The 67,096-nt window shown below is 37.9% G+C and overlaps 1 protein-coding gene across 2 annotated transcripts; it reads right to left on the bottom strand.

Annotated features, from left to right (window-relative positions):
- Positions 1–9,323: 9,323 nt before the first annotated feature.
- LOC125107532 (pregnancy zone protein-like) lies at positions 9,324–53,084 on the bottom strand. Of its 2 annotated transcripts, none has more exons than XM_047742719.1 (36): positions 52,925–53,084; positions 50,328–50,511; positions 49,433–49,586; positions 49,221–49,273; positions 48,671–48,691; positions 48,046–48,214; positions 46,718–46,802; positions 44,512–44,635; positions 42,505–42,619; positions 40,892–41,001; positions 38,808–38,969; positions 37,959–38,186; positions 36,549–36,612; positions 32,783–32,925; positions 29,810–29,959; positions 26,742–26,906; positions 24,718–24,817; positions 22,338–22,473; positions 21,717–21,945; positions 21,087–21,213; positions 20,693–20,814; positions 20,430–20,478; positions 18,404–18,487; positions 17,268–17,444; positions 16,893–16,980; positions 16,105–16,261; positions 15,636–15,710; positions 15,177–15,354; positions 14,664–14,887; positions 13,524–13,742; positions 13,242–13,372; positions 12,777–12,867; positions 11,643–11,711; positions 11,168–11,270; positions 10,131–10,172; positions 9,324–9,498 (listed from the first exon to the last, which is right to left on the bottom strand). In XM_047742719.1, exons 1-36 carry the CDS (start codon positions 53,005–53,007, stop codon positions 9,476–9,478), a joined length of 4,434 nt encoding a protein of 1,477 aa, XP_047598675.1. In that variant the 5' UTR covers positions 53,008–53,084; the 3' UTR covers positions 9,324–9,475. The 2 variants fall into 2 exon arrangements, with proteins under 2 accessions (XP_047598675.1, XP_047598674.1); XM_047742718.1 differs by having other exon boundaries at positions 18,404–18,491; positions 20,431–20,478.
- Positions 53,085–67,096: the final 14,012 nt, after the last annotated feature.

Below are 67,096 nucleotides of genomic sequence, written 5' to 3'. Positions count from 1 at the left end.
TTAATGGGCTACTTTGTCCAATATATATGTAGGGGAAGAGCCAAAGATCAGACCCTTGCCTGTGATCTTGCTAGTGACTTAAAATTATGGGGAGGTAAAGAGTCCAGGGAGGGAATCCCCAGTCACCAAGGACCACTGGTGACCACTCTTACTTGCTACATTTTTATATCTTTAGGTGACAGCAGTGAAAAGAAATCAAATCCAGCGCTTGGAGGAATGATGGGGGAGAGAATGGAAAAATGAAAGCCTCAGGCACTGGTTATTCCACATTGGATTTGGTCCAATCTTCATACTTGCAGAACTTTTTGGTTAATAGGATTTTACTCTAGGCTTTTGCTGCTAATTTCTGTGGTGAAGAAATAGATTGTCCCAAACCGGCTTCAAAGTAAACCAGCAGCAGAACTTAAATAATCTTCTTTCAATTTACCAAGTCAGTCTTTTCCAAATTCCTTTCTCTTTGACTGCCAACTCCCCTGCCACTTCTTCATCAGCTCCAGATTGCTTTCATTTCCTCCAGCTTTTTTTCCTAATATTTTGTTGGTTCCTACAACTTCTGTTTCTTTCTTGCTTATATTGTTTCTCAAGGGTTATCTGAAAGAAGGAAGAAATAGTATGTGCTAATTTTCCATTTTTAAAAAAATTTAATTTTCCATTTTGTCGGAAATAATTGTTGAGTCTATTCTGTGCCTTTTTGAAACTTGTTTTTGATATTTTGTATAACTTTTTAATTCTCTTTTGCATTATGAGTAATTTCCTCAGATCTTACTACAAATTTGTTAATTTTCATTTTATCTCTGTCAGACCTACTGCTTAAAGCATTAGTTGATTTCTTTCTGTCTTTCTTTCTTTCTTTCCTTCCTTCCTTCCTTCCTTCCTTTTTTTCTTTCTTTCAGTAGGCTCCATGCTCAGCCCAAAGACCAACATGGGGCCTGAACTCAGAAGCATGAGATTAAGACCTGAGCTGAAATCAAGAGTCAATTCTCTTCGGTGTGTAAATTGGAGTAGAATTGCTGGGTCACACTGGAACTCTCTGTCCAGCATTTTGGGGGAACTGCCAGACTGTTTTCCAAACAGCTGCAGCTTTTCACATTGCTACCTTCCATAAATGAGTCTTCTCTTTTCTCCACAACCTCGCCAATACCTGTCATTCTCTGTTGTGTTGTTATTGTTTTATTATCCCCCATCCTACTGGGTGTGAAGAGGTGTCTCATTGTGGTTTTGATTTGCATTTCCCTAAAAATGAATGATGTTGAGCACATTTTCATGAGTTTATTGATTATTTGCATATCTTCTTTAGAGACAGTTCTATGTAATTCCTTTACCACATTTTAATTTGATTGTTTTCTTATGGTTGAGTTGTAAGAGGATTTCATGTGTTCTGGATCCTAGATCAAATTCTGAAAATAGTTTTAAAATAGGGAAATGTGAGTCTTCTTTATTCCTTTTCAATATGATTTTGGCTAATTTGGGTTCCTTGCATCTCCAAATGAATTTCAGGATCAACTTGTTCATTTTTGAAGGAAAAGTACTTGTAAATTTGGTTGAGATTACACTGAATCTATTGCACTGATCACTTTGGGAGATATTGCCATCTTAATAATATCAATATATTAGTATAGTAAAATTTATATATATTTCATTACTCTGTGTAATATATTTTATATTAATACATGTCTTTCAATCCATGAGTATTTGATATTTTGAAGTTCCTTACTCTACCATTTTTGTTGATGTTCCTTTTTGGGTCAATTTTGATGGGTTTATTAATTTTACAAAACGTGTAAAACATTTACTGCAAAATTTATATTAATGTAAAACTAAAATTAGACTTTCTGTATTAATGATATATTGCTCTTAGAAATTAAATTGTGGTTATTTACTTGGAATATAGTAGGTATGATTATAAAGATTGTGTTTTTAAAGATATAAGAGGGACACCTGGGTGGCTGATTCTTTAAGCATCTGCCTTCAGCTCAGTTCATGATCCCAGGATCCTGGTGTTGAGCCTTGAATTGGGCTCTCTGCTCAGTGGGAAGCCTCCTTCTCCCTCTTTCACTGTGTCTCTCTCTGTCAAATAAATAAATAAAAATCTAAAAAAAAAAGAATATGAGAAGTTTTTTTTATTTCTTTTTGTGCTATATCTAATGCTCAATTTAGTAGGTTTTGCTCTCAACAGTGGTTGAGATTTTTACTTATTTTCTTTTGTAATGTGTCCAGATAGCAACTATTCAGGGTTGTGCCAGAGTATTTTTCTTGGCTTTGTGTTGACTTCACAATCACGTTATCTTTCTTCTCTTATGTTAGCTTTAAAATATTTTCACTTTGATTAAGTAATAGGTAACAAAGTATCATTTTCCCTTTTTAACCTAGTTACCAGGCACAATTGAACTACTTTCTATTGCTTTCTTTGGGTGGAATTCTAAATTAAAAAAAATTATAAAGTCAGGATATTTTTCATTGTATTTTTTAATTAGCTTACCAGTGTTGTAAGACCTGGTTGGTTAGAATGATCAAATTGGAAGATATAGTCAAACCTTCCCTAGGTTAAATCTGCACAAGCAAAATATTAATATAAATATTTCAGAAATTATACCTTTTATGTTAAGACACTGGAGATTTGTCAATGTCTTCACTGTTCATAGCATAGTCTCACTTTAAAAAAAAAAAGATTTATTTATTCATTGGAGAGAGAGGAGAGAGAACACAGCAGGAGAGGCAGAAGGAATCTCAAGCAGACTCTCAGCTGAGTGTGGAGCCTGATGCAGGGCTCAATATCATGACCCTGAGAACACAACCCGAGCAGAAACCAGGAGTTGAATGCTTAACTTACTGGACCACCCAGGCAGCCCGATTGTCACTTCTAGGAAAACATTGATCAAACCGTCGTAAAATAGCTATGTGTGGTATGCCTATAGAGAAATTTGTCCCCCTTCACTGTAATGTTATTGGTTATTGTTATAAATTAACTAATTTCACTATCATGGAGGTGTCTACTTTTTTCTTTTTCTTTTAGAATCAGGGGGAGCAGAGGAAAAAGGAGAGAGACTCTCAAGCAGGCTCCGTGCTCCACGCAAGCCACAGGTGTGGCTGGATCTCACAACCCTGAGATCACGCCCTGAGCTGAAATCAAGACTGGGATGCCCAACTGACTGAGCCACCCAATTGTCCCAGGTATTTACTTCTGGATTTTTGCTGAATGCTTCTGGAAAGTCCTCTATTAGATACTATAAACTTCAATACTTCACAGAACAGACTCTTGAATTCAGGTTTCTGAGCTGTTCTTACTTAGACGAATTTCAGGCTGTGCTAATGGATCAGTCAAGGTATCCAGGACTCTTTTTAGTTTAGAAGCAAATAGAGCAAGAATGCTTGACCCAAGATCAAACAGAACAAGAATCACGAGGATTGAATAAACCATGGAGGAAATTAAAATGTGGTTATCTCTTTGGAATGTGGTTAAGTATTATTTTAAATTTTATGTTTTTAACAAAAATAAGACAAGTATTTTTCTTTCTTTTTACATTTTATCTAACCCCTAATTTAGTAGATTTTGTTTCTGTGGATGAAAACAAAACATTTAAAAATCATATCTGATTCCCACTGATTCCCTTGGAGTTCAAATACATACTGTCACTGAATTTTTACACTTTGCATGGCAAATATTGCATGGTTTAATAAGAATCTGTTGTTTGCTTTTCACATGGATATAATTGGACAGGTTGATTGTGTAATCAAGGCCTACAATTATTTGAAGATAATTCTCATTTATCATCAAGCATGTTAAGGTCACTATTGAGAAATATCAGTGGAGTCAATGCCTACAAAGTTCTCTCATGGAACTGACCTGGTGCCTGACTTACAGGGCCTCAGTCTCTTAAGTATAAATCAGACCACTTTTGTGTAATCCAAGGACCCCGGAATTTGGGGGACTTTTAGATAAGAGGCATTCATCTATCTTTGTGGTACTGTGGGTGAAATGGTGTCATAGAGGGTCTTAAAAGCCTGAACCAAGATTCAGGCTTATGAAGGCTGCCGGACAGAAGTTAATTATGTTGCTTAATACTGAAGGCTCAAGATTTGCAGACAAAATCAAGGAGGCCTACATGGCTAATTAACCCTCCTACCACTTATGAAAACAATTCATACAGACCTCACAAGACTGCCTCTTCTCTTTTTTAAAAAATTAAGAATAATATTTGCAGAGGGGAGACCACCGGAAAAATGACCAGAAACTCAGCAATAAGGCAAAAATATGGAGTAGCACATTCTTTCAATACAACTTGGGGGCAAGGGCCACTTAAAGTTTATCAAGGGGAATATACTTAGTTCATCATAATTTACTACAACTGAAAGGCTCCAGGCTCGGTGAAGTTACTTGTAGATTTTTCTCAGATAAACATGCAAATAATTTCTGTCTAGTGGAAAAGATAACCCCAAGGATTTTATGATATTTTACATTATTTAGTTTTAGACACAACCCATCCTTCTTATCTTAACAGTTTTGTTAAATTATCTGTAAATATCTTTGCTTTTTGGATGTTCTTTGAAGTGGTTATAACATCTTACTGGCTAATCAATAGGTTAAATAAAATCTTTGACGTGTGTTTATGTTTTCTTGAGAATATAATTTTTATATATATGAATACATATTTTCTTTTGAAAATTATACTTTGATGAATAATTAGTTAAAATAAGAAGATATCATAGTTAATAATATTCATCTATGAGTCTTAGTATAAATTGTAATAATATTTATAGAAAAGGTGTTTTATTTTACATGAATTGCCAAAGGCATTCTTTTTTTCTTTTTTCCCCCATTTATGTATGTATGTATGTATTTATTTATTCATATAATTTTTTTCAGTGTTCCAAGATTCATTGTTTATGCACCGCATGCAGTGCTCTTTTATTTTCAATCTCTTCTTTTTGTATACCTGGTATCAATAAGCAATTTAATTTTATATTCAGCTTCTTAGTGTCTTTGGGAGAGAATTTTTGGGCCAAGTGATATCCAAGTGTACTGAGGATGAAAGTCTTTGTGTGGCTTACGTATTAACAGAGTTTGGGTAATCAAAGATCATTTACTGGACATAAGTTTCATTTTGTCTGATTAAGCACACATTGGATCTTGGCACAGATTTTCTCAGGCCAAACTTCATTTGACAATAATTTGAATCCTTGCAGACCTTTTGCAGCTAGTGGCTTGAGTATTCTTTATTTTAATATTATCTCATTAATTCTGATTCCTAAATTTTATAAGAAGAGTGCCTGAGAAGTGAAAAGTGAAGTGAAAAGTGAAGTGAAAAGCATAAAGATATTTTGCTCACTGTTGCCATTTTTTTTAAAAGATTTTATTTATTTATTTGACAGAGAGAAATCACAAGTAAGCAGAGAGGCAGGCAGAGAGAGAGGAGGAAGCAAGCTCCCTGCTGAGCAGAAAGCCCGATGTGGGGCTCGAACCCAGGACCTGGGATCATGACCTGAGCCGAAGGCAGCGGCTTAACCCACTGAGCCACCCAGGTGCCCCTCACTGTTGCCATTTAAATAACAGTGACACCTTTATATTTTTAAAATCTCTAAAAAGAAGGGTCTATAACTTGTACTTTGTTTCAAGTACTAATCAAACATTCCTTGAGGGAGCATATGAGCACAGATTAAAATCTACAAATCAGCATTTTGACCCAAATGTGTCTTGAAGTCCAGCAATCTTAAAGGCTCACGGGTTTATTTATTTGTATTATGAACCATTTTATTTTCTTTATGACCCATGGGAGAAATAAACAAGAAAATCCTCCTGGAGAACTTTAACAGCAAGAGGACATTCATCTTTTTTTTTTTTTTTTAAGATTTTATTTATTTATTTGACAGAGATCACAGGCAGGCAGAGGCAGGCAGAGACAGAGAGAGGGAAGCAGGCTCCCCGCCCAGCAGAGTCCGATGCGAGGCTCAATCATGCCGGGCTGGATCCCAAGCCTGAAATCACAAACTGAGCCGAAGGCAGAGGCTTAACCCACTGAGCTGCCCAGGCGCCCCTTATCTTTTTTGAGATAAGCTATAAACATGTTAGAAGGCTAGATGTGAGAAACTAGACCCCATATCTCATTTTAGTTTTTGTTTGTTTTAAGTTATGGAACAAGATATTTTATTATTAAACTGTGCGGGAATATATAAAACAAAAGAAAATTTCTTGGTTTTTCCCTCCACCACTCAATCATTTGGAACGTGCTCATTTGCTCTGATTTATTTTCTTTCCTTTTAAAGATTTTTACTGTTCATTTATTTGAGGGAAGAGGGAGGAGAGAGAGCATGTGTCAGGGGAGGGGCAGAGGGAGAGAGAGACTCAAGGAGACTCAACACTGATGGTGGAGCCTGATACACGGCTCCATCCCAGGACCCTGACATCATGACCTGAACCAAAGTCAGATGCTTAACTGACCGAACCACCTAAGCACTCCATTGGCTCTGATTTAAAAGGCAGATAAGAATGAACCAAGTAAACTGGGCCAGTAATGAAAATATATTATTTCAGGGGCGCCTGGGTGGCTCAGTGGTTAAAAGCCTCTGCCTTCGGCTCAGGTCATGGTCCCAGGGTCCTGGGATCGAGCCCCGCATCGGGCTCTCTGCTCAGTGGGGAGCCTGCTTCCTCCTCTCTCTACCTGCCTCTCCACCTACTTGTGATTTCTGTCTGTCAAATAAATAAATAAAATATAAAAAAAAAAAGAAAATATATTATTTCAGTTGGGTAATACAGTAGTTTCCTATAACTGGGTGGCTTAAAACAATGGAAATTTATTCTCTCCTAGTTTTGAAGGCGTCAAGGTGTAAACAGGGTCACACAGCTTCCACGTGCTCTACAGGGCAACCACTTGCTTGCCTTTCTCTTCGCTTCATTTGTTGCCAGCAGCCCTTGGTGTTTCTGTCTCTGCCTCCATCACCACATGACCTTTTCTCTGTGTGTCTGATGCTGTCTTCCCTGTGTTCATGCTTGTTTCTGTATATCTTCACCTTTTCTTATGGAAAAAGAGTAGTATTGGATAAAGGGTCCATCCTACTCCAGGATAATCTCATCTTAACTTACATCTCAAGTACATCTGCAAAGACCCTATTTCCAGATAAGGTCACATTCGCAGGTGCCAGGGATTGGGACTTCAATATATCTTTTGGGGGGCACAATTCAACCCACAACAGAGATAGTACGTATTTACCCTTTTGATGATTGCTGACAGCCAGTTTTGCAAGACAGAGGCAATAATTTTCCTCTTAGAGCTCAGTGAATGTATAAAAGGTACTTTTAAACAAGTTTTGCTTAAAGTGTTAATAAATAACTAAAATTCCTTTTCCTTCTCATTTATTTGACTTTGGAAAAGAATGAAAATCTTTTCCATAATACATTTGTGAAGTATTAAGCAATTCAGCTCAAGTTTGAGTAAAATGGTCTTTCTGACTCATTTTCTTTTTTTCTTTCTTTTTTTTTAAAATATAGTCTTTTCTCTCTCTCTCTCTCTCTCTCTCTCTCTCTCTCTCTCTCTCTCTCTCTCTTTTTTTAAGTTTTCAGAGGTAGAATTTACTGGTTCATCAGTTACCTATAACACCCAGTGCTCATTAATTCAAGTGTCCTCCTTAATGCTCATGACCCAATTGCTCCAGCACTCTCTCGCCCCACCTTCTCTCTAGAAATTCTTCTACCTCATTTTCCTATTCCAACACCTCTGTGTCCTTCCATTTACCTATCTACCTATGGGAATATTTGGGCAGTGACCCATCCAGTCACTCCTTTGTTTCACTGAGTGCCTGCGTTAGTCACGGCACATTGAGTGAACACGCTGCAGACAAGATACAGGTTTGGTTTTCAAAGAGGTCTGAGTCATAGGTAAAAGGAAAAATTTTAAAGTTTAGAATTGTATAAGAGTGAATAGACACAAGTGTGCTAAACAATTTGATGAAGCATAAAGAATGGAGCCGAGCTCTGCACAAATGGCCTGTGTATTTGGAGATCAGCAAAAACTTCCTTCTTGCCTCCACCTAGAAGACAAACTCTTAAAATGCAAATCTGAAATAGTCTCTTGCTTCAAATCTTGCGATGGTTTCTATCAACTAATGAAAAATATTGTTGTAGTCTGTCATTATCTTGTAATCTGATTCTTGCATATATCTTTTGTCTCCATGTATACATTGTTTTATGCTTCCATCTTATCATGTTATATATATTCATGAAGTTAATCTTTAATTTTAACTTTGTAGTTCAGTTCAAATGGAGAAAGCAAATCAAATGTAGAATTCACTTCATGTGCATTGAATAAATGAAGATAAACTGTGTCTTAATAGGGAAGGCTAAATATTATAAAAATGTTGACATACATAATTATTATAAATTGACAAATATTCAAGGCAGCACTACACAATACCCAGTGTGATTATTGGGGTAATTAACTTGACAAAGGATTTCTAAGTTTTACCTGGGGAAAATAATAAACAGTATTATTAAAAAAAAAGATGAAAAGAGAGAAATGAGAGAAACCAGCCATAGTAGTTATATTTTTTAAAGACTTTATTTATTTATTTGAGAGAGAGAAAGAGAGAGTGAGCATGAGTGGGGGTTGGGGAGGGGCAGAAGGAGAGGGCGAAGCTGACTCCCCACTGAGCAGGGTGCCTAGCACGGGGCTCCATCCCAGGACCCCGGGATCATGACCTGAGCAGAAGGCAGCCACTTAATTAACGCCATAGTCGTTATTAAAATATTTTATTAAGTCACAGAAATGCAAATATTTTACTTGTAAAGAAACGCATGCCGGATTTTATCACCCCAAAAATCTCTCTAAAGCTGTCCCTTTATAGTCATGCCAATCCCCCCCCTTGCCCTACCATCAATAATCCCTGGAAATCACTAATTTTTCCCCATTTCTATAATTCTTTCATTTCCAGACTATTAGATAAAAGGAATCATATTGGGCGACCTTTTGAAATTGGCTTTATTTTTACCAAGCATTATGTTCTTGAGATCCATTCAAATTGTTGTGTAGATTAATAGTTTGTTTCTTTTTACTGCTGAGTAGTATTCCACAGCATGAATGAGCCACAGTTAGTATAACCATTCACCTGAAATGGACATTTTGGTTGTTTCCAATATTTGGAAACATTGTTTTCTTTTGCCTAGGTTTCTGTGGAATACTTGAACACTTTTTGGAATTTCATTTTGATTTGTCTGCAGTGCATTTAGCTCAGCTTTTCAGATAACTTCTATAGTGTTTGTAAAAATGCTGCAGAGAATAGACACATACTTCAGAAGGGAAATCTAATATTGGTAAAGAACAAAAGAAATGGTAGAATTGTATATGTCATAAATTTATTCAACATACAAATTTCATATATTTCCAATTCCTGTCCCCTATTTCTCCTACTATTTTCTCTCTTCTGATAAGGCTTTGTCTTTTGTTGCTGGAGAAGATCATCTGATGAGGTCCTCAAGTTTCCATTTTCAAGCATTTCCGTGTTCAGATTCTAAGTAGTAGAATAAAAACCAGGAAAGTTAGGGAAATCCTGTCATCTACTGAAGGAATAACTTTTCATACTTCAATAATAAATATTTGACCTTAATAAATTTTAATTATTTTTAATGACAGGGCTGTTTTTGTTTTTTGTTTCCTCTTTTAGAATGGATAACTGAAGGTGTCACAGTGAGTGTTCTATTTTCAAAATGAACATTGTTGGCTGGCCTAAAGGAAAATCTTGTAGATCATATCTCTCATGCTGTGCTATATAGAAAACTACAGGGAAAATTTTCCTGACCTTAACTAGTGTAAGTTTAGAAGTATCCTGAAAATGTCATAGGTGATAAACATATCACAACTGGGTACAGAATATAAACTAAATATTAGATGATTTAGTTTTTAGATGTTGCAAATTCCTGGATTCATCTTCAAACAAGTCACCCCAGACCCAGTAATTATAATTTACATGCATTTTTTAACTGAGATATTCTAGAATATATTTGAAATAGTTTAAATTCCTAAATGATACACCATGGGCTTTATAATATGATAAGGATATACTCGAGAAGCAACCTTATACGGGCAACTGATGTTTATTTATTTTCTTTATGTTAGCATTAGACTTCGCTGTTTATACTTTACCAGCACTGCAGGGATCCCTGTATTCTTCAATAGTGAATTCCTCTGAAATAGAATATATAAGACAGAAGGAGTGAAGACATTCAGTAATAGGCATATGGGAAGTTAATTGTAAATAAACTGTGTAAACTAGGAGAGAAAGTATAAAGACAGTTATGGAGCCAATGGAAATGAATGACTTCTGTACTAACCCATCCAGGACTACCGGAGGGGGCAGTGAGAGAAAACTGGGCTTGGATACAGAAGTCAAGGGCAGGTTTCAAAGATGGAAGGTTGTCTATTGATGGGATACTCTATGGCCCTCTTCACAGCTGTATTCTCTTTATTGTAGTTTAACTTCCTCTCTGAACTCTTTCTCACTCCAGGAAGGAGTAAAGTATTGCATTACCAGCATCTTAGGATGCTGGCAAATTTCTAGTTCAAAGTCATGAGCAAATGGAAGAATTTCCTGCTATATTCCAGAGTTCCCCAAATTTTGTGAGACTACTCAAGGCCTGAGTCAAAAATGAATCAAATTTGGAGCACCTGGATGGCTCAGTCATTTAAGCATCTGCCTTCTGCTCAGGTCCTAGGATCTTTATACTTTCTTTCCCAGTTTCCTCCCATGCAACTCCTTGCTCAGGGGAGGTCTGCTTCACCCATTCCCTCCATCCCTCCTCCCAGATCATGCTCTATCTTGTGCATGCTCTCTCTCTCAAATAAGTAAATAAAATATTTTTTAAAAAGATGAAATTTTAGGTCTCTTATCATAAATCAGTACTGATTTTTTTTTTTTTAGTTATTGCTACTCTACTTATATCTCTGGAATATTTCACTCTAGAACAAACAAGTTTATAAGAGGATTTAGAAAGAACTGATCCTCTTATTGTTTTATAAGAATGGTTCAAGACTCTTTTAAGGGGCACACGATTATCCAATAACCACAAACTCACTCTTTCTTCTGGTGAAAGATTGTGGAATTTTGTTTGAGGCAGGGTCACCCTTTATCAGGCTCCTCAGTTTTTCCCTTTCAAAGCTCAGCATGTCTGAATCTCACTCACCTGTCTCGTAATAATCATAGGCTTTTACGGTGGCTGGTTTTAAATTGTCAACTTGGATGTCTTGTTCCACTGAGAAGGAGAAACTCAGGGTTTGATTGGTTAGCTGGAGAGACAGGAAAACTGAATTGGAATCAAAGATTAACTTAGTTTCTAGTTACCATTCTCTCTTCCTATGGTATTATCCAACTTTATGGTTATGCTATTCAACTGTATCAAAACCTATGGAAAGAATGGGACATTTTGAGACTTGCAGAATACACTCAGTGGCAGATATAAGAAGGACAAATGAGATGATTCTATGGAGAGACAAATGTAGTAAAAAGAGCCTTGTTGATCAATCCAGGTTTCATTTCCCTCTATTGCTATTTTCTTCTCCCTCACTTATATGTGTGTGCAAAACTTTCTCCAGAATCTGGATTGGTGTGTTAGGACCTCTAGTAGTTCCCCCAGATCTAGCAGAGTCACAGAATCTTACCTCTTCAAAGTAAATCAGGACATGGTTGGTGCTCACTTCAGTCCTTTGAATCTGAGGCTTTTGTTGGAGCTGTTGACCAGAGTATAAGCCAGATATATGGGATGAGGAAATTCCAGGCTAAGGGCACTTTTCAGGTACTTATGATCTAACTGGCTGTTCAGAAACATCCAAATGGCTAATTTTGATTTCTTTGAGAATTACAGTAATATTTATTAAACGTTTTCCTATTATCTCTCATATCTATCATCTATTGGTACCTACATATCTCTGTATCTATCTGTCCATCTGTCTATCATCTACCTAATCTATCTCTAACATACACATTTTCTTTTTCTTTTTTTTTAAGGACTTTATTTATTTGACAGACAGAGATCACAAGTAGGCAGAGTAGGCAGAGTAGGCAGAGAGGCAGGCAGAGAGAGAGAGAAGCAAGTTCCCCAATGAGCAGAGAGCCTGATGCGGGGCTTGATCATACAACTCTGGGATCATGACCTGAGCTGAAGGCAGAGACCTTAACCCACTGAGCCACCCAGGCACCTCCACATTTTCATGATATATGAGAATCATCCTTTATATGAAAAAAGAAGAATGGAAGACTATCACATATATCATATATATGTGTATATGTGAGATATATTTTTATATCATACATATGTCTATATACATTTTCTTCTTTTAGAAAATTTTTTTTTTATTTCACACACGGAGATCACAAGTAGGCAGAGAGGCAGGCAGAGAGCGAGAGAGAGGAAGGAAAGCAGGCTCCCTGCTAAGCAGAGAGCCCGATGCGGGTCTTGATCCCAGGACCCTGGGATCACGACCTGAGCTGAAGGCAAGGCTTTAACCCACTGAGCCACCCAGGCGCCCCACATTTTCTCCTTTTAAAAATATATGATAATTCAATACCTGTCCATATACCTAATGTCTCAAGGGATGCTGGAGCATTTTTAACCATGTCTATGACTTATGTCTTACACTGCAGACACATGACAGTGACAGCCACTATGGAAATGACTTAAACACTCTAGAGAAGAACTGTGAGGGAGTAGACCTCTTGAAAACCCTATAAAACTAACAAGCATAAATGTCAGCTTTTATCATGATTTTGCTATCTGTAAGGGATTTAGGGTTTACCTTTTTCACTGATGATTTCACAGGTATGAAGCCTGATATCATCTTCACGTCAACGATGACCATGTTTGAGCTTGGTCGTTCCCCAGTGTAACTATAAAGACAAGGCACAGGGACAAGGCATTCAAACAAAATACTTTAACGTTTATTCAAGACATAATCTCCCCCTTCTCTTTCATTTGTGCTGTTCCCTATCTTGAACTACCACTCAGCTTACCCATCTATTCTATTTGTGTCTGCTCTGCTTGTTTGGAGAACCCAGCATTATGAAGTCACACTCTGCAGGTATGGCAACATCATATACTCAGTGTTAAGGTTTTTCAGTTTGGGTGAAGGAAATTTTCTTGTTAGTAAATATCGCAAGAATGCCGTATTCATAGTTTGTGACGTGAGACAATGGCGCTCCCCTGCAAAAGAAAGCCACTTTCTCCATGTTCTACAAAAGGTCTTACCAACAAAAGGATTTACCTAATGTTGATGTGAATCTGGAATTTCCTGTGAGCATGTACTCCATCACAATTCTTGGGGAGAGTATCAACCTTCAGAGTGAAGGGGATTTTCCCTTCTTTCTTGGGCAGGATGTTATATCTCAAGGATGTCTAAAATGATTGGAAAAAAAATCCTTTATCATTGCCCTCAAATAGTCTGTTTTCCTTAGCTCACACATCTTTTTCCATTTGGAGATTCCTATCCAGTTCTTGAAGCTTTCCCCCCGCATTTGTAGCATCCCCTAAACCCTGGAAGTCTCACCTGGAGGTACACACATCCTGACCCTGACACGGTTGTGGTGTACTCCCCTGGAATCTCTGGCAGTCTGACCTCCTGCAGCAACAGGCGATTGGCATCGTGGACTTGGAATTCTTCAGAGAACGTCTCTGAAGACTTGACCATGACTACAGATGCTTTCTCCCTTTTACTGAAAGTTTCTGCTCCATATTTGGCCAGGGCTTGGAGAGCTACCACCGTATCCTGAAAAAAGATGGGGCAGAAGTCATGGGAGTGAAGGTAACAAAATAATACTGGATGAAGATCACATCAATACTACTCTCTCTTAGAGTGATTTCATGACAAACACAGACCCGTTATTAACCATGAACTATTCTATGTACTTTAGGGGGACATGAAAAAGTTTTCCCATTCAAGTAGTTTACACTATTCATGTGGAAATTAGACCCAAACATTGACATAGAACAGAGGCTATTTCAATAATTTAGAAATTTATGTAATAATGTATAATAATAATAGAAATTTATATAATAATATTTGTTGTAAACATTCAGGGAAAGGGGAAGAAAGCAGAGCTAGATTAGTAAGAGAACACTTCCTAATGAGAAGGTAAGTAAGAAGACTTCCTTGAAGAAGGTACTGTGAAGAAGAAATAAAATCATGTGTGAATCTTGAGAAAGATTTATACAGACAGAAAGAGAGGCCATCAAGGGCTATGGGTGGGATATATGTGGAGACATAGAAAAAGGAGAGAGCCAATTCCAGAAAAAGTGAAGAGATTAGCCTAATTAGAAGGGAGTATTTGTGTTTAGTGGGGAAGAGTAAATACTTTGAATAACATTAGTAGATTGTTTCAGTCTTCTTTTGGATGAGAAAAAAAAAAAGGTTTGCTTTACCAGGGAAGTCATTTTATGAACTATTGCTTTAGGAAGATTGATCCATTTTACATTTATGGGTTGACTAAGGAGAGAAGAGAAGAGAGATTTTACAGAGGACAGAACAGTAATGAATATATAAAATAATGAGGCTGGAACCTGTCTGGTGATGGAGGATTGGAGAAAGCATGAATGAGAAATACTATCTGATTATTCAACTCCTAGAATATGCTTGTGTCTACATATGTATTGGCATATTTATTTTTCTTCCTAGAGGCTCTCCACAGACCTGAGTAGAGGAGAAGCCCCCATTGGGGTTTTGTTGCTTCGTGATCCATTTCACAATCCGTGAAGCCACAGACAGGTCTTCTGAAGATGGGGCAGGCCAAGCAGTAAGATAGGCAAGGAGCAAGTATGAAGTCATCTCCACTTCAACAGAAGGAGCCCGAGGTTGGTAATAGAATGTCGTAACTTCTTCAACTTTTCCAGGACGCTGCCAGTAGATTGAGTCCTCTTTGAAATGGAAAAGGATATGATCTTAGACTTAAAGAGTGATCTTATTTGATTAGTTGTTAAAGATTTTATTATTTTATTTGAGAGAGAGAGCGAGAGATCATGAGCAGGGGGAATTGGTAGAGGGCGAATCAGACTCCCCACTGAACGGGGAGCCTGATGTGGGACTCGATCCCAGCACCTGGGGATCATGACCTGAGCTGAAGGCAGACACTTAACAACTGAGCCACCCAGGTGCCCATTAATCACTGGTGATTCTGGAGGTAAATTTTGCAGTAGCAACCCTTACCTTCTTTTATGGCATCTTTGTCCAGCGATTCAAGAAGCTCACTTCGCTTGGCCTGGTTTCCTGCTAGGGCAAAGGCATAGGCCAGTAATGCCTTGGTGTAGACAGGATTTGCTTGGCCCTCTGAGATGGATCTCCAGGCAGTTTCCAGGCAGAATAGAGCATTGCGGACAACAGGGTGCTATAAGGCAGATAAAAAAATCTTTAGATAGCAGAAACAGGCTAATGAATTGTCCACAGGCTAACACCAGATTAGAAGGCACAATGTGTCATGTTACGTCATGGTTCTGACCAGAGAATAATTTCCTTGGCAGCTTCCAAAGGGATTTAGTCTTTTATGGTCTAGTGAAATATACCAAAATTAAATAACAGGACAACCACAACTCATTTTCCTCACAGAGTCACAGCTTCATGATTGGTATTCTTTGTATCTGTGAGAGAGGTAGAGGTGCTGGTACATACAGTGACAGGCAGTGGCATCTCCAGCAGAGCAATGGTGATGTAGGCAGAGAGCGTCAGCTCATCATCTACCCCACCCTGTACAGAGTAGAAGCAGAGACACTCAAACACTCCAATAGTCATTAGGCAGAGCTGTATCATTCTATTCCCCCACCCTCCCTACTCCACACACTCTTCACTAGAAAGCATCTTTTCTTGTGCAATATTGTTGATTTTTCCCCATTCCCCTCCACTCTCAAATTCTCAAATCAACCTCAAATTATTTCCCCTCACTTTTAGTAATATATTGGGTTTTTTTGTACCCTATTTTATAATTCAGTAAAAAACCAATATTTTATTGTCAGATTTCAGAAGCTTTAGAGAGTACCATCCTTCCTTAAAGATATGTCACCAGGACATGAGGAATCAACAGGAGTGTCTTTGCCCTACATGTCTCTGTTTTCAGGGACTAGAACAAATGACCAGCATCCACCTTAATGGCGTTGTTTAGAAGCGATCCGGAGCGTTGGAAACAACCATTTTCTTTTTGTCTCTGTGAGATCCAGGTGAGGGCACTCGTGATGTGTGATATCTCCACAAAAATGTGTGACTGGGCTTGAGCAAAGGACTTGAGCACAAATGCTGTGAGCCTATCCAGTACAGGAGAGACAGACATGAGGACCATCTCACATTTAAAGCCCACTTTGGGCAACTGCATTCAGACATTGGTCTTTGCCAGCCACGGGAGGAAATTGTTGGGGAGAATTGGTTGGGGAAGCGACACTTGTATACTAAATATTCTTGTTTGTTCAGCAAGTATCTGTATTCCTTTTAAAATCTCAACTTTTTTGTTTCCCTCTGAATTGATGCTTTTCACTTTTTCTTTTTTTCCTCTCACAAAGTGTTTGCTGGAGCCTCCAAATATTTCCATCATCCACGCTGCCATTTCCTGAATGATTTTAATAACATCACAGCCTCTTTCTCTCCTTTCCCTTAGTGCACAGTATAGAAATTTTTCTACTACCATTTCACTTTATAACACCTTCTGCCTTCTATTTTCGTTTGGGGGGAATCTTTATTTTACTGCTATTTACTGTGCTATCACAGCTGGCATGCCTTCATACATGAAATAATGCAGTCACATAGTAGTGATGACAGACATATGGATTTTTAAAGGATAACCCATTTCCCTGAAAGAACTACATGTCTCAGAGAATCATTATTTCTAGAATTTGAGAATAGAATGGATCTATAACAAGCATATGAAAATAATTATCTTACCACGTGTTTCCTTGACTTCTACCATCATGATCCCCAAAGGTGCTGTATGAACCATCACTGTGCTTATAATTCAACTGCCTTTGGTACCCTGAAGAGGAAGTTTTCGTAGATTTATGAAATAGCAGAGATGTTGGAGAAGTAATTAGTTTTTTTCTTCAGAATGTGGTTGGGAATCATAGGAAAACTCCTATTTTGTTAAGATGTCTCCAAGGCTTGGTATGCCATTGAATTGCCTGGTATCAGAGTGGGACATTTTATTGGTTGTTACAGCAACAGTGATTATAATATCTTAACCAAAGGGATGCTGATTTGAGTTCATTGAGAGAGATATTTAGGGAATCAACTAAGATTTCTCCTTTTGGGATTATTGCTCACCACTGATGAGGTAACCGATGGCTTTGGACTTGATAGTCTCTGTCAGCTGTCGGGTCTCATTCAGATAGTTCAGAACATAGATGTTAGGGACAAAAAGGACCATATTTTGCTCTCCACAACCATACGGCATCTGGAGAAGATTCTGAAGATTTTGCATTGCAGATCCCAATATGTCACCTGGGGAATGAAAGACATTAAGAAAATCAGAGGAGGGGTGCCTGGGTGGCTCAGTCAGTTAAGTGTCCAACTCTTAGTTTCTGCTTAGGTCATGATCTATCTCATGGGTGGTGGGATTGAGCCCCGTTTTGGGCTCTGTGCTCAGGGGGGAGTCTTCTTTTTTTTTTTTTAAGATTTTATTTATTTATTTGAGAGAGAGACAGTGAGAGAGAGCATGAGCTAGGAGAAGGTCAGAGGGAGAAGCAGACTCCCCATGGAGCTGGGAGCCTGATGTGGGACTCGATCCCGGGATTCCGGGATCATGACCTGAGCCGAAGGCAGTCGGCCAACCAACTGAGCCACCCAGGCGTCCCAGTGGGGACTCTTCTTAAGGATTCTCTTCCTCTGCTTCTGTTTCTCCATTCGCTTGGGTGGGGGCTCTCTCTCTCTCAGATAAAGAAATAAACCTTTACAAAAACCCAGAGGAACTCAGGGCTGGTTTCTACTGGGATAAGAAGATAGATTACTAGATAAACAGGAGGTCAAATCACATATGGAGAGTAGGACAAGAAAGCCTAAGAGGTGAAGAAAAACAACAAACAGAAAGGACAGACAAAAGTGGGAAAAAAAGTCGATGATTCCATGATGGAAAAAACAATGGCTGGGCATATCTTTTCCGATGAACCACATGCCTGGTAAAACCAACTGTTTTCAAATCTATTAGGAAGCCTGACCACCTTGTCAGTCTCTGAAGATAAGGGCACAGAGAGATGACACTTTTTACTGTTTTGAGAATGTCAAGGTATAAAAAGTAGCACATCTCTTTAACCCCCTTCCTGACGAATATACAGTGCAATTCTTAGCGCTCTTTCTCTCCACCCAGTGTTTACAGCCAAAGTCTTCACTAACTGTGGATGGTGAGGCTGCATACACTAGAGTAATGAGATGGACAGTGACTTGCCTTGGGCTGGGAGACTCACCCAAAACCGAAAACATCGCCCTGGCAGATCCTTCAACCACATCTGAAGGAACTTTCAGTGACAACTTTTCGGATACACCAGTTTCTAAGGAAAGAAGACAAATATATATATATATAAGGGAAGGGAAAAAATGAGAGAAATATTCTAGTTTTTCTTTGATATTTTTCCTCTTTGGATCAAATTTCAACCTGTCATGTCTTTTGATCATTCTATACTTTCTTTGATGCAATCTGAGTTTCTCCTAAAGTTGTGATTCATCTTGCAGTGAAATTCATATTATGTGCTAAATTTTTACAGATTTCCTTATAAGCGTATACCTTATGTTATACTTATTTCTTTATCTTCATTGTTTATGTTAATATTTATTGTTACTGTTTTTTGAAAGTAACATTCATGTCATAAATATGTGTTAAGTGCGTGCTATGTGACGGGTTCTGTTTTAAGTGCAATGATAAAACAATTTTCAAAAAAAATCCCTGATGTCCTAGAGTTTTCATACTAATGTGAATAATAAGATACCAAATAAATATTTAGTATGATAGATGCTAGTAAGTTCTTAGAGAAAATTAAATCGGAGTGTTTATATGGGTGAGCTAGTAAGACAGAGCAAATCAGAAAGTGTAGGGTGAGGGAAGCAGGTTCCCCTCTTTGATAAAACAAAATCATAGGTGACTGGGGACTTTAAGTATGTCAAGGTTTAAGATTTGTAGATATCTGGGGAAAGAGATCTCCAGAAAGAAGGAACAAAGCAAATAGAATCCAGAGATGAGAGCATGCTAGCTGTGTTACAAGACCAGACTAGGAGTCCTGTGTGGCCGGAGGAGGGTGAGTGAGGGAGTAATAGGATATGAAGTCTTGGTGGTAGCAAGGGTTTGGAGGGGACATTGGAGACATAGCCTTTAACTTTCAGGGACATGGGAAACTCTTGGAAGGTTTGGACAGAAGAGACACATGATCTGAAACGTGCTTTAAATGATCCCTTTTGTTGTAGGGATGTAAGGAAAGATGATCAGGTGACCAGGTAGGAAGTTATTGAGATGATCCAAGAGAGAAAAGGCTAGAGTAGAAGTAGACATGGTGAGAAGTGGGAAGATTCTGGATATAATGTGAAGGTGGAGCCAACTAGATTTGAAAGTAGATTGGGTGTGGAGTATAAGAGAAAGAACATACTAAAAGATGACTCCAAAGTTTTATTTCAAGCAGGTAGAGTAATGGAATTTCCATCCTCAGAGATGGAGAAAATTGTAGGAGGTGTGGGTTTGTGGAAACCAACAGAAGAGCAGTTTTGAACATGCTAGGTTTGAGATGTCTATTTGTTTACAGGCCTGTAAGTGGAGATGATTAGTGGGCAACTGAATACACAAGTTTGAGTGAGGAAAGCTGTATGGACCAAGTGGTTTATTTTGTGGTCTTCATTACAAAGTTGTTATTTAAGTTCTGTGACTAAATGAGATCATCAAGGGATGCTTCTAGAGAGGGGAGATCTCACACTGAGCATTGTCCTCAAGATGATACTAGATGGTGCAGAGTTGAATATTTTAAAGGTAATTTTTATATGATTATATTAATGGTATTAGTAAAACATTGGTTTTCTACATATGTTCGTGACCTGAAGTTCTTCTTCAAATAACTGACACAAGAAAATTAACCTTGAGTACCTTTAAACTACTAATGGAATAAAAATATTACTATTTATTAGATATTTTACATGTAGATAGATATTTTAATACTTTGACAATTGTTTAAAAAGTAGTTTGAAAAACACAGGAGTATTGGAAAGAATCCTGTTCTATGGTCTTTGACTTCAGTTCTCATTATCAGCCAGGAGCTTCTAGGTAAGTCTTTTAACTTCTTTAAGCCTTCAGCAGGAAGAGACTTCTGAATCAAATATCCTTAGATTTTCACACCGGAGAGTACACTAAGTTTTTTGTTTCCCCAGAGGAAAACATACCCCGAAGAGCACTCTAAAACTATATACTTTGGCAAGTGGCTTAACATGCGAATTTTGTCTCTTTTGGACATTTACCTGCACAGAGGAGTGTGTTGAAAGTTTCTTCCTGTTCTATTCCTTCGGGCTTTATATTGGGAAGAAAAGTGAAAAAGAAGGTCATACTGAGTGTATAGGAAAAGAATCAATCACTTTAAAGTAGAGGAGGAAACATTAGTAAGAAACTGAGTTGTAGATACATCCATATTTTTGGGAGTGAAATGTCACCGTCACAGACATATTAGATCATGCTGTATAATATAATAAGGCCTCTGAGACACAGAGAATGTTTACCGGCATACCTCAACTAATAAGGGCTTGATTACGGTATCCTTCTGTCCAAGTTCTGGAACTCTTGGGACCTCCGTGCCGCACAACTCTTGAGACTGCAGGGTTTCCACGGTAGCTGTGAAATTCACCTTTCCTGGGGAGTAAGAGTCTTACGGAGTTAAACAGTGATTCTATATTGCATGGTTTGTCTTTTCAAGTTTCTCCTACACTGCATATATTGTACCATTTATACACACACACACACACAACACACATATATGTGTATATTATAAGAAAAAAAAATATTTTTTTCTTTCAAGGCATCACTGTTGAAGGAGGAGAAAAAGACATGTATCTGGTTCAGAGTGTGGAAAGCAAATCATTACTTCATAAGAAGTAGGATCTGTCAACAGATTTACCACTTACCCAGTGACTTTGGGGTCACAGCCCAGGACATGGTTTCCTGTTTATTTCCACAGATACACGGAGTGTCTTCATTCTTTTTCACTAAGTCGGCTGACTTGTCAGGGAAGGCTTCCAGCTGCACTCTGACCTATCCCCATAACCATGCACAAGTTTGAGAAAGAACACAGGTAGAGGGACAATAACAGGGGCAAGGAGCTTCAAGGAACAATGGGAACTAATTGAGAGGCTTTGAGAAATTGTTCAAACAAGGTAAATCCTGTCCAAGCTTTGTAGTTTAGATGTTGCCAATAGGGAGCTGAAAAACTGACAAGAACTGAGATAATTCCCAGGATTTAGGATTGTGCCAGCACAACGAAGAGGTGTTTGCTTTAGTCAGAGTGGAAAAAAAAATCAGGTGGAAATGAGGTCTGAATTTAGGAATACACAGAAAATATAAAGTCCCAAATGAATATAACCTTACCACCTTGGGTCAGCCAGGGAGCTTTGCTCTTAGCAACTATCCCATTCCCAAATGAGGTTACATCATTCTTCTCTATGATTTGCTGGCACATTTCCTAGGAGACCTGGATATTAAATGGCGACTGGGTGTCTCCCTTCCATTTTTGCTCTCCTCCAGAGAAGTGTCCTTACCCGAATGCAATGGGCCAAATAGTTGAACACGGTGGCTTTCAGCGTAAAGGCTTCTCCTCGCACCACAGAGTAGGGGAGAGTGAGTTCCAGGAAGAAGGGCTGGAACACTTGGAGAGAGATGACAGGGGAGAGGCCCAGCCCTGTGGTTTCAGACAAGCAGAGTGCACTGGCCTTCCACTCCGTGATGGTGTCAGGGACCTTCACGGCCAACTCACTTCTACCTGATAAACTGAAAAGGGAATAAGAGGAAGCCTTGGGAAGCAATTTTTTTTTTTTTTTTATTTTTTGGCACAGACACTAGCTGATAGTGTGCTAACCTAGTAACCCAGTATGGTTAACGCTAAACCTGATAACTAGGTTTGGCACTCCTAGCAAAGTCTCTGTAAGGTTTTCCTTTGCTTTTAGAGACAAGGGTAGTTTCCTACTTATCATGATTTTAGATATCTCAGGACCAAATCAGAAAAAAAAATATTGCATGGTTGAGCTAAGAGATCAATGAACTATGAACCTAAAAGTTTACCAGGAAGAAGTGGAACAGAATGCAAGGCTCAGGAGCCCCAGAATCACAGAGGGTGAGCCACATCTTTTCCTCAACGAAATTCTGGGCAACACATTACTTACCTGAGTGGAACCAAGTCCCAGATCCAGGTCTCAGGGAAATACTTCCGGACCGTCTCTTTCACTTCCACAATGAGAGAGTTCTCTCTCGGGAGTGTTGCAAAAGCTGGTACTCCAGTAGCACGTGCTAGAGGAAGGACTGTGGCAGGACAATATGAGGGCCCCCATGTAAACCTCATTTTATCATGAATTTCTTAGAGTTGCCTAGTTTAGGCAACTCTACTAGGCAACTAGTTTAGTTGCCTAGTTTCTCAAGTAAAATGAGGTCATTTGCTCAGGGAATGTTTATTATCAGAATGGCTTAATCTACCAGCTTGTGACTTTGTTCATTTTTCTATTTGTCTTCAAGGAAAGTGAATCCTATTGCTTCTTCAAAGAGTCTGGAGGTAAATGTATTTTCCTCTGGACATGAAAGCAAATGTAGCTCTCTAGAAGCTGATTATTCAATGGGCAAAGGGAAGAATAAAGAGTAATTTAATACACCAAATACTGCTTTGATGCTGAAAGGATCATCATGTGCTCTCCATTTGCAGTGAGAATCAAACAAGAAGAATGAATAGTAGCTACAGCAAGAGGATTTCAGAAATGCTTTTTTATTTTACAGTGGTTGAGATACAGACAGAAACTCTAGGATACAGTAAAGTATGTGTTACAGACAGCAGAGACTCAATAAAGGACAGAAAATGAACTTCAGATTGGCCAGAGAAGACTTCACTGAAGTAGACTTTTAGATGATCACTGAAGGATGAGAAACAGAGGAGAATTGGAGGGGTATTTGATGGAAATGGCTTATGAACACACATGCAGAGTTCAGCAGGGATGCTCTGCAGGGAAAATGGAGGAAGATGTCTATTTTAGGGCTGTGTTAAGTAAATAGTAGATGTATATAATGAAACACCATGAAGATGAGGACAAAAAATGAGATCTGTTAAGGTAGGAGTTAGCTTGATTTAAAAAAAAAGGTGATACTCTAGAGATCAGAAGATAGAGATCACAGGTATAAATATATAAATAGAAATGTGATATATATATATATATATATATATATATATATATATATGTGTTTTACATATATATAAAATAATATCATTTTCAAAGCTCCATATGTCCTACCACATTGGAATATGACGAGAACATGTCCCTTTGCTCTTAGCACAGGGCTCTTTTTTCTGTACACAGAATTTTCTTTTTGTTTTCTTTCTTTCTTTCTGTTTTTTTTTTTTTGTACACAGAATTTTCTTTCTGTTGAGGGAATATTCTTAGTTATTTCCCTGTTGTCAACTAGAACTTTATTTTTCATCTTCTTAGGTAAATAATTCCTACTGTATTAAAGTATTTCTACTGTATTAAACTATGTGGTTTTTAAAACAATTTTATAAAGATTTTATTTGTTTGACAGAGATCACATGTAGGCCGAGAGGCAGGCAGAGAGAGAGAGAGAGGAGGAAGCAGGCTCCCCACTGAGCAGAGAGCCAGTTGCAGGGCTTGATCCCAGGACCCTGAGGCTTAACCTACTGAGACACCCAGGCGCCCCTATGTGTTTATTTTTAAGAAACACTGTAAACCAGCACATTTCTCATTAAGAAGTAGGATTAGTCGATAGCCAAACATGCAGTGAGAAATTTCCCTAGGCCTGACAGCAACTGAAAAGAACACTCAGAATCTTTTCAACTTTTCCTCATTTCCAGATATACTTGAAACCCACAAGTGGTATATCTGCTGAAAGTTGGATTATTCTATTTTGTCCAATACATGAAAACCTTTTTGATTTTTATGAAAGAATATGACACAGACAATAAATGTCCTTAGGATCCTTCACATTTTTCAGCCTCCCTTGCTGTCAGGGAAGAAGTGATATATGCCACTTCCAAAGCTGGCCAAAAAAGGTCGTGTGGAAACCAGCTCCTTTCCCATGGTAATGACCTTAAATGTCACATTGGAGATAGAGTCATAGGTGAAACCAGAATGGGTATCCCAGACTCAACTGATTTGTAAGGAGCTGCTCCGGACAGCCACTGGACTCAAAGAGGAGTTTTGTGTGAGCAGAAGATAAAACTGTCATATGCTTAGTCACTGAGATGTGGAGGTTTGTTTTACTGCGGTACAGTCTGTCTTACCCTGACCCATGTAGGTGTTGAAACCACCCTGGATAAGAAGGATTCGAAATAGCAAGATTATTGAAGGCTGAGACAAAAAGACAATCAATTTTGATTTCAGAGAGAGAGAGAGAAACAATAATTGCTCTAAAAATCCTGTTTTTTTGGGAGGCATGTTATTTGGAGAAAACTTACCAAGAAGTTGCTCCAGAGTCACAATGTTTATATTCAGAAAAACATCATTTTCCCCCCTATTATCATAGCAGGCAAGTAAATCTCACTGTTACCTCCCACATAGGCCATAGGCGCTCCTGGGTACAGCGAAAGCAGCTCACAAAAATTCGGCTTGCGGATTTTTGAGTTGGTAAAAATATTTAATCCTGCAGACTGGACAAAAGTGAATTATGAAAGCATACTGGGAAGCCAATCTTGAGAGTGGAATACTGTCTTACATTTGGACCGTAGGGGCCAAGGGCAGTGTGCCCCAATATATCCCACATGGCGTTTGATTATTTTGAGTTGAAGTTATTTAGGAGACAGTGGGTACAAGGACACTCAATCCCTTCTCTGTCCCTCTCACAGCAGGAAACACAACTCCCACGTGAGAGCTACACTCCCTGTACTAAGAATGAAAAAAAAAATCCTTATAACCAGAGATAGAAACTTTAAAGCCAAGAAAGTCGTAGAAACAAGCCCCGTTATTTTTGTTTTCTAATCTGTGACCTCAAGCCAAATTCCACTTTGAATCCTAAAGCTCTGTTTTCCTTATCCTGTCAATTTCTCACAAATGTATTGCGTCTTTGCCTAAAAAGTCTAAGAACCGGGGGCTTCTTCATTTCCTTAGGCCTCGGTTTCATTATTGGACCTTCATGGGCACATAATGAAACTGTTTTTTTGTTTTCTTCTTTTTTTTTTTTAATCTCCAATTAATCTGTCGCATGTAAATGTAATTCTTAGTTCAGCAGGAAGACCCTGAAGGAGGGTAGAGGAAGAATTTTTCCTTCCCTACACTATCACACTTTCGTTATTATGATGCACGGAGCTCATCCTTATGAAAATTCCTCACAATAGCGAATGGAGATATCTTACAAATAGGAAAACAGAGTCACGGAAAGTTGAGTGCATCCAGTTAGCAAAGAGAAGTTGGGATCAGAACTCATGTCTTCTGATTCCTATTTCCGAATTTTGTGTGCTGTAAGCTGATGCCTCTATCTTTTGCATCCAAGAAGCTAAATATTTTCTGCTTGGATGTTTATCTTCCCTTTCTTTTCTCCCCCCAAACAAATATAACGTAGGCAGATGCCTACAGGATAGCCGGACTGCTACAGTCCACCTGGTCCCAGTCATCTTTCCCTTCAATACTAGTCACAGGCAAATACTACTTGCTGTCTTAGCTCAGAGTACCGGCAAATTGTGGGACACTGAGGCACAGCTGTCTGTGGTGGCGGCCACATGGAACAGGGAGAAAGATGTCAGAAATATGTGTTTAAAGATGAAACAATCAGCTAGTTGACCTAAAAAGTCCTCTTTCTATCCCTGCCACCAACAGAGTGATGATTCTGGAGGCTCCAGAGCAGGGAGATTCAAATTGCTGTCTGCCAGGCTGCAGAAGAATGACCTGTTTTCCTCAAAGTTTAAAGAGAGTTGTTAGTCCTCTTGGTGGTGATAAGATTTAATCTCACAAGCTGGATAAACTCTCCTTGCATAACACTGCTTCCTTACAGTTAATCTCAAAGACAAGCATTTATCTAACCGACCCGTAAAGCTAGCATGATTGTCCAAGTTTTGTCAATCTTTTCTTCCTGAAAGGCTGCTTTCAATTTTTCCTGAAATTCTGCTGCCCTGAAGATGATGAAAGTATCAGACTTTTTGTTTTCAGTCACTTATTCATTCAATATGTATTTATTCTGCCAAAGGCTGCTAAATGGCTGCCCATAATGTACTCACTCCCCTTTCCAAGGTGTCAGAGGCACGACGGAAAATATTAGGTTATTCTCACTTACTAGAATCTCTGGCAGAGGCTGAGAGGGGGATATGACAGTAATAAATAGCTTTGGGATCAACTTGGTTAAGGTTGTGGGCCCTAAAGATACACTTCTTGTTCTTTAAAGGGCCAGATAAATTGGTGATTGAACATCTACATGTCTATAAAGTCCTCCATGCCTCTGAGGGTTCAGTATTTCTCTGTTCATCTTCGCTTTGCTTTTATGGGACACAGGATTGGACTCTAGAGCTTAGAAGTCCGCTTGTTCTCCATTTTAACAAAGATTTAAAACTCGGTTTTGGTTATATATTCGGGAAGATGAATTACCTCAAAAATACTGTAAATGTCATTGTCATCCATCATCCGCCTTGGTGTGTACATGATTCCATTGTGAATGATGTCCTCTGCATTGATACATGGCTCGCCATCTTCATTCAGGGGATCTCCATATCCAGGGCTAAGGCCACTCTTTACTGGCAGCAAATTATAGACCTGAAAAATCAAGAGAACAAAGGGAAAAACTCTTGTTTTGTTTCTTAATTCTATTTTGAGTGTGATAATGTTCAATCTGGGATTTAAAAGATCATGGTGTTTCTTTAATACTCCCATGCCAACATTATTAAAAGGAACACAATCATGGGAAGATCATAAAAGTTATGGATCCTAATCCTCCTATTGTACAAGAGAAATTAATAAACACAGAAATCAAACCAATTGATCCAAGTCTCAGAGCCCATTTTGGTTGAGTAAGAATAAAACTCAAGTTTCCTGTGTCCCAGCCCAAATGTACTCTTTTAAAAAGGAAACCAAGGGGCTCCTGGGTGGCTCAGGTCATGATCATCCCAAGGTCATGAGTCTGCTTGAGATTCTCCCTTCCCCTCTGTCCTTCTCTCTTACTTGCATGTGCCCTCTTTCTCTTGTAGATAAGTAAATAAATCTTATGAAAGAAAGGAAGCAGAAAATGTGAACAGTACAGAGAAATGTGATGAGAGAACAAAAGCCACTCATAATCCCATCACTCAGAAATAATCACTGTAAATTCTTGATTCATTCCTTTTTTAAAAAGATTTTATTTATTTATTTAACAGAGATCACAAGTAAGCGGAGAGGCAGGTGGGGTGTGGGGTCGGGAGGGGGGAAGCAGGCTCTCCGCTGATCAGAGGGCCCAATGTGGGGCTCCATCCCAGGACCCTGAGATCATGACCTGAGCCAAAGAGAGAGGCTTAACCCACGAGCCACCTAGGCGCCCCTCGTTCCTTTTCCCACTTTATAAAATGATTCAGTTATTTTTAACTCTTACCAGGTGTTTTGGTTATTTGTTTTAGTCTTCTGTTTTAAGACCAGCTTTAGCTTGAGGAAAAACTGGGTGCACAGGCATACCGGAAATCAACTGCAGTTCAGTTTTTGCTCAGAGCCTAGTGTGGGGCTACCTGCTCTGTCACATAGCACCTGGGCCATTAAGCAAATACTGGCCTCCGTGCAGACCTCCTCATCTGGCTGCGTTTGTCTCTTATCTATGCTACTACAATAATCTACTAACCATTTCCATCTTTCATTCTTGCTCTCATCCTCTCAGCAGCAAACAGCAGCTCCTTAACTGATGAATCTGAATTGTCACTCTGCTGTTTAAAACACTTTAGCTTTGGGGCTCCTGGGTGGCTCAGTTGGTTAAGTATCTGCCCTGGGCTCAGGTCATGATCCCGGGGTCCTGGGATCAAGTCCCACATTGGGCTCCCTGCTCAGTGGGGAGTGTGCTTCTCCCTCTGCCTCTTCTCCCCTGCTTGTGAGCTCTCTCTCTCTCTCTGTTAAATAAATAAATAAAATCTTAAAAATAAACAAACTCTTGAGATTTACCATAGCATTTATTGTCAACTCCAAATTCTGTGCTAGTCACAATTTTCCATACTTTCCATTTTGCTTATGGCCTCTACCATCCTTTTCCCTCCCCACTACATGTTAGGTCATTACCTTTTCCTTTTGGAGCGCTCCCGTCTTAGCCTGACCCCAAGACCTGCGGAGACGCTGGTCTCATTCTTATTTATTTATTTATTTATTTGACAGACAGAGATGACAAGTAGGCAGAGAGACAGGCAGAGAAAGAGAGAGAAAGAGAAGCAGGTCTCCTGCTGTGTAGGGAGCCCGATGCAGTGCTGGATCCCAGGACCCTGGGATCATGACCTGAGCTGAAAGCAGAGGCTTTAACCCACTGAGCCACCCAGGCGCCCCCACTGCTCTTATTCTTTGACATGCCTGCCCCTACCCCTTCATTCCCCAACCATTTAAGAAGACACTCTTAATCACTATTTCAAAAAATGTCCAACTCCTTTTTTCTTTATGTCAACATTTTTTGTTCTTTTCATTCTATTTAGCAAAATTTGGAACTATTCCATGTTTATATGTTTCTGTTGCTTGTTTATTTTAATACTTCACAAGACTATAAGTCCAAGATGGTCAAAGAACCACATCTGATTGTTCGCCAATAGAACTCCTGTTCCCAGAGCAGGCTCCAGCGTCTAGTCAAGATTCAGTGGACATTTGTTAAATGAATAAAGGGACGATGAAAGTAAACTACAGGGCCTTTTGGAAAGTGCTTTGGTACAAGAGGCATCTCTAAAAGACAAGTTTGAATGAGAACTTTTTTGACCATACTTCAAACCAGTGAGTGAGGGCCTAGATTTTAAGGAATGCTTAGAATCAGGCATTTCACAGACTATCTTGAAATGTGATGCATTAAAGGTGGCATTGAATCAGAAATTTGATTCCAATTCCACCCTTCAGTTATATTTTTGGCCTGCTCTTTCTGTAGGGGCTTGATGTATCCTCGTTATGTTTTCTTCATCCTTAAAATTAAGGTAATATTACCTACCTTAAAGAATTATTCTTCATGTATTCACTCACAGACAATGTGTTGAGAATCTTTTAAGATTTATATTTGTTTATTTATTTATTTGACAGAAAGAAATCACAAGTAGGCAGAGAGGCAGGCAGAGAGAGAGGGGGAAGCAGGCTTCCTGCTGAGCAGAAAGCCTGATGTGGGACTTGATCCCAGGACCCTCAGACCATGACCCAAGACGAAGGTAGCAGCTAACCCACAGAGCCACCCAGGTGCCCCTGTTGAGCATCTTTTATACATGAGGTACTGGGCTAGGCAGGGAATGTGGAGGGGAGCCATGTTGCTCCCTCACTGAGAATGTATTATAACGGAGAATGAAGCAAGGTGAGACACGTGAAGCAGTGTCTTCTGTGGAAATGAATTTAATTTCATCTCATACATAACTTAGTACACTGTGCCTGACACTCAGAAGAGCATGTCCTCTCAGTCACAACTTCCATTTTCTCAAATTGGTCCTCTTATGTGTGCATTTCCTGACATGCGAGACTGAAAGGGGACTCACCGACTGAGGGGAGAGCTCAGCTTCAGGCTTCATCAGCAGAACACTCTTGTCCACCGCACGGAGGGCACAGAGGGAGTGAGGACTGGCTGTGACCTCCAGGTTGTTGTGTGAGGCTGGCAGGCTCTGGGTTGAGGAGAAGCTCAAATTCACCTGTAAAGAGGATATGATTATGGCAGCAAATTTTCTAAGTATTGCAACCTCAAACATTCTCTTCTACTCCAGGCGAGGACTAATTCTTTCTACACTTGGCTTCTCTTCATCCATTTTAGGCCAGGCTTAAGAGGTGCTTACACCTTGGCAATACCGGTTAACTACCTCTGGAATAAACTGGAGATGTGGTTCCAGTTAACTCAGGTTTCCTGCTCCTTCTATAACTGGTGAAATGTAAATTGGTTTTGGTCACATTGAAACAGAAACCTGAATGGGAATAAGAACACGCATGCTAACGAAGTTACATACCTTGCTGCAGTTGACCTATCTCTGTGTGGTGCTTTTGTGGTGAATGTGTGTAGTTTGCATGGCGGTGTGAAGAGTCATGCTCTGCCTCTGAGACCAGCCACCTGAAGTTTCCTCCCGGTGGCCGTTTTAGTCATATGACATTCTAAAGGGGTGCCGTATTGCTTGTTGGGATTGGGGATTTATTGGTTCATTAAAAAAATTGAACATCTAATATACATCCCGAGAGGTAACTGGTTGAGAAAATTCAAACATAATTTGAATTATAATTCAATTTGAATTTGAATTCAAATTATAATTTGAATCTTGAATAAAGAATAAGAACTACAAAATAATAGAAAATTTTGCCAAATTTCTTCAGAGATTTGATTCTGCTTTGGCCAGTAGAAACTTACTGATAAGTGAATCTACCAGTTCCTGATGTTTGTGTAAACATTTCTTGAGTAGAATCTGAGTTTTACTTTATATTCAAAATATCAAATAAAATCATTTAGAATTTAGATACTGTACTAGCATCAGGTAACTTCCTAGGTTCTTGATCTGCAAGTTGATTTGGATTGGAATGAAATGTCTGTATGTTTAGTTAAATAATATTTGACTTGGATTGCTGAATTTAACTATGATAATCCTGCTGTGTGTTCTGTGAACTAATGTAAGAGTTGGATTCATGTATCATGAGACCTATATGAAAAATAGTAATTGATTTACCCTCAAAATGAAAGAATATTCATTTCTAGGGGCTCTTGGGTGGCTCAGTTGGTTAAGTGTCTGATACTTGGTTTCAGCTCATATCATGATCTCACAGGTCATGAGAGGGACCCCTGTGTTCAGCAGGGAGTCGGCTTCAAGATTCTCTCCCTCTACCCTCCCTTCACTCATGCCTCTTTCTCTCTCAAAATACATAAATAAATCTTCAAAAAATGAAGTAATATCCAACTCTAGAGTTCAATAAATTATGAAAACACTGTTTATGAAGAATTCTGTTTTAAGCATGTTTGTTATTAGAAAATTTTAGTTTATTAAAATATGTTTGTGAGTGCCCTTTCAAATGAACACTTGAGTTATGGGAGATTATAATCAACCGAAAATATTGTTAATAAAGAAGTGGCTATGCTAGAAAGTGTAAAATGTTTTATTGATATGAGAACAAAAGAGAATTTTAAGACATACTTTGAGAGTCTTTGCTTACTCATATGAATCAATGTTATCTTTAATAAATAACCATATCTAGTCAAGGCAGTCAGGCAATTCAAATTTATCTTGTATTTAACATGTATACTAAATCTGTTATTTTTAAAGTAAAAAAGAGGGATATGAATTTTGAATGGAAAAGGGTTTAACAAACTGCCCACGATTAGCAGGAAGGGTGTGGAAGTTCAAGACAGGAATCTCTCCCAGGTTCACAGAACATTCAAACAGAACAGAAACCATGCTCTTGGACGCCTGTCCAGATTTAATAGCATTCTTTACTAAGATGGAATTAAAAATTAAATCAACATCCATTGCGTATTTTTTGGATCATTATTTATGTGGATCATTAAATATTTAAAAAGGATACTCTAATATAGTTTTCCTTGCAGAAATGTTCGCTTGCTATAAATGCATAGCTTCAATCTTCATGTTAAAGAGTCTTTCTAGGTATATATATTTTTTAGCTTTTTTTCTAAAAAAAATATTTATTTATTTATTTGACAGAGAGAGAAATCATAAGTAGGGAGAGAGGCAGGCAGAGAAAGACAGGGAAGCAGGCTCCCTGCTGAGCAGATAGCCTGATGTGGGCCTCGATCCCAGGACCCTGAGACCATGACCTGAGCTAAAAGCAGAGGCTTAACCCACTGAGCCACCCAGGCGCCCATCTAGGTATACTTTAAAAAATATATGTGAAGTCAGTGAATGTCATCTGATTGTTAATGTTACAGTTACAGCACGGAATTCTCTTGGGATAAATCTTATTTATATTTCAGTAGGTTTCTTATTACAACTGTGCATTCTTTGGAAATACAAGATCCCATTTGAAAATATGTTTGATTTTTCTGCTGTGGTCCTTATTAGAGAGCCCAGGCTATTTTTCTCAACATGGGGCACATACATACATCTCTGTTCTGTATTATCAGAATTTAACTCACAGTGAGTTACTGGTTTATGTGATAGTACATGGACATGTATTGGGGGGTATGGTGGGGTAAAATGACACATCCTTGGGAAGCATCATTTTTAATTGAAAATTTAGGGAACAAAACACTGCAAAATTAAGCTTTATAGCAGAACGGACTTTGGATTCCACACGAATTTCAAGATAAAACAAGAAATTTTGACAACATCATGTTTATGACCACCTGCTTTGGATGTCTTCACTAGCCCTCTTACGCAGGGTATGGCATCACTGTTGGCCTTTGGAGGCCGTCAGAGGATGTTTTAGGAACCCTATGCAGCAGTTTTAAAAATAGACACAATTTCCTTCTTTTCCATACTTCAAAAGGGAGACGAATAAAAGAACTGCTTGCACAAAAGACCCACCTTATTGGCAAAACAGTTTTCAATCTCGAGTTTCTCAGTATCGGCAATAATTTCTCCATTGGGTAAAATGGCATAAACCAGCAACTGGGCGGCAGGAGCGATGTCTGAGTCCACTCGAAGCGAGAAGGAAAATATCCCTTTCACTGGAGAATAAAGAAAGTCCAAGATAATTGATTAGGAAGAGGGAAGAGTTCTCACTTTAGGAAGAAGAGGCTCTCCAATTATTTAACTTGCTCACATTTGGAGCACACTAAAGTAAGAGAAGATGTGTATGTGTACCATTGTGCATGTACGCCGACATGCTGAACCAATAACAGTTTTCCTTAAGGATGTAGGATAAATTGTTCATTTCCTTTGCTTAAGTAGAGAAAAACATTTAATGCACATTTTTGTTTTAAAGTTAAAAAAAAGATCACTTAAGAAAGAAGTCAAGAGAGAAGAACGTCTAGACATTTTTAATTATCTCTATTTATGATCCAAATAAACACAATTCCTGTCATAGGCATGAGGATAATTCAAAGAATACAGCCCAGGGTCTACCTTCAGGCCTGCAGAGATATAAGTACAAATAGTACCATACAAAACCAGCTGTGTCTCTGATTTTTATCAGAGAGGTCCCTGTATTTATCTTGGTGGTTTCTTTCTGTGTGCGTATATAGTGCTTATAGGACATACCCACTTAATTTTCTCATAAATGTCCTAAATTCTGTGTAGCGTAAAATGCTTTAAAAATTGTAGCTGTCCTCTATCTATAGAAAATTTGAGGACAGCTTGTGGTGAAAATATGCAGAAACCACAGGGTCAAAATAAATTTGAAATTTCTGACTTATTACATTTAGCGTAATACCCTCTAGGTCCATCCATGTTGTCGCAAATGGCATGATCTCATGCTTTTTTCATTTGTCTGCATAGTAACGGGTAGGGAATACAGTCAATAATACTGTAATAATGTTGTATGGTGATAGATGGTGACTATATTTTTCATGGTGAACACTGAGTAATGTATAGAATTGTCAAATCAATATATTGTACACCTGAAACTAATATAACATTGTGTTAATTATACTTCAATAACATAATTTGAAATGATAGTACTAAAACCATACAAAGAGCTCAGAAGTAACGTAACATCTTGAGGGCATGGGCCATATTTTATTAATGTTTTTATCCAAAAGTCTTAATATTGAGCTATATGAAAGCAGGAAAATATATTATCTTCAAATTCAGTTTTCATCAAGGATAGTTCAAATATATAAACCTCAAATAAAGTTTAGCTATCACAAATTATAAAAAAAGAGATATTCTATCCTTCATTAACGAATTAGTTTAAAAATATGTAGTGTGTACCCAGTGTGTGCCAAGGACTAATAGAAAAAAATGGGGTTTCAAAGACAAAAGACAAACACTTTTTAATCTTTGTAACATGTATTCTTCATTTTTCCTGGGTATCCTGACCCATTTTGGGTAAATGAGCTGTTTGATCTCTCTAAATATGTTCTGTCAATTAAAAAATTTTATTTTTATTTTGTTTTAGTAAAATGATAGCTTGTAATTATTCAAATGAATAGAAAAAAGGGAAGCTATTTATGAGATTTAGACTGGGACATGTAACAAATAAATAGACCAAATGTACTCATCTTTTTGTAACAGACCCTTTTTGAAAAGTTAATTATTCTTTCATCAAGAGATGTAGATGATTCAAGAAAATCCAGAAGGAAAGTATGATCTAAGATATAGAAATGCTGTGAACCAACTTGACTTAAATGACATTTAGAAAACACTCCACTTACGAGCAAAAGAATAGAAATGCGAACATTTACCAAGGGAGATCATATTTGGAGCCACAAAATGTGTCTCAGTAAATTTATTTTTTTTTAACTTTTAAAAGATGGTATTTATTTTTTTGTTTGTTTGTTTGTTTGTTTAGAGCATGCCTGAACAGGGGAATTGGGGGAGAGAATCTCAAGCAGACTTCACACTGAGTGCAGAGCTGACTTGGGGCTTGATCTCATGACCACGAGATCATGACTTGAGTTGAAATCAAGCGTCAGAAACTTAACTGACTGAGCAACCCAGGCTCTCCATGTCTCAGTCAATTTAAAAGAAATGATCATAATGGCATTAAATGAGAAATCAATAAGAAAAATTCTGAAAAAAATCTCAATATTTAGAAACTAAATAACATATTTATTTTATGAATCCCCCGTAGTCCAAAGTAGACATTCAAAGGGAAATTTGAAAAAAAATATGTTTTTTTTAAAGATTTTATTTATTTGACAGAGAGAGAGAGAGAGATCACAAGTAAGCAGAGAGGCAGGCAGAAAGAGAGGGGGAAGCAGGCTCCCTGCTGAGCAGAGAGCCCTGTATGGGCCTCCATCTCAGGACCCTGAGATCATGACCCAAGCTGAAAGCAGAGGCTTAACCCACTGAGCCACCCAGACACTCCTGAAAAGGTTTTGAACCAAGCATAAATGAAAATATCATGCAGATATTGGTAGGATGCAGAAAAAGCAGTATCTTGAAATCTAATGTTATTTTTCCAGCCCCTTTTAGAATTTTTTTGTCATCCTAGGAAGGATTATACCCAAGGCCCCACCAGTAACTAATTTAGATAATTGAGATGATGATATTTGGGCCTTTTGAGCTGATGAAACTTACATGAGACTTTTGGACTTGAGTGAATGCTATAAGAGATTGAGTCTTTTAGGGTTGTTGGAATGGGGTGAATGGATTTTGTATATGGGATGGATGTGACTCTTTGGGGCCAGAGTGCAATTTGGATATGTAGACTAATGTCTCCAAAAGACAGCATAATCTTAAAGACATCTATGTGTTATGTTGTTAGCAAAAGGGACTTGGCAAATGTGAATAAGTTAAGGACCTTGAGATGCGAAGATTATCCTGGGTTATCCAAGTGAGCCCAATGTAATCACAGAGACCTTTAAAGAGGGGGCAGAAAAACAAGAGAGAGTTTGAAGATGATGTACTTCTGGCATTGAAGACAGAAACCGAGGAAAGCAGGAGGTCCTTAGGCAAGGAAACAGATATTTAATTCCTTAGAGCTCCAGAAGGCATGCAGTCCTACCAACAGCCTGATATTAGCCTAGGGAGACGTCTGACCGAAGACATAAGCTGATAAATTTGTGTGGTTTTAAGCCAGAAAGTGGGTGGCAATCTAATACATCAACAATAGGAAATGAATGCAAAGAACTACACAGTAAGATTTTTCTTTGGTGATTTTCTGCACTTTCAAATTATTTTATGTGTTTTAAAACATTTAATTATAAAATGAATATATTTTACTTTAGGAATAAAATTTAAAATATAGAAATGCTATAAAATGAAGAAAGAATACTAAATGGACTAAAATGAACCTAGTATGCTATCTTTTTATATTAGCTTCCTCATCTTTGGTTGATGGAAGAAGGTTGGTGTCCATCATCTCCATAAAATGTACATGTAAAATACAATATGTAAAAATAACTCCATCTGGGGCACCTGGGTGGCTCAGTGGGTTAAAGCCTCTGCCTTCGGCTCAGGTCATGATCCCAGGGTCCTGGGATCGAGCCCCGTTATCGGGCTCTCTGCTTGGCAGGGAGCCTGCTTCCTCCTCTCTCTCTCTGCTTGCCTCTCTGCCTACTTGTGATTTCTCTCTGTCAAATAAATAAATAAAATCTTTAAAAAAAATAACTCCATCTTGCTACAATGTTCGGGATTGAGTATATGAAAGAAAAAAAAAAAACCCGGAAACCCTGGAAGTACTTACTGTCTCCTTGTTCAATGGACAACACATGGGTTCCTGATTGAGAGATGCTTCCTCTTGCTTTGATCTGAAGAGAGAAATATATCCACTATTATCCTAAAGAGCACACACATATTAAACTTACGTAAGTGTATTTAAAAGATATAAGTAAATTATCTCACTACTCCAACCCTGAAGTTTCAAACATTCAAGTTCTCTTTCAGTATTTTTCTGTATGTATAGTTATACACCATAAATAACGGGTATATAAGTTTTGCAATGTTTTAGTATTTTACTTAATGTTTGCTATTTATCTTGAATATCAATACTTCAAGTTTACATGTTCTTTCAACAAATATTTTAGACATACATAAAGCAATATACAGTAAAGGCAGATATAAAATATATGTTGGTAATCTATATCGTTAAAAAACTAAATGTATGATACTATTTATGTGCCAGGCATTGAACAAAATAATTTGGTTTTCAGATTTTATTTAATTGCATAATATTCCCATAAAATAGATTTAAATCCCATCCCTAGTATTCAGGGAAGATGACTGACATTTGTCTGTACAAATAAGATTATATAAATTGCCCAGGATCACAGAACTGGGAAGAAATATTTTCTTACTTTTTCATAGAATTTAAAAAAATATTATTTATAGTTAATGGTCCTATATAGAATTTCCTACACATAAATTTTTCTTCTTAAAATGACTTACATGAATAGCTACTAATTTTAGATCTTATTTTTAGTCTTGGGACACAAATAGGCTTATTGCTCTCAAAAGCGTCATACCAATTTATAATATGCCTGTCAATGTCCTTTTCCCCTGCAATTGCACTAGTCATGAACTTTGTAGACTATTTAGAAGCTTTATATGTATAAAATGTTATTGCTTTATTGTTTTTTATTCACTTCTCCAATTATTGTCAAAATTGAGTATTTTCCAGAAATATATATTTTTAAAGTAGGCTCCTAAAAAACTGGGTGTGGTGCATAAACAATGAATCTTGGAACACTGAAAAAAAAAAAGGTAGCCTCCTTGTGCAATGCAAGCCCAGCATGAGGCATGAACTTGCAACCCTGAGATCAAGACCTGAGCTGAGACCAATTGCAACTTGGGCGCTTAACACCAACTAATCCAACCAGGTGTCCCAAAGTTTATAATTTTTATTTCCTGTTGATTAAGTTCCTGATTTTTCCTCTCATTCAATAATTTTCCATTGGAACTCATAAAAACTAAATGTTTCTGTAGAGACCAGAGCATAAATAAGAAATTAAAGCATTAACAATTTTATTAGGAAGCAACTTTTCTTCAAGAAAAAAAGGGTTTACTCTGTTATCTTACAAAAGCATTACTTAGATAGGAGTTCAATCATTTTGGGGTTTACACATTTAGGAAGAGCTACAGTGGTTTCCATTCTTACCAAATAGTAGAAGGTTAATTCTTTTTCATCCTTCAGAATCTGTCCATTCAGGATGTAGTGTGCCCGGATGTCCTGGATTTGTCCACAGGTCATGGTACCAGTGAAAAGTTCAAGGTGAACATAACTCTTGCTCGGGGAGAAAATATGCTTTACAGTGTGCTGTGCTTCTGTATGAACTTCTTCAAGCCACCAGTTATCAAAACAGTAGTTATTTTGTTTATAAGTGACCTAGTGCAAAGAATAAAGGTCTTAAAAAGTCTATTTGTTAGTGTACATTATGTATACATTTATCACTCTGAAGAGTTGTTTACTGAAGATTTTACACGAACCATGCTTATTTGGTTCCATCATAATCTGCTTTCCCAAATAAAGCATAATCTGTGAGTGCCTTTTCCGTAACTTTATTTAAGGTTGTTCTATACCATTTTGGTAGATCATATTCACTCACAGTCAGGATCAATTATTTTCCTTAATACCCTTATGCCTATAAACTGCATAAAGATATTTAATTTTTTTACAGAAAACAAAAAATGGCGGTACACCAAAGAAACCAAACAAAATCTAATCTGTAAGAAACTGGCAAAAATTTAGAATTTTACAAGGGAATATCAAGATGATCTAATATATGTTTTCTGAAACTAGACCATGCCACAAATGGAGTCTATCTAAAGCCAAAGTTTTTTTGACAAATAATGTTTTCTTATAATTTAGGTCTCCGAATTGCTTAATTTCTATTTTACTCTTTATTGCCATTTCTTTTCTCCCTAGAATTTACATGCTCCCCATATATCCTTAAATCATGTGACCTCAGCAATCTCTCTGTAGTCCTGGATGCCCCTTCCCACTTACCCTAACTGTAAAAAGAGAAGATGTGAAGTTGGTGGTATCAATGGAAATGTTCACCAGACCGTGCTCATCTGTGGTAAGGCTGGAATGGTATGCAGTTACATCCACACTGACGCTTACAGTTTTATTGGGGATTGGTTGATCCTTCTCATCCACAAGAAGAACCTAGAAGTGTGGAAATGATAGCTGGTGTTACATAGCAATGACATCTTACCCTTTCAGTTGCGTTCACCTCTTGACCCCGTGGCCGCTGTCATTGACTGAAGATCTTAGAATCAGTCTGAAAATAAGATTTGTTTTCTGGGCTCTAAACTACTTTTCTTTTTGACATTCCTATATAGGTATTCTGTGAGCACAAAACAATTGAGAATATCCAAAAAATGGACTCATGATATCACCCTTCCCTGTTTTCTTCATCCCCAGTGTTCTGTCTCAATATATGGTGATTTTATCCATCCCATAGATTATGGCAGCAATATCAAGGACCTTTCAAAAATCGTTTTCTCTCTTTCACTGACAAATTCTAACCCATGGCCAAGTGCTATCTCTTACTCTGTTAAACACATTTCATTTATTTCTATACCAGCTTAACCTGTTTAAGGTGAAATAAAATGAGATCACTTATCAAGAGGTTTACAATGGAGCTGGGAGGCCATTAAGGAGATGGGCCTTATGACATCTCACTGGAGGACCCATGAACTTTTGAACTGGGCCAAAACTCACAGAAACACCTGCAACCTGCTGTAGAAGCTTTTATTTGGGGGTAGTCTTAGCAACCAATTATAGTCAGTTGAGATTAGTTTTCTGCCAACAACGCCAATCAAAATTCCTTATGAATAACATGTACAAGAATTTTCTTTTGTCTTCAAAAACCATTGTTATTTGTTCTTGGGGACAGGGGACCACTATGGAACTGCTGCCCAAATCCATGTTTTCTGCATTGCAAGTCTGAGGCCCCAAATAAATGCTTTGTTTTTATCTTAGCTCTACCTCTTTTCTCAGCTGACAAAACACAATATTTTTTTCCCTACTTGATTCCCAAAAGCTTTTTATTTAACCTTACACAGTTCACCCTCTTGCTGCTTCAGGCTTACTTCAAACCATTCTCTCTACAGCCTGAGTTAAACTGATCATGTTATTCTCCTTCAGTCCTTCAGTTACTTCTCAGTCCAAAATTCTGGACTTAACCTAAAAGGCCCTCAAGATCTGCTCTGGCTTACCTATAGCTATCCAGCCAATCCAGTTAGCTCTGTCTTCTACCTCAGTCAGTCACACTCTTAGTTCTCTGCTCTTTAAAAGCTGTTTAACACCTAGTGCCCTGGCTATTCTCCCCTCTTTCTTAAATTTCTGGCCAAGTCATATTCATCTTTAAGTCCTCAGTTTCCTCACATTCTTTCTTGATCCAAAATGGCCCTACCCCAACATATCTATCTATATATTTATTAATCTCCTGCCAATTTGATACAAAATGCTGCAATGAATGAAGAAAATAGAAAATTCATAATGTCATCAACTGTGAAATACTTAGGAATGTCACAGTTAACAAAGAGATTTTGTCTATCGTCTGTCAATTGCCTATCAACTGTCAATTGCCTATCAACTGTCAACTCAAAGACTGATTACTAAAAAAAGGAAATTTAAAATGGCTAGAAACCAGAAAACTGATAGTTTACTAAGTTGGATATCAGTCTGAAAACTTATCAATATTTACCAACATTGAGCTTTGAAGCTAAAAAAACTTTTAAAAACTATCAATATAAAAAGTCATCTAGATGAAAAATATTTTTAAAAAATTATATTACAAAATCATTGTTTATAAGGAAGCAATCAAAAAAGTATGCAGCCAAACTACACAGGAAAAATGTATTTTAGAGATGTGTTAGGAAGTAAACTAATAAAGGCGTGCTTTATTTTTTTGGATGTGATGGTATTTGCCCTTTAAGTTTGTCATTTGCTATAATTTCTTTCCTTATTCTAAATAAATATTTTTATAATCAATTGTACTTTTGTGGTATAAAAATTCATTTTCTTAAAATCCACATCCCCCAAATTATAGAAATTATGATTTTCTTGAGAAATTAATTTACCTGCCCCAAAAAAGGGAGCCCATGCCTATAATGTGTATCTGCTTTTGTAAACTTCAGTTTGCTTAAAGTATTTGTGATTTCACATGATCCATGCCCAGTCAATTCCAACTCTGAAAAAGAAATAAGTGAAGTTGAATTGTTCTTTAGATTCCACTCACCTCTCACACCCACCCCAGCCTCACTTCATCCTGGCAAAGTACTATCCCTATTCTGTTTTTTATCCTTTCCAGAATTTTTCACACCTAGAAAATACAATCAACTTGACATTAGCTTCACTTTCATACAAAAGTTGTTATACCTAATTCCCAAATTCCTCTGGTTTCACAAGTATCTTACTGGTTCCATCTTTGTTCTTAGGTTCTTCCCACATCCTCCATGAGCTTGCTCCATTTTCGTTTCTGTCTCTCTCAGATCCCTTCCCTCTCTCCATGACTTTTTGCATGCAACATGAGTTTTCACACTGGCTTCAAAATATACTTAAATGTCTATCACAAACTACTTCCCCAGCAAGACACTTCTTTTCACTCTATGGCTCTTCCAGTATAGCCAACACCTGGTGTCTTTCCATTCAGTGAAGTGTAATGTGTGTTTTGGCTTCATCATCTAAAGCTTTATTGTTTTCCCTATCTCTATGACTTCTAATTTTTATTTGACACTATGTCCTAAATGTAGTTGTTTCTGTCCTTGGGTCTCTCCTTGTCTGTCTCTAGCCCCTATTTAGTGATGTTAAGTGAGTTCACTTTCAGAATAAATGCACTTACTTTTAGGAGTAAGATACAATGGGAATTGTTCCAGATTTACATTTCTGGTCTTGATTTTGCTCTGGTTTTCTTTTAAAATTATTTTTAAAGCAGAATGAGTCAACTTCTATCTTGATATTCCAGATTACAATTAATTATCTTTGACACATTCTCATCATAATAGTTCTTTCTCATCTACTCCTAATCTTGGTTGATGGCATTTCCTTTTTCCAGGTCCCAGATTCATAATCTTTGGAACAATTTTGAATAGTAATCTGATGAATCACATTATAACCTCTTAAAATTGTTTCATCTAGCCTGTCCTCTTTATGTCTGCTTGAATTATATTTTCAAAAATCAGTTTATTTAGAACATCCCCTTAAATCTATCTGCCGATATCCAAGGTTTTTCATAATAAAGTCTAATCTTTGTAGCGCATGATTTACATTTTTACACACCTTAGTTCCAACTTACATTTTCAGATTCTTCTGAGACCAAACACATTTGCTTTATGTAAATCATGTGTTTTCAGTCCATCACGAGCTTTCAAAATTTTAACCATTCTATATAAATCAGCTCATGTGGTACTTTATAAACTTTCTTTATCTCTATAGAAGAATTAATTCTCTCTCTTCATACTCATTTGGACTTTAGTTTTTACATTGCTCATGGAAATTTTGTTATGGTTATAAATATATACATACAAACATATATACATATACATATACATACATATATGTAATTTCTTTTTAGATTTCTAGTCCTTGACAGGAAGGACTGTGTTATTTTATAGTCCCCGGAAATGAACATTTGATAAATGCTTAACATATTGGTGAATTAATGAATTAATAAATATTTTGAAATAACATGAACCTGTTCCATCTTCTTTGACTTTGGCTTCCACTTGTATGCTCATGTCATACCCCTTCTGTCTCAGCTGGAATACTTTAGTCTTCACGAGTTGTGTGAAACAGCCTTCACTGTCTGCCTGAAGAGAAAGAAAGAGAGTTTCTGGGTCCTCTGGTTTGCCGTCAAAAAAGTCATTTATCAATCTGTGAAAGCTTTTCGTTGGCCAAAGGAAATTTTACAAAGTTCTGACCATCTTTTAAGTGCTGATCCTTTCCCAAGCCAAAAAGGGCATCAAATTTCTTCCCAAGCCAAAAATGACATCAGATGTCTTCGTTAACTGTTGAGTTACTCATTGCCTACCTCTCCCTTCCTCCTTCTCTTCTGAAAGTCTATCCCGTTTCTGCCAAATTAAATTAACTAGTTTCCAAATGTGCCATCGTACTCTCTCTGCATACATAGTTTCTCAACTGATAACATTCTTTTTCTTCCATTCTTATCATGGCCAACAGTTACTGCTCTTCTAAACACAGCTCAGATACAACACCTCCTCTTTGATCACCTTCAGCTACACGTGAACTAAGGATTACATTTTCTTAACTATATTTCTCTATGCCTAGGACATTAATAAAAACATGTATATTCTTTGAATAGATGAATCATTATAGTTATTAGATTTCCAAACTAAACATTGGGAACCACATCTTAAGAAAGATTTGTTTTCATTTTTTTACTTATTTACATGAAAATATGCATTGCATAATAAAGCTTAAGCATATTTAATGTACTTATATTTACTTATCATTTTTTAATTTATTCACTTGAAAATAAAAACTAATTCCTGTGTCCTTGATATATTAGAGTTTTGGCAACCTTATTTCTCTCATGTTTATCGTTCTTATTGATGTTTATTTTGACATTAATCGTCATATTCGTCACCGTTGCCTCTCATTAATTTGCTCTCTGCAGGTTTTTTGTTTGTTCACACACCCATGAGTCTGGGAGGAGGGGTGGGGAAGGTAGGGGAAGAGCCAGAAGGAGAGGGGTAGAGAGAATCTTATGCAGGCTCCACACCCAGCATGGTGCCCAAAGTGGGACTCTATTCCACCAACCCAAGATCATGACCCAAGCTGAAACCAGGAGTTGGGTGCTTCACTGACTGAGCCACCCAGGCAACCCTCTCTGAAGCTTTGGTAACTTTCTTTTCTTTCTTGTCACTCACTGCCACTCCCTGGGCTTTTATGTTATCTTTTTATTCTTCCATATGAAGTTTAGATTCCATAGCAAGTCATTTGATTCTTGAACTAACCAAAAAAAAAATTTTTTTTTTAAAGTAAGCTCTTCACCCATCAGGGGGCTGGAAATCATGAACCTGCATTCAAGAGTCATAGGCTCTACCAGCTAAGCCAGTCAGCCACCCCCTCCCACTAACCAAATTCTTAACATCTGTCACATTCTTTTTCTATTATCTGTTTGATAAGTGAAGGCCAGCTTTGGATACTTCCATATTATTTTATGCCTTTATACCTGGCATGCTGATTGCTCTCAGAAGAAAGTTACAAAACTGGCCAAATAAATACCACTGTAAATTCACGAACCCAACTTTCCAGTGGGCTCCAAACATTACCAGGCCATCTTACAATGTTTCCCTTACTCCACACTACTTTCTGTTGTACTGTTTTCACCATACAATATTATATTCTTTTGTATGATATTCTTTATTGCATTATAATCCATGAGAAAACGAGATCTGGTGTTAGTGTCTGGGGAGAATGGTTTCCACATACCTGTTGACTGAATTCTTTTTTTTTAATATAATTTTTTATTAACATATAATGTATTATTAACCCCAGGGGTACAGGTCTGTGAATCTCACACACTTCAGTGCACATACCTTCCCCAATGTCCATAACCCCACCACCCTCTCCCTCTCCGCCCCCCCCCCCCCGGCAACCCTCAGTTTGTTTTGTGAGATTAAGAGTCTCTTATGGTTTGTCTCCCTCTCGATCCCATCTTGTTTCATTTATTGCATACCTGTTGACTGAATTCTTCACAGATACTTTGTGAAAGTCTTCCATGGCAGGTCGAATGGTATCGTGAGTATTTTCTGCATACATTAATTTTCACCAGACCAGAGACAGGCTTTCCATATGTGTATCTATAACAGTAAAGCAGTTATACAAAAGGATATTTGATATAAACAACTCCTATATTTTTTCACATGATTTGATCCATTCATATATCCATCTTGTTCATATACCAATTATATTTCCTTCCATACCATTTGTACTTGAGAAGCCCTTATTCTGAAACTAGGTCTTAATTATCTAAGTGGACCTACATCTACAACTCTAAGAGAAAATACTTACTGAATCTTCTTTGAAACACCTCCAAAGGGAAAATTAACAATGTAGTGTTTCTCAGATCTTTCCTCCCTTTCAGTTGAGGTTTTACTATAAAGACTATCTTATTTCTTTCTTTCCCCGCCATCAGATGATCTAGGTTATAATTCCAACTTTGACAACACCTAAGTTTTTTCAGGGAAAATTTTAAGGACATGTAGACAGGGTATTTCTAAATCTTCCCTAATTCATATGTATTTTAAGAGGATAAATGAGAACTTAAATGGGAATTTAAATATTCAAAAACACTAGTTACATATCATTTAATATATCTGTTATAAATGAAGAGTAGCATAATGACAGTCCGATTCTGCCAAATCTAGTGGAAGGATATACTATGGTATGGTCTGAATGTTTGCTTCCCCCCCCAAATATATATGTGGAAATCCTAAACCCTAAGGATGATAGTGTTAGGGGACGAGGTCTTTGGGAGGTGCATAGATAGTGAGGGTGGAGCCTTCATGAATATGATTGGTGTCTTTGTAAGAGGCTCCAGAGAGATCCTTTGTCCCTTCTGCCATATGAGGACATGCCAAGAGGGCACCAGCTATGAACCAGAGAGAACCTTCACCAGAACGTGTCCATCTTGATCTTGGATTTCTCAGCCTCTAGAACTAAGACTAATAAATTTCTGTTGTTTATAAACTACCCATTCTGTGGTATTTTTTCATAGCAGGCTGAGTGAAGTAAGACATGATGGGAAGCCAAACTTAGTCCATTGTTTCTCAGAGTATGCTTAATGGACCACCTACATTGAAAATACCTGATGTATGTATTGAGATCCAGAGTCCTGAATTCTTCCTCAGATTTATGATTGGAATCTTTAGATGTGGGGGTCAAGGAATCTACATTTTAACCAATCACCTCCATAGATTCTGATGTTCACCTAAGTTTGAGACCAATTGCTTTGGTCCAAACTGTGAGGTAGATGAGTTTTGGCTTTGATGACCCTGATCCTCCCCTTTTTAAGGTTTCTCCCCACTAATTTCTAGGAGGGCTGATAAAGCAATAAGCCATTTACTATATCTCACTTTGCTGAATGTTATCTTTAAGTGTCACTCAAAAAGCTCTTCCTTCTGAGGGAAAAATCTCAAGCATCAAAACTGTTAAGAAAGATGAAAATATGATCCTCACACTGTTTTCAAAAGCAAGAGGTAAGGTGTCCTCAGTGCGTATGGAGAATATTCTACTGAACTAAAAAGCAATCAGGGAAATAACTATGACACTTCTTTTAAATTCTACATTATATATCTATATATCTATTTAAGAAGGTCTGCTTCATTTTTTCCCCCTAATTTTCCATAGTTTGTGAAATTGGGAGCAATAAGCAAACGGGGATCATAGGAGACATAATAACACAGAAGTTATGAACATGAGCATGAGCTTGAGCTGGATGTCCTGTGTTCAGTTTGGCACAGTGTTTGGCATGTACAATGTTTCATGAAACTAGATTTTCTTTTTTAATTGTAGAGACATATATAGGGTGAAGAGTTGAGGGTCTGGAGCCAGGCTGCTGGAGTTAAATTCTAGTCTCCTATTTACTTGAACAAGTTTTCTATCCCCCATGTTTTATAGTTTCCTCATTTGCAAACTAAGGATAACTATCCGCATCTTACAAGGCACTTAAAACATTTTCTGGCACATTTTAGGTGTTCAGTAAATGCTTTTGTTTGTAGTAGTAAGAGTGTCCTATGCTACCACCCCTGCTCTCTAGCTGGAGCTCAGGAATGTTGGAGAGAAAGTCATTCTCTAATTAAAATACTTTGAAGTCCGGTAACGATTAATTGCAGTGAACATAGAGTAGGGAGATCAAAATGGGTGAAAAAAATGTAACTCACAGGCCACAGGCAGATACTGTAAATTCTTCATCTAGAAAACCGATAGTCTTGGGCATTTTCACTTGGACCTCGAACTTGGGCAAAACTGTTGTCAACAGAAGGAAGAAAGAGATGAAGATGGGTGGGCAGGATATCTTATAAGTATTTGTAATGATTCTATTACAGAACCTTATAACATCGAATCACATGAAATGATTTCAATTACATTAAGAAGCTGCAGGGCCTCTACTGACCACAGAAATGTGATTATGACCATGGGTATTTGTACAATGTTTATTTTGTTATGCTGGTACTACATTTCCTAGAATCCCCTTTGAACTTGGTTGAGACTTAAAGATGGAAAGAAAGCAGCATCGTTACTCTCTGAAGATCATCATGGTTAATTCGATGTGGTGGCAGGTACAGAGAGGTGAGGAAATTCCAATTTGTCCTTATTCTTTCCCTCTGTGTCCAATTTTTCCCAGCTGCTTGTCCTGCTAAGAGTCCCCAGACCCACCACCAGACACTTATTACAGAAATAGAGAAGTGGTAGATATGAAGAACAGATACATCCAGTCTTCCATAGATTCTTCTGTCAGTTTCCCTTTGTGGTCGACTTTGGGATCTGAAGGTACCCTGGAAGGTGCTAATTTATTCCTCCCCACCCATGGTTCAGGAGAACTGGTTAGTAATTTCCTATGATCTAGCTCCCCCTCCTGGACCCTCACTTTCCCATCCTCTCTCACAGTTGTGTAAGGCTCGCTGTTCCTATAATATATCCTGTTCTATAATCCTCATAGCAGTTCAGGTGAATTTGGGGAATGATGTTTTTGTGAACAGTCTCTTCATCCATGGCATGAAATACTTCATTTTCATGAGAAAATCCACATGGCTGATAACTAGTAAGATGGCTTCAATGTCTGACCATTTTTTAATAGAGTAGTCTAGGTGTAGATCATAGACAGCCAGGAGGTATAAGATAGAGATCAACAGATGCATGCAGATATTTGTTGCGTTAGTTAACAATTTTGGTTTGAATAAGGTAATGGACCTATTAAAATCTCTCTTACCTCTTACTGGCTCTGTGATTTTGGTAAATTCCTAAGTATTCTAGTATTGATGTACTCATTTGTAAAATGGAGACCGTAGAGTATCTGCCTCAGATGGTTGATACGGGGATTAAATAAGATAGTACATGAAAGATTCTTATTGAATATTTGGATAAATTTAACAAAAAACTTGTTAATTTCCAACTATTATCTGTTAGATTTTTGCTTATATCTGTGTGTCAAAACTCTTAAACTCTTAAGTAATGTCATAAATGTCTTGGAGAAAGGCAGAATTCTTACCATATTCATTCACTTCAAAGGGGTGCTCTATTTTTTCCCCTGACTCCCTCTGAACCTTGACCTTATAAGCACCCAGAGCGGGCTCCACTGAGAGTGGGAAGGACAGCTGGCTGAGTCCTCCTTGTAGTCTGAGACTTGGCCATTGGAAAATTCGGTTCCTCTTGGGATTCTACAGATAAAAAATATTATGAGTTCATAGAAACAACTGAAACACATAATCTGAGTAGAGGAAAAGCTTTTTAGGGAGGGCACATTGGGAGTTGGATAAGAGATGGTTGGTAAATTGCCACCAAAGGTACTGAGCAAAGTTTTCTAGGAATTACACACTGAGGAAAGGGCAGCAAGTTTACCAGCAATGAGATATTACAGATCTCAATACCTCTTTTTGAAATTATGCATATCCAATTTGGTCAGAAATATTGAAAGAGGCATGAACTTGTATCATCTCAGGGGATTTTTTCCCTTCATTTACATCTTTTCCACTCTCCAAAGGATTGAAGATAGGGAAAACTGTTTAGTTTTGGTGAAGTGCTAGTGGGGTCGGAAGAGAGGGGTGGCAAGAGGCAATGGAACATAACTTGTAGTAAGTCTTCATCCCATCTGAGATGCATAAGATATTACCTACCTCAATATAAACCACTGGGAACTGGAAAGAAAAAAAAAACAGTATGAGTGTGGGATAGACGTCAGAACAAGAAAGCCATTTCATCAACATTGATACGTTATCCAGATGAGAGGAAGTGAGTCTGTGTATTTCTTGTCCAAACAAGGAAATGTGCCCCAGTTTGGTTTACCTGTGTAGTTTGGGACATATAGCTCTTGAGAAGTCATGACTTTACCTTTATGAAATATTGTACAATTGAGGAAAGTTATGCTATGGTAAAAAGGTCCAAATAAATTTATTTTGCAGATGAAATTTATCTCTGAGAAAGTCTCCATTTCTCTAAGGGAGAAATCAAATGCACTTACTTTCTTTTGTTCAATAAAAATTACTGGTATCTTTAAAAGGATAATTTCAACTGAATATTTTATTTTAACAATGCAGTTGGTGAACTGGTTTCCCTATTCTCCAGCAGTGGAACTCTTATGAGATCGTATTGGTTTCAGGTTCTGCAAAAAGTGGACTTGACATTTTTACCCATTTCCCCCAACTCATCCACTGTAATGAGACTTACTGTGTCATTCAAAGGGCGAAAATTGACATCCACAGAGACAATGCGGAATCTCACTGAAACATAGAGATTTTCCCCATTAAACTACCCAGTGGGAATCTAGGGTAAATAACACAGATAACAACATGCCTGGATTTTCATGACTGCAAAATAAGTTAATAGGGAACCACACACCTGCCCCGTAAAGTGGCCCTTGCTGATTTGGTTCCTGATACCTGTTTGTCCCGGTTTATAGATGGGTTTGTCTGTTTGGACAAATACAAGGCTGTTTACTTTCATGATGTGCACTCTCTTCCTCTTTATGAACTGCTGGGTTGGCCCCTTCACCTCCACAGTAATCAACCCTGAGGAAGACGGGAACTCCGGAAGCTGTAGGGTAGAAAAGAGCGGAAAAATCTGTGCAGACCCACTTCTGAATGTCTCAGTATTTCTGACTTTCTTATTTCTCTGGTCAGTCCCAGAGAACGAGTGAGGAATTAAATAAAAAATTATGTCCCTGGGTTTATAGATTCTTAGATTTAATGTAACATGACAGTAACACTTTGTTGATTTAAAGGGGAAATGTCACCACAATGAAAGGAACTAGTTCTTCAAACAGTCATGGGGGTGAAGGAAATAACATGCTCTCATGTCCACAGCAATACGATGGCATTAAAATGATTATCAAATATTATTTTCCGATGGTCAACATCAACATTATGTGTTATATCATTGGTAGTAAGCCAGTATCATTAACTATTAAATTCCTTATGTAATAACAGTTTACAAGGACAAGACATTAACCAATGACCACTTGTGAGATCTTAAATAAGTCACTTAAATTTATGACTTTTAATGTTTTTGTGGGTAATGGCATGAACTTTATTTCCCTCACAAGTTAAAGGGCAAAGGAAATCTTTCCTATAATTACTATTATGTTTTGCATATCGCACTGGAATTGTTTGTAAATATTATGAAAGTATATTCAGTAGAATCTAATTTGAAAGTCACTTTGTACTTCTCAGTGTTTTCATTATGCTTTTTTATTGTCGGGGGTCAGGACACAAGGCATCAGCTAATAAATATGCTCTTCCTCTAACGAGCTTCTGTATCCCAAGGAGTCATACTGACAGTGAACGGGCTGCAGTAGAAGGAGTTCTTCTCTGTCACCATGTCTGCAAGGAGGGTTCTGGTCTGCATTCCATACTCCAGAATTATGTTCAGTGTCACCGTCTCATTCAGGTGATTAAGCACGACACAAGCTTTCTCAGGAACCCCAGCGTACAGCTGTGATGGGACCAGCACCAGATACTGGCTGTGGAAAAGAGGTGTCTGGATCAATCATGGAGAAGTTGAAAAGACATCATTATTGTGGCTGTATTCTTGATCATCTTTTCAGTAATCACCAATCATAGAACAGAGCCAGATTTCAGCAAGAAGGTAGAGGAATGTATTCTTCAAAGGCCAATCCAAAAGACCTTTGAAACTCAGGAACCTCCAACCAGTTAAACATTAATATGCTTCTGTTGTGCTGTGGAAATATTCACCCTCACAATATTTGTAAAACTATTCATAAGCTATGGATAAGCAATCCAGGAGTCACTTTGTATTTTGGATAGAAATTATTTTCTGGGGCACCCGGGTGGCTCAGTTAGTTAAGTGTCTGCCTTCGGCTCAGGTCAGATCTTGCAGTCCTGAGATAAAGCCCCACATTGGGCTCCCTGTTCAGCAGAAAGTCTGCTTCTCCCTTCGCCTCTGCCCTGCCCCTTTGCTTGTACGCGCTCTCTCTCTCTCTCTCGAATAAACAAGATCTTTTTTTTTTTAAGATTTTATTTATTTATTTGACAGACAGAGATCAGAAGCAGGCAGAGAGGCAGACAGAGAGATATAGAGAGAAGCAGGCTCCCCACTGAGCAGGGAGCCCAGTGCGGGGCTCGATCCCAGGACCCTGGGATCATGACCTGAGCTGAAGGCAGAGGCTTTAACCCACTGAGCCACCCAGGCGCCCCTAAACAAGATCTTTTTAAAAAAAGAAGTCATTTTCAAATTTAGAAATGTGATACCATTCAGCTTTAACAAAAGGAAATCTTATCATTTGCAACAGCATGATGGTCTTTGATATCATTATTAATGAAATATGCCAGAGAAAGATAATATTGCATGCTGTCACTTATACATGGAATCTTTTAAAAAATAAAAACAAAAACAAATTCATAGAAACAGAGAATAAAAAGGTGGTTTCCAGGGCCTGGAGTAGAGGGGTGTTGAAGGAAATATGGAGAGGTTGGTAAAAGGGTACAAACTTTCAGTTTAGTAAGATGAATGAATCTGGGGATATAATGTTAGACATGGTGACTATAGTTGATAACTGCATTGTATAAATGAAATTTGCTGGAAATTGAATCTAAATGTTCTTAGAAAAATAAAAGAAGAAGAAGAGTAAATATGCATGAGATGGATGTGTTAATTCACCCAGTGGGAGGAATCCTTCCATATATGTGTATATGAAATCATCAGGTAGTACAGTTGAAATATTTTGTAATTTTATTTGTCGATTATATGTCTATAAAGCTGAAAAAACTTTTTTTTTTTTTAGCAACAACAAAATGTGATGAACCCATTGATTATCATGAAAGCATTAAGAACTTGCCTACCGGTGGTCTTGGGTTTCATGTGGATGATATGAATGTGCTTATTTCAGGACACTAAAGTGGTAACAATTAACAGGTAAAGAGGAATTGAACTGCTTTGCAGTATTTTTCCAGGAGCAATTTTAGCTCTTTTCTCTCTTACACTCTCTGATGTTGGAAGACAAGCCAAGCTAGGCAAGGCTAATCACCAAATATATTACCATGTCCACCCAGAAGAAAATACCACTTTCCTGCTGTTCTTTTATATTATCCTTCTCTGGCAACCACTCAAACGCAGTGTATTTGCAATGCTCTGGTTTGCCCAGCCCTCTCTCTCCTTCTGAAGTGTCCTTATCTATCTGGGTACATCCTATTTACTTCATAGGACTTATCTCAAGAACAGCTTTCTCTGCACACTTAGGTGATACCGCTTCTCTCATGTCGCTTAAAGGTTCCAGGAGGAGGGAGGTTTTCTCTGTGGGCATTCTCACAAAATCCTGTAGTGCTTGCTTCTGGTTTTGCACTGTATTCCTTTCTCTGTGCACTATCTCCTCCTATTTTCTATACTGTGAGGTATTGAAGGCAGAGCCCACATTTTGTTAATCTGTATATTCCCAAGATCTAATGCCAGCCTCTACAGCTTTGCCGACACATTGAGTGATCTGACACACAAAGCCTGGCTTGTGTGAAAAGTCATGCATTCGTCCTGGTGATCCCTGACTGGGGGAAATAGGGACACTGAGCCATTTCACAGTGGATGAAACACAGCAGCCCTTTTCATGAGACAATTATAAAAGTATGATTTTTTTCCCCCTTTTTGGTGGGAATTTTATATTATTATTAAATGAATGTTGTATAATTCTGTATTCTTATTTGGTGAATGTTTCATAAATGTTACTGCCTTACATCTCTGTGTTTTCTAGAACTTTAGTATGCCTCTTTCCACATGAGCCATAACAATTTACTGACCTTTCCAAACCCCTTCAACAGCCGATAACTTCACAGGATATCAGAAAATAAGTAAGTGAGACATATCAAGGAGCAGATAACACAATGCGAAAGAGAAGGGCAGTAGAATTTTCTGGAAATGTTGCTTACGGTTTTGAAGCAGTGGAAGCATCTCTGGGAAGGAACAGGAGAAATAGAATCAAGACTGGATTAGGCAGTTGATTTCCCCTCATGGTGGGGAGAGAAAGAGCAAATAATAGGAAGCTGAGTCCTTGATTCCTTGAACTCTGTTCTTGTAATCTCTGGTTTTTATTTTACCTGATGGGCAGTGAAAGGAAACTGCTAACCATTTATTTTCGTAACATATTAACCACTTCCAGTATAAAAAAATCAATTCCAGATTATTTCTACAACCATCAGTGTTCTTTAATCCACTTTCTCAAATTTTCTAAGTCTTTGAAGAATAGGACTTTTAGGGTACACTGGCTTGATTATTAATCAGTACCTTAAATGTTTTTAAGAAGAAACAAAACAAATTATATGACTTCATGAAATCAATCAACATTATTGACTTTCATTTTTTTCAAAGAGGTATTAATGTAAATACATATACCATATCAGTTTTTAATAGTCTAGGGAACATCACATATTCCCCTTGGCTTCATCCTATCTGGTTCTTTAATGGAACAAAGAAGTGAAATTTATCACAGGATTTTATTTATTTAGTAAACATATAGTGTATTATCACAGGATTTTAAACAGAATAAATCTGAAGACAATCTCTCCCTTGGTTAGCAGCTTAACGTGTGCAATTAATAGCTCTCTTTATGTTTGTTTGTAAGGAAAATGCGAGTCCATCTGGCTACAACCGATGGAATGCATACTTATTATTTCTAAGTTCATTGAACATCTAGAATTAAAGCCAATTTATTCATTTTATTCCCTAATGAAATGACCTTTATTTGATGAACATTCTTATTTAATTCTACTTTGAGCAATATAAAAATGTTTCATCAGGGTGCCTGGGTGGCTCAGATAGTTAAGCGTCTGCCTTCAGCTCAGGTCATGGTCTTGGGATCCTGGGATCAAGCCCCATGTTGGGGGAGCAGTCCTTGCTCAGTGGGGAGTCTGCTCTCCTTCTCCCTCTGCCTGTTGCTCTGCCTGCTTGTGTTCTCTCTCTCTCTGTCAAATAAATAAATAAATAAATAAATAAATAAATAAAATCTTAAAAAAATATTACCAATTGTGATTCATCATCCTATTTGCTTTCCAAGAGAGATTGGGGTGTTAGTATCTATTTTCATGGAATCCTGAAAATAAGAAAGATCCACACTGTTACATTAATTTAACTGGGACCCCAGAAAATGAAGTGGGCATATTTTGAGTAGAGAACCAGTTTAAAATAGAATGTGGTGAGAAACAGGCTTTTCTATAGATGAAGTATATTTTGTTTTTGACATACTTTTTTGTGTGTGTGTGTATGGAAAGTTTTCCTTTTATAAAATTTAGATCATATCTGTTGCTAAATTTTTATGGTATAGTTCTATACAAACATCCTGTCTCCACAGCTTTGGTCTACACCTGCAGCATAGAGTTAGTAGAATTTGTACAACTAGTTCAGGTCAGTAAGCTGAGAATTGCGGTAATAATGTGTTATGGTAAGACTTCAGCATTAAACAGTCACCCAAATTCTCTAGCCTCCACTTTCCTTATGTAACAAAATTGGAGGAAGTTTTGTTGTTAAAATATTAAGTCAGGATATCAAACAGCCTGAATCACTGAATCAACATATGGAAGACTATGGCCTTTGAGAGTTGCCAGGTCCACAAGGGGACTGAGGGAATGAAAAACAGTCTTTAATTTAAACCAGAAAGATTTTGGCATTTTTTTAAATTTTATTTTTAATAAACATATAATATATTTTTATCCCCAGGGGTACAGGTGTGTGTATCACCAGGTTTACACACTTCACAGCACTCACCATAGGACATACTTTTTTTTTTTTAAGATCTATTTATTTATTTATTTGAGAGTGAGAGAGAGAGCACGAGTGAAGGGAGGAGCAGAAGGAGAGACAGAATTTTAAGCAGACTCCACACCCAGTGGGGAGCTAGAGGCGGGGCTCAATGTCACTACCTAAATGAAGTGAAGAGGCGCATACTTAAGCGACTGAACCACCCTGGCGCCGCTTTGTCTACATTTTGTAAATGATCTGAGAGAGTGAGAAGTGATGCTAGTGTACGTGGCCACCTTGTGAACTGTAAAACTATAGGTATGTAAGATATTTCAATTCCCGGGAGGATAATAAACTGTAGGTGACATAAAGTCAAGTCAAAGAGAAGAAGTTATAAGAAAGCTTTGTCCTGGCCCTTAGTAGTTGGCAAATGTTTGCTGAATGAATATAAAACTCTTCTATTTTATTTTGGGTGCTTCCCTCACTAGAATCTTTATGATTTTTTCTTTTCTACTGAGCTCCCCTGTGCTCTCCCTCTCCACTCTTGCACTTCCATAAATAACACACTTTCTACCTGTTTAATGTGGGATGAATTAATGTATAATAAGTAATAAATGACTTATAAGAGGTCCTATATTACTTTTCCCAGGCATAAATAAACTTATTGGATGTGCCAAGAAACCTGGCCAAATGTCTAATGACTAAAAATAAAAAATCCATATTAGGATGAAGCAAAAATCACCACTGTAGCTTGAACTTCAGGCATGTAAGAATAAATTGGGTGTCTTCAAAACTTTTCCATCTTGATTTTTAATTATAAATTTTATTAGGTATATTTAATATATATATTATGTGGCATAAATGATACTTTTCTTAGCATTCTCAACTAAAACTTTTACATTCTTTGGTCTTCAATCTTTTTTCTTATATTCCCTAAAAGAATTTTATTAAACGTGTAACTTGTCACACTTCCTTAACTTAAATTTTTTTGTCATGTGCAAGATGATAAAAAAGTGTATTATAAGTACTGCTATTTTAAAAATAAAACTATAATACCACTTTTTAAACATATCCAATGAAATGTACATACTGTTAGTAATTTATTGCCTACCATCATCCATTTGTTGGATTCTTTTGTTGCTAGTTGGAAATTTTACATCATTCTTGCTTCTTCTTGATCTTATATTTCCATTGTAGTTTCCCACATAATTTTATCCTGGCGTTTTATTCTTCAATATTATTTGTTTATTTATTTATTTAAAATTTTTAAAAAGATTTTTATTTATTTATTTGACAGAGAGAAAGAGAGAGAGAGAAAGCACACAAGCAGGGGGAGCTGCAGGCAGAAGGAGAGGGAGAAGCGGGCTCCCTGCCGAGCAAGGAGCTGGATGCGGGGCTGGATCCCAGGATACCGGGACCATGACTTGAGCCAAAGGCAGACTCTCAACCAACTGAGCACCCAGGTGCCTGTACCCATTCATTTTAATGAACACCTTATCATTCATTTCTGTAACTAAAGATAATCAAAATCATTTAAAAAAGTTTTTGTACCTATAAGGTTCTGAGTAGTAATGCAATTTTTCTGGATTGAGTTCTCATTACAAGTGTCAGCATGTTACCTATCAAGACCATATATATCTACTACAATCTTATTAAATATGAAACACAAGAGATAATTTTGTTTGAAAATAATTTCTTAGTGAAATAAATTGTACATTTCATTTATCTGGTTTCTGCAGTCAGATTTTGTATCCTGGAATGAATATTACTTATTGCTCTATTAAGGCAAGTTTCCACTATCCATTTACTTCCTATTTTTTCTATTCTATTCTATTTTTCTTCTAGAATATTCCTGTTCTGTTTCTTATCATGTAGGTGTGAACACCAAGAAATCTTGTTCACATAGAGAAGAGTGAAATGAGAGAGGTTCAATTAGAACAATATCATTTAAGTATTTAGGCATCTCAGTTATAAGCCAAAGGTCATATTACAATTATCATTAAATATAATTGTAGTTACATAATTATAATTCTCAGCTGAAAAAAATAGCCTCCCTAATTTTGTTGAAAGCAAAGCACTGGTAACTAGGTCAATTGCAAAAGAGTTTGGAACTCAGTTATTAGAATCAATCTCGTTCTCAGTTTCTAGGAAATGCACAAATAGACTTACCAGTACTTATAAATGGTTACTGATTGTTACTTTCTTACCTAAAGACAACTAATATACTTTTAAAAATTTGGAAAATTAAAATATTTTTAACTCAATTATGGTTTTATAAATAAAAATCTCGGGGCACCTGGGTGGCTCAGTGGGTTAAGCCACTGCCTTCGGCTCAGGTCATGATCTCAGGATCCTGGGATCGAGCCCCATATCGGGCTCTCTGCTCAGCGGGGAGCCTGCATCCCCCTCTCTCTCTGCCTGCCTCTCTGCCTACTTGTGATCTCTCTCTCTCTCCCCCACCCCCCGTCAAATAAATAAATAAATAAATAAATAAATCTTTAAAAAAAATAAATAAAAATCTCATAAAATTCTTTATTTATTTTCTAAATCATGACTTACACATTTAGCTGATTAAATTTCTAGAAAATGTTCACCAATAACCTAATTTTGCAAAGCCAGTTCTCATTGTCAAAATAATTGGTCAGATAAAACATTTCTGATAGGACAAGTAATACTTCATTTTTTTTTATTCTAGTAAACCCATAAATATATATCCTTATGATAATTGTTTGACTTCTAAATTCTAAGGTAAGGTAGAGTCTTGCTGGGTATTTGTTACCCAGAGGCAGGAGGACATTTCCATTTCAGAATTTCTTTTTTTTCAAAAACAATGAATACTGTTATGCTGAAACTAAATGTAAAAAAAAATGATTAAAAAAACATAACAAATTGTAGACTTAAAAAAAATAAAATAATTTTTTTTCTTTTTTCTTTTAAATTTTATTTTATTTCTTCAATGTTCCAAGATTCATTGTTTATGCACCACACCCAGTGCTCCATGCAATACATGCCCTCCTTAATACCCACCACTAGGCTCACCCATCCCTTACCCCCCGCCCCTCCAAAACCCTCAGTTTGTTTCTCAGAATCCACAGTCGCTAATGCTTCATCTCCCCCTCAGATTTACCCCAATTCATTTTTCCTTTCCTTCTCCTAATGTCCTCCATGTTATTCCTTAAGCTCACAAGTAAGTGAAACCATAGGATAATTGACTTTCTCTGCTTGACTTCTTTCACTCAGCATAATCTCCTCCAGTCCAGTCCATGTTGACCCTTTCTGATGGCTGTGTAATATTCTATTGTATATATGGAACATATCTTCTTTATCCCTTTGTCTGTTGAAGGGCATCTTGGCTTTTACCACAGTTTGGTGATTATGGCCATAGTTGCTATGAACATTGGGGTACAGATGGCCCGCTTCAGTATTTCTTCCCACGCTCTCTGCTCTATTTTTATGGAACTCTCAGAGGAAATAGACATTGACCATGGCTGAGGAAAAGAGGAGGCACTTTAAATGAAAGTTGTCATTATTTCTGTCACCTGTTGCTACAATATATATGAGAACAGGAAATTTTGAAATGAACCCAAATTATCCATTTATAATGCTATATATTTTTTATGCCAGGAATATATTTAGGACAGAAGGATGAATAAGGCCAATAATGGGCTTTGATGTTTTTTTTTTTAAGATTTTTTTTTTTAGTTATTTTAGTTATTTAGTTATTTAGTTATTTATTTGACAGATAGAGATCTGTCAAGTAGGCAGAGAGGCAGGCAGAGAGAGAAAGAGAGAGAGAGAGAGAGAGGGGAGGAAGCAGGCTCCCTGCTGAGAAGAGAGCCTAATGTGGGGCTCAATCCCAGGACCCTGGGATCATGACCAGAGCCGAAGGCAGAGGCTTTAACCCACTGAGCCACCCAGGCGCCCCGGGCTTTGATGTCTTAAGGGAGTTTTTGCAAATATCACATTTTTTTAAAAATGCATTTATTGTGGAATAATAAAAGCCAAAATATTACAAGTAAATTAACAAAAGAAGTACAAAAATTTTACACTAGATAATACAAAATATTGCTGACAAAAATTAAAGGACATCTAAGTAAAAGAAGGTACATACAATGTTCATAGATTAGAAGACTCAGTATTGTTAAGGTGTCACTTCTTTCCAGATTAAACTGTAGATTCAATGTAATCTCAATCCTGATTCCATCAGGTTTTTTTTTTATTATTATTTTTTCAGCATAACAGTATTCATTATTTTAGCAGAACACCCAGTGCTCCATGCAATCCGTGCCCTCTACAATACCCACCACCTGGTGCCCCCAACCTTCCACCCCCCACCCCTTCAAAATTCTCAGATCGTTTTTCAGAGTCCATAGTCTCTCATGGTTCACCTCCCCTTCCAATTTCCCTCAACTCCCTTCTCCTCTCCATCTCCCCTTGTCCTCCATGCTATTTGTTATGCTCCACAAATAAGTGAAACCATATGATAATTGACTCTCTCTGCTTGACTTATTTCACTCAGCATAATCTCTTCCAGTCCCGTCCATGTTGCTACAAAACTTGGGTATTCATCCTTTCTTTTTTCTTCTTTTTTTTTTTTTACAGCTTTATAAACATATATTTTTATCCCCAGGGGTACAGGTCTGCGAATCGCCAGGTTTACACACTTCACAGCACTCACCATAGCACACACCCTCCCCAATATCCATAACCCCCCCCCCTCTCCCAACCCCCTACCCCATCAACCCTCAGTTTGTTTTGTGAGATTAAGAGTCACTTATGGTTTGTCTCCCTCCCAATTCCATCTTGTTTCATTTACTCTTCTCCTACCCCCTCAACCCCCCATGTTGCATCTCCTCTCCCTCATATCAGGGAGATCATATGATAGTTGTCTTTCTCCGATTGACTTATTTCGCTAAGCATGATACCCTCTAATTCCATCCACGTCGTCGCAAATGGCAAGATTTCATTTCTTTTGATGGCTGCATAGTATTCCATTGTGTATATATACCACATCTTCTTTATCCATTCGTCTGTAGATGGACATCTAGGTTCTTTCCATAGTTTGGCTATTGTAGACATTGCTGCTATAAACATTCGGGTGCACGTGCCCCTTCGGATCACTACGTTTGTATCTTTAGGGTAAATACCCAGCAGTGCAATTGCAGGGTCATAGGGTAGTTCTATTTTCAACATTTTGAGGAACCTCCATGCTGTTTTCCAGAGTGGTTGCACCAGCTTGCATTCCCACCAACAGTGTAGGAGGGTTCCCCTTTCTCTGCATCCTCGCCAGCATCTGCCATTTCCTGACTTGTTAATTTTAGCCATTCTGACTGGTGTGAGGTGATATCTCATGGTGGTTTTGATTTGTATTTCCCTGATGCCGAGTGATATGGAGCACTTTTTCATGTGTCTGTTGGCCATCTGGATGTCTTCTTTGCAGAAATGTCTGTTCATGTCCTCTGCCCATTTCTTGATTGGATTATTTGTTCTTTGGGTGTTGAGTTTGCTAAGTTCTTTATAGATTTTGGACACTAGCCCTTTATCTGATATGTCATTTGCAAATATCTTCTCCCATTCTGTCAGTTGTCTTTTGGTTTTGTTGAGTGTTTCCTTTGCTGTGCAAAAGCTTTTGATCTTGATAAAATCCCAATAGTTCATTTTTGCCCTTGCTTCCCTTGCCTTTGGTGATGTTCCTAGGAAGATGTTGCTGCGGCTGAGATCGAAGAGGTTGCTGCCTGTGTTCTCCTCGAGGATTTTGATGGATTCCTTTCTCACATTGAGATCCTTCATCCATTTTGAGTCTATTTTCGTGTGTGGTGTAAGGAAATGGTCCAATTTCATTTTTCTGCATGTGGCTGTCCAATTTTCCCAACACCATTTATTGAAGAGGCTGTCTTTGTTCCATTGGACATTCTTTCCTGCTTTGTCGAAGATGAGTTGACCATAGAGTTGAGGGTCCATTTCTGGGCTCTCTATTCTGTTCCATTGATCTATGTGTCTGTTTTTGTGCCAGTACCATGCTGTCTTGATGATGACAGCTTTGTAATAGAGCTTGAAGTCCGGAATTGTGATGCCACCAACTTTGGCTTTCTTTTTCAATATTCCTTTGGCTATTCGAGGTCTTTTCTGGTTCCATATAAATTTTAGGATTATTTGTTCCATTTCTTTGAAAAAAATGGATGGTACTTTGATAGGAATTGCATTAAATGTGTAGATTGCTTTAGGTAGCATAGACATTTTCACAATATTTATTCTTCCAATCCAGGAGCATGGAACATTTTTCCATTTCTTTGTGTCTTCCTCAATTTCTGTCATGAGTACTTTATAGTTTTCTGAGTATAGATTCTTAGTCTCTTTGGTTAGGTTTATTCCTAGGTATCTTATAGTTTTGGGTGCAATTGTAAATGGGATGGACTCCTTAATTTCTCTTTGTTCTGTCTTGTTGTTGGTGTAGAGAAATGCAACTGATTTCTGTGCATTGATTTTATATCCTGACACTTTACTGAATTCCTGTACAAGTTCTAGCAGTTTTGGAGTGGAGTCTTTTGGGTTTTCCACATATAGTATCATATCATCTGCAAAGAGTGATAGTTTGACTTCTTCTTTGCCGATTCGGATGCCTTTAATTTCCTTTTGTTGTCTGATTGCTGAGGCTAGGACTTCTAGTACTATGTTGAATAGCAGTGGTGATAACGGACATCCCTGCCGTGTTCCTGACCTTAGCGGAAAAGCTTTCAGGTTTTCTCCATTGAGAATGATATTTGCGGTGGGTTTTTCATAGATGGCTTTGATAATACTGAGGTATGTGCCCTCTATCCCTACACTTTGAAGAGTTTTGATCAGGAAGGGATGCTGTACTTTGTCAAATGCTTTTTCAGCATCTATGGAGAGTATCATATGGTTCTTGTTCTTTCTTTTATTAATGTGTGGTATCACATTGATTGATTTTGGATGTTGAACCAACCTTGCAGCCCTGGAATAAATCCCACTTGGTCGTGGTGAATAATCCTTTTAATGTACTGTTGAATCCTATTGGCTAGTATTTTGGCGAGAATTTTTGCATCTGTGTTCATCAAGGATATTGGTCTGTAGTTCTCTTTTTTGATGGGATCCTTGTCTGGTTTTGGGATCAAGGTGATGCTGGCCTCATAAAATGAGTTTGGAAGTTTTCCTTCTATTTCTATTTTTTGGAACAGTTTCAGGAGAATAGGAATTAGTTCTTCTTTAAATGTTTGGTAGAATTCCCCCGGGAAGCCGTCTGGCCCTGGGCTTTTGTTTGTTTGGAGATTTTTGATGACTGTTTCAATCTCCTTACTGGTTATGGGTCTGTTCAGGCTTTCTATTTCTTCCTGGTTCAGTTGTGGTAGTTTATATGTCTCTAGGAATGCATCCATTTCGTCCAGATTGTCCAATTTGTTGGCGTAGAGTTGCTCATAGTATGTTCTTATAATTGTCTGTATTTCTTTGGTGTTCGTTGTGATCTCTCCTCTTTCATTCATGATTTTATTTATTTGGGTCCTTTCTCTTTTCTTTTTGATAAGTCTGGCCAGGGGTTTATCAATCTTATTAATTCTTTCAAAGAACCAGCTCCTAGTCTCATTGATTTGTTCTATTGTTTTTTTTGGTTTCTATTTCATTGATTTCTGCTCTGATCTTTATGATTTCTCTTCTCCTGCTGGGTTTAGGCTTTCTTTCTTGTTCTTTCTCCAGCTCCTTTAGGTGTAGGGTTAGGTTGTGTACCTGAGACCTTTCTTGTTTCTTGAGAAAGGCTTGTACCGCTATATATTTTCCTCTCAGGACTGCCTTTGTTGTGTCCCACAGATTCTGAACCGTTGTGTTTTCATTATCATTTGTTTCCATAAATTTTTTCAATTCTTCTTTAATTTCCTGGTTGACCCATTCATTCTTTAGAAGGATGCTGTTTAGTCTCCATGTATTTGGGTTCTTTCCAAATTTCCTCTTGTGATTGAGTTCTAGCTTTAGAGCATTGTGGTCTGAAAATATGCAGGGAATGATCCCAATCTTTTGATACCAGTTGAGGCTTGATTTAGGACCAAGAATGTGATCTATTCTAGAGAATGTTCCATGTGCACTAGAGAAGAATGTGTATTCTGTTGCTTTGGGATGAAATGTTCTGAATATATCTGTGATGTCCATCTGGTCCAGTGTGTCATTTAAGGCCTTGATTTCCTTGTTGATCTTTTGCTTGGATGATCTGTCCATTTCAGTGAGGGGAGTGTTAAAATCCCCTACTATTATTGTATTCTTGTCGATGTGTTTCTTTGATTTTGTTATTAATTGGTTTATATAGTTGGCTGCTCCCACGTTAGGGGCATAGATATTTAAAATTGTTAGATCTTCTTCTTTTTTTTTTTTTTTTAAAGATTTTATTTATTTATTTGACACAGAGAGATCACAAGTAGACAGAGAGGAAGACAGAGAGAGAGAGAGAGAGGGAAGCAGGCTTCTTGCTGAGCAGAGAGCCCGATGTGAGACTCGATCTCAGGACCCTGAGATCATGACCTGAGCTGAAGGCAGCGGCTTAACCCACTGAGCCACCCAGGTGCCCCTAAAATTGTTAGATCTTCTTGTTGGACAGCTCCTTTGAGTATGATATAGTGTCCTTCCTCATCTCTTATTATAGTCTTTGGCTTAAAATCTAATTGATCTGATATAAGGATTGCCACTCCTGCTTTCTTCTGATGTCCATTAGCATGGTAAATTCTTTTCCACCCCCTCACTTTAAACCTGGAGGTGTCTTCGGGTTTAAGATGAGTCTCTTGTAGGCAACATATAGATGGGTTTTGTTTTTTTATCCATTCTGATACCCTGTGTCTTTTGATTGGGGCATTTAGCCCATTAACATTCAGGGTAAGTATTGAGAGATATGAATTTAGTGCCATTGTATTGCCTGTAAGGTGACTGTTATTGTATATTGTCTCTGTTTCTTTCTGATCTACTACTTTTAGGGTCTCTCTTTGCTTAGAGGACCCCTTTCAATATTTCTTGTAGAGCTGGTTTGGTATTTGCAAATTCTTTCAGTTTTTGTTTGTCCTGGAAGCTTTTAATCTCTCCTTCTATTTTCAATGATAGCCTAGCTGGATATAGTATTCTTGGCTGCATGTTTTTCTCGTTTAGTACTCTGAATATATCATGCCAGCTCTTTCTGGCCTGCCAGGTCTCTGTGGATAAGTCTGCTGCCAATCTAATATTTTTACCATTGTACGTTACAGACTTCTTTTCCCGGGCTGCTTTCAGGATCTTTTCTTTGTCACTAAGACTTGTAAATTTTACTATTAGGTGACGGGGTGTGGACCTATTCTTATTGATTTTGAGGGGGGTTCTCTGAACCTCCTGAATTTTGATGCTTGTTCCCTTTGCCATATTGGGGAAATTCTCTCCAATAATTCTCTCCAATATACCTTCTGCTCCCCTCTCTGTTTCCTCTTCTTCTGGAATCCCAATTATTCTAATGTTGTTTCGTCTTATGGTGTCACTTATCTCTCGAATTATCCCCTCGTGGTCCAGTAGCTGTTTGTCCCTCTTTTGCTCAGCTTCTTTATTCTCTGTCATTTGGTCTTCTATATCGCTAATTCTTTCTTCTGCCTCATTTATCCTAGCAGTGAGAGCCTCCATTTTTGATTGCACCTCATTAATAGCTTTTTTGATTTCAACTTGGTTAGATTTTAGTTCTTTTATTTCTCCAGAAAGGGCTTTTATATCTCCTGAGAGGGTTGCTTTAATATCTTCCATGCCTTTTTCAAGCCCGGCTAGGACCTTGAGAATCGTCATTCTGAACTCTAGATCTGACATATTACCAATGTCTGTATTGATTAGGTCCCTAGCCTTTGGTACTGCCTCTTGTTCTTTTTTTTCTTGTGAATTTTTCCGCCTTGTCATTTTGTCCAGATAAGAGTTTATGAAGGAGCAAGTAAAATACTAAAAGGGTGGCAACAACCCCAGGAAAATATGCTTTAGCCAAATCAGAAGAGATCCCAAATTGTGAGGGGGGGAGAAAGGGGATAAAAAGGGGTTCAGAAAGAAAAAAGAAAAAAAAAACTATTAAAAAAAAGAAAGCCGATAAAGAAAAAATATAAAAAGAGGGAAAAAAATATATATATATTAGATAAACTATTTAAAAAACGTTAAAAAAGAAAACGGTAAAAGTTAAAAAAATTTAGCAGAAGAAGAGAAAAAGAAAAAAAAATTGAAAAAGAAAAAAAAATTAAATTAACTGCAAGGCTAAAAAATCATGGGGAGAAAGCCATGAGTTCTGTGCTTTGCTTTCTTCTCCTCTGGAATTCTGCCGCTCTCCTTGGTATTGAAACTGCACTCTTTGGTAGGTGAACTTGGTCCTGGCTGGGTTTCTCGTTGATCTTCTGGGGGAGGGGCCTGTTGTAGTGATTCTCAAGCGTCTTTGCCCCAGGCGGAGTTGCACTGCCCTTACCCGGGGCCGGGCTGAGTAATCCGCTCGGGTTTGCTTTCGGGAGCTTTTGTTCCCTGAGCGCTTTCCGTAGAGTCCGGAGGACGGGAATGAAGATGGCGGCCTCCTGGTCTCCGGCCCGGAGGAGCCGAGAGCCCGGGGCCCCACTCCTCAGTGCGCCCACAGAGAACAGCGCCCAATGACTCCCCTCACCCTGGCCTCCGGCCGCGCTCCGAGCTGACAGAGCCTGCGACCAGTTCAAGGCAACCCCGAGCTGAGAGTCACTCCTCGGCTCTGTCTCTGTAGCCGGCTTCCCCGTTCTAATACCGGTAAGCTCTGCGACACTCAGACACCCCCGATCCTTCTGCGACCCTGCAGGACCTGAGGCTGCATTGACCCCGCCTGGGCTTCACCCCAGTTAAGCCTCTGGAGCGATGTCCCTCAGCGGAACAGACTTTTAAAAGTCCCGATTTTGTGCTCCGTTGCTCCGCCGCTCGCCGGGAGCTGGCCCCTCCCCCCGCGGTCTATCTTCCCGTCGCTTTGGATTCACTTCTCCGCCAGTCCTACCTTGCAGAAAGTGGTTGATTTTCTGTTTCTAGAGTTGCTGTTCTTCTTCTTCTCTTCGATCTCCCGTTGGATTTGTAGGTGTTTGCAATCTTTAGATAAGCTATTTAGCTGATCTCCTGCTACCCGAAGTAGTCTCAGCCTGCTACTTCTCCGCCATCTTGACTCCTCCAAATATCACATTTTTAAAAAGATTTTATTTATTTATTTAAGAGAGAGAGAGAGAGCGTGCATAGGCAGAGGGAACGGCAGGCAGAAGGAGAAGCAGACTCCCCACCGAGCAAGAAGCCCAATGCGGGACTCGATTCCAGGATCTTGGGATCATGACCTGAGCCAAAGGCAGATGCTTAACTGACTGAGCCACCCAGTTGTCCTGAAAATATCAATTTTTTTGAATTGTTTTTTTGGAAGAGTCTGGCAAGAAGTTTTCTACTCCAAGATAGACCCAAAATACATATAACTGTAAGTGAATATTCATATATTAAAATAGATCTGCAAATTACACCTTAATTATATTAGTAACATTACGATAGTGATTTTATATAATTATTACCTACAAAGATCATAGGATTATTGATTGTACACAATTTCAGGGATTCAGAAATGATGTTGAAATAGGTTGAGGCCAAAGCTGAACCTGAAAGGTAGACTTTAGCCAAATGTCAAAGTCAGAGATCACAGCATTCCAATTTTTTATAGTAGGTAGCCACTAAACTCACAAAATGAAAATATCATAATGAAATTCCAGTCGTCTGAAATACAGTGTGAGAATTTTTTTTTTAAAGATTTTATTTGGGGCGCCTGGGTCTCAGTCAGTTAAGCGTCTGTGTTTGGTTCAGGTCATAATCCTGGGGTCCTGGGATGAAGCCCTGCAGAGGCCTCTCTGCTCATCAGGGAGCCTGCTTCTCCTCCTCCCTCTGCCCCTTCTCCTGCTCATGCACGCACTTTCTTTTTTCTCGCACTCTCAAATAAATAAATAAAATCTTTAAAAATTTATTTATTTATTAGAGAGAGAGAAAGAGAGAGAGAGAGAGCAGGGCAAAGGCAGAGGGACAAGCAGACTTCACGCTGAGCAGAGAACTGGATGCAGGGCTCAATCTCACGACCCTGAGATCATGAGCTGAGTGGAAATCAAGAGTCAGACACAATCAATTGACACCCAGGTGCCCCTGGGAACATCTCAACCGGACTTAAGTTTGGACAACACAGGGGTTAATGAAATAGACTCACTCTTACGTATTCTGCCATCTTGGGCCAATTACACAACTTCTCAGTGCTTCTGCTTCTTCAGCTGTAAAATTGGCTTAATAATAATAATAATTCCTGTATGACTGGATTACATTAATTAACATATGTAAATCATTACTGTTATTTATTGCTA

This window comes from Lutra lutra, chromosome 8 (assembly GCF_902655055.1).
Source record: "Lutra lutra chromosome 8, mLutLut1.2, whole genome shotgun sequence".
NCBI classification, from domain to species: Eukaryota; Metazoa; Chordata; class Mammalia; order Carnivora; family Mustelidae; genus Lutra; species Lutra lutra.
This window is presented reverse-complemented; position numbering and strand designations above follow the sequence as displayed.

Excerpts from the sequence above, each read along its gene's own strand:
- LOC125107532 (XM_047742718.1), bottom strand. The coding sequence starts at position 53,007 with ATGAGGGGAAATCAACTGCCTAATCCAGTCTTGATTCTATTTCTCCTG. Across the intron at positions 42,620-44,511 it reads GTGAAGAATTCAGTCAACAG|GCAGACAGTGAAGGCTGTTT; the intron begins GTATGCAATAAA and ends CTTTCTCTTCAG. Across the intron at positions 14,888-15,176 it reads CAAAGATGCCATAAAAGAAG|AGGACTCAATCTACTGGCAG; the intron begins GTAAGGGTTGCT and ends TCCATTTCAAAG.